General features: G+C 35.2%; 6 protein-coding genes, 1 non-coding gene and 2 pseudogenes across 8 annotated transcripts; 5 read left to right on the forward strand and 4 right to left on the reverse strand.

Annotated features, from left to right (window-relative positions):
- Positions 1 to 895: 895 nt before the first annotated feature.
- LOC120148248 (neutral ceramidase 1-like) lies at positions 896 to 5,411 on the forward strand. The gene is made up of 10 exons (XM_039161414.1): positions 896 to 1,051; positions 1,564 to 1,950; positions 2,230 to 2,438; positions 2,566 to 2,910; positions 3,080 to 3,344; positions 3,424 to 3,694; positions 3,788 to 3,913; positions 4,166 to 4,229; positions 4,378 to 4,547; positions 4,743 to 5,411. Exons 2-10 carry the CDS (start codon positions 1,604 to 1,606, stop codon positions 5,289 to 5,291), a joined length of 2,346 nt encoding a protein of 781 aa, XP_039017345.1. The 5' UTR covers positions 896 to 1,051; positions 1,564 to 1,603; the 3' UTR covers positions 5,292 to 5,411.
- Positions 5,412 to 6,193: 782 nt separating this feature from the next.
- LOC120148249 (protein GRAVITROPIC IN THE LIGHT 1-like) lies at positions 6,194 to 9,082 on the reverse strand. Its single transcript, XM_039161415.1, has 4 exons — positions 8,910 to 9,082; positions 8,501 to 8,644; positions 7,644 to 8,329; positions 6,194 to 7,207 (listed from the first exon to the last, which is right to left on the reverse strand). Exons 1-4 carry the CDS (start codon positions 8,954 to 8,956, stop codon positions 6,426 to 6,428), a joined length of 1,659 nt encoding a protein of 552 aa, XP_039017346.1. The 5' UTR covers positions 8,957 to 9,082; the 3' UTR covers positions 6,194 to 6,425.
- A 2,031-nt stretch (positions 9,083 to 11,113) lies between these two features.
- Positions 11,114 to 11,185, forward strand: TRNAM-CAU. Its single transcript has one exon. It is a non-coding gene; the product is annotated as a tRNA-Met (tRNA).
- A 3,291-nt stretch (positions 11,186 to 14,476) lies between these two features.
- Positions 14,477 to 33,857, reverse strand: LOC120148250 (sugar transport protein 8-like). 2 transcript variants are annotated; one of them, XM_039161417.1, is made up of 6 exons: positions 33,707 to 33,857; positions 33,195 to 33,514; positions 32,480 to 33,106; positions 31,920 to 32,400; positions 23,752 to 23,753; positions 14,477 to 14,490 (listed from the first exon to the last, which is right to left on the reverse strand). In XM_039161417.1, the coding sequence occupies exons 1-4, from the start codon at positions 33,840 to 33,842 to the stop codon at positions 31,927 to 31,929; spliced, it is 1,557 nt and encodes a 518-aa protein (XP_039017348.1). In that variant the 5' UTR covers positions 33,843 to 33,857; the 3' UTR covers positions 14,477 to 14,490; positions 23,752 to 23,753; positions 31,920 to 31,926. The 2 variants fall into 2 exon arrangements, with proteins under 2 accessions (XP_039017348.1, XP_039017347.1); XM_039161416.1 differs by lacking the exons at positions 14,477 to 14,490; positions 23,752 to 23,753 and having other exon boundaries at positions 31,894 to 32,400.
- On the forward strand, positions 17,681 to 18,817 carry LOC120148253 (acyl-coenzyme A thioesterase 13-like). Its single transcript, XM_039161420.1, has 3 exons — positions 17,681 to 18,025; positions 18,120 to 18,266; positions 18,469 to 18,817. The coding sequence occupies exons 1-3, from the start codon at positions 17,834 to 17,836 to the stop codon at positions 18,610 to 18,612; spliced, it is 483 nt and encodes a 160-aa protein (XP_039017351.1). The 5' UTR covers positions 17,681 to 17,833; the 3' UTR covers positions 18,613 to 18,817.
- On the reverse strand, positions 18,885 to 22,907 carry LOC120148358 (annotated as a pseudogene).
- LOC120148252 (transcription factor DIVARICATA-like) lies at positions 26,166 to 28,150 on the forward strand. The gene is made up of 2 exons (XM_039161419.1): positions 26,166 to 26,858; positions 27,054 to 28,150. Exons 1-2 carry the CDS (start codon positions 26,446 to 26,448, stop codon positions 27,538 to 27,540), a joined length of 900 nt encoding a protein of 299 aa, XP_039017350.1. The 5' UTR covers positions 26,166 to 26,445; the 3' UTR covers positions 27,541 to 28,150.
- Positions 33,858 to 35,419: 1,562 nt separating the features above from the next.
- LOC120148359 lies at positions 35,420 to 38,669 on the reverse strand. Its single transcript, XM_039161510.1, has 5 exons — positions 38,019 to 38,669; positions 37,035 to 37,494; positions 36,412 to 36,486; positions 35,780 to 35,917; positions 35,420 to 35,719 (listed from the first exon to the last, which is right to left on the reverse strand). The coding sequence occupies exons 1-5, from the start codon at positions 38,667 to 38,669 to the stop codon at positions 35,583 to 35,585; spliced, it is 1,461 nt and encodes a 486-aa protein (XP_039017441.1). The 3' UTR covers positions 35,420 to 35,582.
- A 12,839-nt stretch (positions 38,670 to 51,508) lies between these two features.
- Positions 51,509 to 56,615, forward strand: LOC120148360 (annotated as a pseudogene).
- Positions 56,616 to 58,606: the final 1,991 nt, after the last annotated feature.

A 58,606-nucleotide genomic window follows, 5' to 3' on the forward strand; every position in this document is an offset into this window, starting at 1 on the left:
TAACAGTAATTTGAAAGTTGAATAGTTAAATTTAATTTTTTTAAACTTTAGTACCAAAATAAGAGTAAAAAGATAATTGAGTGATGAATAATGTAACTTACTCATAAAAATATAATGTGGTGAAATTTTTAAAAGTAATTTATTGAAATAAAATAAAAACTAAATGATATGTATGATTTTAAAAAAATTAAATGTTTAAGTATTAAAACTTACTAAAATTAATAATTTAAATACTAAAAAAATCATAATATATCCATTAAATAATACAAATTGATCGGCTATATCACGAAGAACGGCGTAGAATGACTAAAAAAATCCAGATCATATCCAACTTTTTTCCTTATGTTATTAACAAGAAGTCAATGCTAATAATTGGCAGAAAATGGGATTGATAAGCACAAATGGGAACATTTGAATTGTATTTTTAAACAACGTTTTCGGTTTTCCCATTGCTTTATGATGTCTGGAGTGTGAAATCGCATCATCCGCCATTGTCGGTTCGTGTTTTGTTTCGACATGAAAAAAAATTGAAGTTAAGGAATTAATTTACTGCATAATAAAAAAGGCTTAAGGAATCAATGATTCATCAAAGGTTTATTCTGTATAATGTTCATTTTCAATTGGAAAATGAGCATTCTTTTGACTATGTTCCTAAATCTAGCCTAAAATGTCAAATTTCTAGTCTTGAAAAAATGCATTAAACCAAAAAGAGAATTGTTAATCTGATCATCACAAAAAACAACAAAAAGGAATAGACTTTGTTAACTAAATAGATTTTGATCCCCTCAAGCTGTGGAAACGAACAGAAATACATGTAAAATGTCTATAAAATTTTTGCATTTAACCATTTTCACATCCGGAAGCACAGCATCATGTGCAGTAACACCAGCATCATCAATGTATTTATTTCAAAGCAACCATATTAAGTTTCCTTACTCCGTCTCTATTTAAGGATCGTAGCCTTCCCATCACCTCTCCAGATCTTTCTCTCTATACAAAGTTTCAGAATTCAGAATAAGCTGAGAAACATCTTTACTTTCAATCAATAAAGGTACAACTTTTTCCTCCATTTTAACATTGTGGGTATTGTTTGGTCATTTTGAATTTCTCAATTCTTCTGCTGAAAAGTGTTTATCAGTTGCAGTTTTTCAATGGGTGTTCTTCAAAAGTGGGTTTGGGAAGGTTTTAATAGGCAATTGCTTTTAAGATGACTTGGGTAGTTTAGTTGTTTGTGGTTTTGTTTATTGGTTGAGGTAATGATATCATTGTTCAGCAAGTTTTCATCTTTTTTTACGTTGATTTTTGTTATAATAATAAAATGACAACTTTTTGTATTCAATGGAATTGGAAAAGGGGGGGGGGACAAAATCATGGATTTAAGTTGTTTTTCGGATCATGAAAACAATTGGTATTTAGTTTATTCATTTCTGGCGTTTTCAATATAATTAATGAATCTTTTCAATGATTCTTTGAAGCTAAAATGTGTGAGAATTTTTAACTATCTATAACCAGTGCTTGTTTCTCCATGAGGAATGCTTTGACATGCTATTGCCTTTGATGTAGGGGACTGAACTAATTTGCTGCTCGGTATACTCATCAGTTCATGATGGAGTTGCTTACTTCGATTGGCTGTTATTTTTGGAGTCCTTCGAGAATTTTTCGGTTATGGATATTTCTGGTACTTGTGTTCCAATATAGTAAAGCAGTGCTCTCGGATTTTGACTATTTGATTGGACTCGGAAGCTATGACATTACTGGACCAGCAGCCGATGTTAACATGATGGGATACGCTAATGCAGAACAAATTGCCTCAGGGATTCACTTCAGGCTGCGAGCTCGCTCGTTTATTGTGGCAGAGCCACAGGGGAAGAGAGTTGTATTTGTTAATCTCGATGCTTGCATGGCTTCACAATTAGTGACAATTAAAGTGCTCGAGAGATTGAAAGCAAGGTAGTTATTATCACAAATATCTTAAGCGTTAAGATCCTCCTTTTGTTTTAACGTATAAAAGGTTTAATCATCTTTGCATCACGTCACTTGTCATCAAAGAAGCCGAACATAGGCGTAAACCCGCATCTTTCGAAACTTGGATATGGTATTCTTATCTGACATTTTTCTTGTTGCTGTTTCAACTTAGGTAAAGACAGAACCGAAGATACCAAAGCCTTTGAAATAGATTATTGCATACCTGTTAACGGGTTTGTGTTCAACTGTTGTCTATACATGCAGATATGGGGACATATATACTGAACAGAATGTAGCTATCAGTGGTATTCATACGCATGCCGGTCCGGGAGGATATCTCCAATATGTGACATATCTTGTGACATCCTTGGGATTCGTTCGTCAGTCATTCGATGCCCTGGTAGATGGTATCGAAAAGAGTATTATACAAGCTCATGAAAATCTTCGACCCGGATCTATTTTTGTGAACAAGGGTAGGGAACTGGAAATCATTCACTTGCTACATTCTATCCTTATTTTTAGGTGTTATCAAAATAAAATGAAGGGAAAATATTCCTTGATTCATGTTATTTGTTCTCAATGATTCCGGGTTTTGAACAGGAGAACTACTAGATGCTGGTGTAAACCGTAGCCCCAGTGCCTATCTCAATAACCCTGCATCTGAACGAAGCAAATATAACTATGATGTTGATAAAGAAATGACCCTTCTGAAGTTTGTCGACGACCAGTGGGGTCCAGTGGGTAGTTTCAACTGGTTTGCAACTCACGGAACGTCAATGAGTCGTACAAACTCACTGATCAGTGGGGATAACAAAGGTGCCGCAGCAAGATTTATGGAAGACTGGTTTGAGCAAAATGCTACTAAAAGTTTAGACACTAATGAAGTGGGCTCTGATGGATTACCTAGAAGAGTCTCAAACATTATCCCTAACACTCATGATAATCGTAAGTTTTTAGCTTTTATTTCATGCACTATGCAGTGATGTTAAAAATAAATAGAAAGAGCAAATGGAAATCTAGTAGCTGTAGTTGATAGATCCATAATATGCAGTTCGAACTCCTTGATGTGTTGTTTCTATATGCAATATTTCTTTATAATATCATGTTTATGCAGACCAAGAGTTGCTGGAGATTGCTGCGTCATTCCGCTCTTCTCCTGGTAGGCCTGCAACCCGGAATCTGAGTGTTGCTAAACGTGTCAGAGGCACTCTTAGACAGGCTGATAAGCCCAGATTTGTATCTGCATTTTGCCAAACAAATTGCGGTGATGTTAGCCCCAATGTACTCGGAGCATTTTGCACCGACACTGGTCTTCCTTGTGATTTCAATCACAGCACATGTGGTGGAAAGAATGAACTGTGCTACGGACAAGGACCTGGGTACTTCCTCTTCCTGATATGCACTTTTTCTCACATGTACTAGTTTTGTCAGAAGACTAATGTGTGCTTCACTTGGCAGATATCCAGACGAGTTTGAAAGTACCCGTGTTATTGGAGAGAGGCAATTCAGAAAAGCTGTGGATCTGTTTGAGAGAGCATCTGAACAGTTAAAAGGAAAGGTTGACTATCGCCACACTTACCTAGACTTTTCCCAGCTGGAGGTAATGCTTGCGAAAGAGGGAGGAGGTTCCGAGGTGGTTAAAACTTGTCCCGCCGCTATGGGATTCGGCTTTGCTGCAGGAACAACTGATGGACCTGGGGCATTTGATTTTAAGCAAGGAGATGATCAGGTGATTTAAGACTCTGCACTCGCTATATGTGTAGTTTTCCTATACCACGCTTGCCTGCTTTGTGTGCTTAATTTTGTCGATATGCTATATCAGGGAAACCCTTTTTGGAGGCTTGTTCGCAACTTACTTAAAACTCCGGATAAGAAACAAGTTGATTGTCAGCATCCAAAGCCCATTTTGCTAGATACTGGTGAAATGAAGCTACCCTATGATTGGGCGGTAAGTTGCAACTGTATCATAGGAGATGCACTAGTCCGATCGAGTTTTCATAAAGTTGGATTCATTCCAGAATATTAGCTTTAGATGTCCGATTAATCATTTCAATCATTTGAATCTATGGATTCCTTTGATGGCATATGCTTTTCTGTTACCCTAATCGGTCTTATTAATCAGACAGAACTATACTCATGACTCCTTTTCCATTGCTCTTATGTTCACTGATGAAATGTTTGTTTATTCTTCATCTTGCAGCCCTCAATACTTCCAATCCAGATCCTTCGGATAGGGCAGTTAGTAATTCTCAGTGTACCAGGAGGTAGTAGCTTCTATCATTTTTTATCTTCTGTTTTCACTTTGAATCGGATAGCACACTAGCATTTCTAGAGGTCACCTTCTAGCACTAGATTTCTTTGATCACTCGATGCAATAATCGGACCGGTTCTCACCATCTTTGTCTCAATCAGAATTTACGACAATGTCTGGGAGGCGCCTGCGGGATGCCGTGAAGACAGTGCTTACAAGCAGTGGTAATGGACAATTAGGTAGTAACATTCATGTTGTTATAGCAGGCTTGACTAATACATATTCTCAGTATGTTGCTACCTTGGAGGAGTACCAAGTGCAGAGATACGAGGTCAGTGTCTAATAGACGATACTCGAATATAATTACCCGGATGTTGCCGTTTATTGACTGTAAAAGGCATCCAAGTGATAAAAATTGGTTTCACTAGATTTTTATTTGCAGCTTTCCGAATAGTGTTCCATTTTGTTTGGAACTTGTAGTCTACTATTTTTGTCTACTTTATTATCAAGTGTTTTTGTTTCTTAGGGTGCATCTACACTGTATGGTCCGCACACACTCAGTGCATACATTCAGGAGTTCCAGAAGCTTGCAAGCGCTCTCATCAAAGGTCAACCAGTTGAAGTCGGTCCGCAACCTCCGGATCTTCTAAAGAAGCAAATAAGCTTACTTACTCCTGTTGTAATGGACTCAACTCCTGCTGGTATAAATTTTGGGGATGTCATCTCTGATGTTCCGGCTAACTCAACCTTCAAGACAGGCAGCAACGTGACTGTTGTCTTCTGGTCGGCTTGCCCCAGGAATGATCTCTTGACAGAAGGTACATTTACCCTAGTTGAGATGCTCCAAGCAAAGGATACATGGATTCCGTTGTACGATGACGATGACTGGTGCCTTCGCTTTAAGTGGTCGAGACCTTCACAGCTAAGTCCTCAGAGTAGGGCAACAATCGAATGGACAATCCCGTCATCTGCCTCCCCGGGAGTATACAGAATAAGACATTTTGGTGCTTCGAAAGGGCTTTCGGGATCAGTTGGGCATTTCACTGGTTCATCAAGTGCTTTCGTAGTGGCATGAGAAAATAGAAGCAAAAAAGCTATTTATACAATTATGGTATTGCAACATGGAGGCATCTTCAAAGACTAGTTATTTCTATGCTATGTGTAATGAATTGCTTTTAGGTTATAACTTCAAAGTTCAAACATGGTTGATTCTAAAAATGTTACTGTAATGCTCTGCCTCGTAGCTCATTTGATTTCCAGTGCATAAAGAACACAAGAAAATTCCTTCAAATCACATGAAAGAAAATCATAAATCGAATGAATTCTGTATGGGGCAAGCCGAAGTCAAGTAAGACAAAAGGCGCAGTCTCATTCGTTTCATCTTCAACCTTGGTTTGCAGTATATACGAGTAATTAGATTAAATATCCGTTTGATGAAGGGGGTTGGATTTTGGATTACAAATTTAGTTTGTCATAAGATTGAGTCGGGCAAGGAAGAGATAATATAGAAAAGTTCAAATTGCAAACAGACAGTGGAGATGTCTATTTAAGAATGAACAAGTTAAATCGACAAGGCCATGAATTTCCTTGTTTGTTAGTATAACGAAACTTGGTCGAGGGTGGAAGCAATACTTTTGGCCTTCTTCAATCAATGTGCCTGCCTTTGGCACGTTGCTTATGCCATTATTCTTCCATTTTGCTACATCATGATTTCCATTTTTCAAGTTTTTTTTCTTTTAATAAATGCTTTGGGGGAAAATCAGATTATAATTTTGGTCAATCTTCTTGTATAAAGAAGAGAATACCTGCAGTTGCAGAGTAACAAATGGTTTTTATTGACCCTGTCATTCCTTTCCCACGAAACAAAACTGAGGTGATCATCCAGAGTTATAATCATCATCACTTGCAGCTAAATCTCGTGTCCGCTTGGCTTAATAATCTTCTTGAAAGGCAAGAATCCGAAACCGAACAAGCAACTGAGGATATAAACATCCATGGATTAAACCATATTCATAAAGAGCAAAATGTTCAGGTTACATACAGCAGAAAAGCAAGGGACCAAGAATAAATAATCCAAACATCAGCTCAGTCAAATAACTATCCCCAGAAGTTCCTCCCAGTGATGTCAGGGAACAGCAACATCAAGCTTAACTAAATTCCCCTACTGTAAATCCTAAAACCTGATCAAAAGCAGATACAACAAGTTTATTTATGTCCTACCCACCAGGTAAACCCTAGCCTTCACAACAGAACCATTTCCTAGCTTGAACCCGGGGCTAACAGGGAATCCCACGATCTGACCTGCAGGCACTCGCCCACCTGAAATCTTGCACGCGCTTTCCATATAATGTGGATGAAACTCTGCTCCCCGACTAGCTTCAAATTGGCTGGGTGCCGGGTCGAGTGAGAATGCAAGCAAATGAAGCAACCAAATTGCCTTGGCAAGCCCCAGGAACTCCCTGTAAAACTGATTCCTGGGATGATTTCCAGTCATTACTTGGTTGCGCTGCTCCAAGTCTCCGAACAAGGATTCCTCCATCTTGGGATGAACGATGGCAAGGTACTTCTTGGAGCAGAACTTGCCGAAATTGCACGTAGGCAAGATCCCAAGAAGTTCGACCGGGTCCATTGCCTTCATGTCACGGTATTGAGTGAAACACTCCCGATGGTACTGATCGGGATTAAGCAAGGAAGAGAGGCTGCCATCCATGTAGAAAGTCTCGTGGTCGAACCCTTGGAAAATTTTGCGTGAGGCATACGACTCTAGCGCGTACTTGGCATGGTGATTTGCAATGACAGACGGAGTTATCATCGTGGTGGTATAACTGCCGGGAGTGGCGGTTGCAGCTTCAATGGATCGGACAGCTGCTGCAATATCCCAGCGAGCCTCGTGCATGAGGGAAAGGAGGAGAGACGTGAAGGACATTGATGCCTCCTTCACCTGACTCATTGTAGCCTCAAACAGCCCTGCTGTAGGTGCAGCTGCAAGTACTGCCACCAGGGACAAGCAAAAATTTCAAAACCATGGTATTCCAACCCGATTGCGAATCTCAAATATAGTATATGTTCAAGTTCAACGCTAATATAATTAATTTTTCTCAATAATTTCATGAATTTAAAATACGAATGTGAATGTTTACTTAAAAAAAAAAGGAATTTTTAATCATTGATTCAAACCTTCAAAATCCCATAATAACTTTCCAAGAAACCAACGATTTCCGGCTGAACATTAAGAAAGAATACTTTGGTTTGATTATATTTTTCTGATGACGTGGCATAATATCAGTGGTTAGCAACAATATTTCCAACTTTGTTTGAATGTTGTTGTCAAAACCACTTAATTACCAATATAACTCTATAATTCAAGGGAATATAGAAGGAAAAACAGCTTATCAGTGGTCTAAAAATGTAATTTGAAGGGAAGTACCTTGACTGCAGCTGACTTTCCTCTTGGAAAGATTCCGTCCTTTCTTACCGCCACTGGAAAGGCAAGTAACAGTGTTGAGCTTCTCTTTCAGGTTCTCGATCTCCACCTTCTTAACCTTCACTTCTTTCTTCAACTCCTCAACCGCCGCTTCGTACGGCGCCACCACCTCCCTCAGCATAATCATGTGTTCTTTCCCGCCACCACGGGTCCGCCGCCTAAACCTTTCCCTCAACACCCCAAGCTTCCTCAGCTCACCCACCACCACAACATCAGTCGCCCTCATCCTCTCTGGGTCCCACGGAGAATGCGCCTCTTGTAACCTTACGTAAGCCTTCTTCATTTCTACCACCGCCTCGAAAACCTCATCCATTAATATCACCATTTCCTTCGTTTTCTCTCCGTTATCGTAGCAAACCCTCCTTAATCTCCTCGACTTCTCCACGTTCGTCACTCCACTTTCTTTCTCTTCAACCTCGCTCGAATTATTATACTCGTAGTATTCTTCTTCATCGGGGTCCTCCTCAATAACAGCGTGAGCCGTGGCGTCAACACCGCCGGATTCTTGCCTACCGGCGGCTAGCGTGTGCAACAAACAAGAAGATGCAACTCGATGTATCAGATCGGAAAAGTTGGATACCTTGGTCGCCATTTCTCCTTTCTTCTTCGCCTTCACTGCTGACCCCTTTCTGAAACAACCAAAAATCAGATGATTCGAGTCCTTTCAAGCACATCGCAGTTGGAAACTTTCATATAAAATGAGGATGGGCAGGATAAAACGTAACGCCACCTTAGTTGTAGATAACAAAAAACAAACACCAGTAAAAGAGTTCTTTTTAGTGATATAAAAGGAGGCAGACCTGGAAAGGTGAGAATGATCAGATCTTAAAGACAATCTTGACGATGGCTGGTTCTGAAACGGATATCTGTTAAACGTGGCGGAGTACCAAAAGTCAAGGTCTTTGGCTTCAGTTTCCAGGCTATCCCGGTTGCCTTTCTTCTTCCTGCTCCCACAGCGCAAAAATTGAAGCCATTGTTAAGGCTCTTTCACTGTGTACTTGATTCACACGTGCTATTGGTCTAGATTTTATTTACCAAACATGGGGCCAGGCGAGGGAGTGCAGTCGTAGCGAGCAGGGGGAGTAGTGATGAGCAGTTGCAACTACCTTTTTTTTTTAATATAATTGCATGCAGCATGCATGTGAAGTTTGGAAGAAAAATGCATGACAACTAAGTTAAATTAAGGAGAATTTTTTTTTAAAGAATCACCTTGTGAAGTTTGGACGCATGGAACAAAGTAAGCTGCTTGGAAGCATTGTTTCCCTCGAATGCACACACTAAAACTGGAAAATCTATAGGCAAATGCAAAGGTTAAGTAATAGAAAACAAGATATCATGAAAAACAAAGGAGGCTACTGAGGCGAAAGAGAGAGATTCGAATTCGATCGATACATGGGGATATTTTATTTCTTGTAGAAGCTTTGGGTATTTAAAGACTTTGAAAAAGGTTATAGCCTATGGTACTTGAAAAAGGTTAATATAATACATTCGATAATTTATCACAATTAACACAACATAATTTAATTATGAGTTATATCGTTTCAATTTATGAAATATAAAAGTTCGTCGCTTGTTTTAATTTTTCATTATTTAATTATTAAATAAAAATGATAAATTATTCTAATTAAACAATATTATTAAATTTTTAAAAAAATACCAATTCAATAATTTATATTAATAAATTAACAACAATAGCATTTTAAGTTGATGTACGTTTACCGATAATTCGAAAAATGTCTCAGTCTTCGTAAAATAGATAGATAGAATTCATGATTATATTAAATATTATACTTAAAGAATTAACAAAGAAAAGACAGACAGAAAATTGTTGGATTTCATATGAAGCCATTCATGTAACATTTCCTGACAACATACTGTATCGTATTTTGAAATTTTTTGTGGTGTTGTCTCAATCATCGCCTACCTAATTTGGAACATTTCCTGATTGGTGTAAATTCATGCATCAATTACCAATAATAAGTGTGATTTAGTAGATGAGACACTAGATATCTTAAATAAAATCAGTGATTTTAGTTATGACGATTACAAACGATGTAAATTAGATTGAGAGGGTTATCTTTACTTTTGTAGTATTTGATCTAAATTAGTCGATTTATATATTAGATGTCAATTAATATAAAAAAAAGTTCATGCATCAATTATTATACATGTGAAACGAAAAGCTTTCCTTTATCATTGTGTATATACGCACATGAAAAATTATGTTATTGCCTTGCTCTTGTTGGTTTCTTTTATTCCTGCGTTGTGTATGAAACAGTTTATCATTTATTTTATTATTTATTTTAATGAGACATCATTTACTTTAATGCATACGGATATATTTATTCTGTTCCGTTTAATGATTTTATTTTGGAATTTGAACTAATGATGGAAGCATACATTATTATTTTCTTCAAGAAATCAACATCGATTGAGGGAATCCCTGTCAGAAAGAAACAGGACAAAGGGAAAGCAAAAAAACCATTGCTAGCTTTCGTCAAGTTGGTTTGCCTATATATTCTGATCCACGTACCGGCAACTAAAGATATTTATGCATGGTCGGGGCAGATGAGGAGCCAGGTACGTGGCTATATATATATAGCACAAAATTATGATGCTTTTCTAGTTGTCGTCACCATCCGTATATGCACGAAAACCTAGTTTACCTACATGATACCAAGGATGCTTGCTGTGCTGGTTAAAATAATCGATGTGAATTATGGGAGGAAAGCTAGAATGTATATGATTGGACGGAGCGGAAAATGATGCGCATGTACTGACAACATACCCCATTTTGAAAGAAGAAAGGCTGTGTGAATGAATTATTGAAACTTCTCATCAACTTGTCAAATCCCGGGAACTCCATGGATGGGTTGATATTTTTCTCTGGATTATTTGGAGGACTATACTCGGATCAAATATTTGAGGGAGAAACGAAACACAAATAAGAGATGAGATATTAGTGAAAACGAGGATCGTGATAATTGAAGGTAAATCATTATAGTTGTATGATACTAAAGGTGGTGTAATTTGAGAAGATAAGGGCTTTAAGATCATCAAAATCTTACTTGCACAGCCTCATCTGTTCTTGCTTTGAACTATTCCATAGGTTATATATATATATCAGATCACAAGGTTAAAACAATGCCATTCTGAGTGCAACTTAGGGACTTCCGCCAGAACTTGGTCAATATATAAGATGCAATTTTCGAACAATATATTAAAAGAGATGCAATATTCGAACAATATATATATAAAAGATGCAGTATATGTTTGGGAAAGCAGTTAATCAAAGCATAAAGGGAGAGGGAATATGGTCCAAACTCGTAACCTATCATTCCAGAATATTTCAACTTGGACTGAAGACCAAAATATAATTTAACAAAATATTGTTTAGAGTGCACAAATAATTAATCAGAGTGGCGCAGCGGAAGCGTGGTGGGCCCATAACCCACAGGTCCCAGGATCGAAACCTGGCTCTGATATCTTTTTTGCTCAACTTTTTTTTTGAATTTAACGTAGTTCACCTAATTTGGGCTCAGAGTTATTTTATTGTGAGAATAATGGGCCTCTGGTTAATTTTATATTTTATCTATTTCATACTGCCTGTAAACCCTGTTGCGATTATAGCGCTGTCACACGAGTCCGAAATGGGCCAAGTCCTTTGATCCGATAAAATTAGTGCTGACAAAAAATAAAGGATTAGAATTAAATTTTTAATTTTTTTAGATTATTTTTAAAAATTTTAAATCAAAATTTATTTTTTTAATTATATACTTATTTTATTAATGAGTTTTCAAGGTAGTTTTAAACTATTATATTTTAATATTTTAGATATATATTTTCATGAAATTAATTGTATAATTTTCTTTTTGTATCATTGAATCTAAATTCAGCTTCATAAATTCACAAAATCATTTCATTATATCATATTGATTTTCAAAATAAAAAAAAATATTATTTTAATGTAATTTTACGAGAATTGTTTCTAAATAATATGAGGGATTACATGATAATATATATTCAAAAATTTTTAATCAATTCACAACATCCATACACTCTACGGCCACACTGCAAAGATGGGAACTAATTTCATCAGGCATGAAAACTTATAGTTTGGGGAAAACACATTGAAAGAATGTTTCAAACAAACACACATTTCATTAATTAAGAAGAAATTAAAACCTAACAACACACATACGTAAATGGAACATCTTAATTAGTGATTGTTAATACGATGCTATCCCATTATTCTTTTGTTGGGAAACCACGTCAACAAAGGTTACATTTGAACATTAGTGAATTTGTTTCTCTGCTTCTTTTAAGTGATTGAACAAGCTTTTCGAGTTGCTAAATTTATATCCATAAATGTGACAAAAATCATCATAATCTTTTTTTTTTTTTTGTAGTAAAAGAACTAGAAGCTAATAAGCAATCGCTACTGCTTCTATTCGCAGTGTCCCCAATGATATTGCTAACATCCTGTTGTAGTAAGGATTGCATTTTCCTTGGCGATTGTTGTATTATCCGTAGCCCTAGGGGTTGGTGGTTTCCAAATTTAGCAATGAAATCTATAACTTTGTTCGCTTCTCTTGACGTGTGTATAACTTGTATATTCCACTCCTGGTCCAGGAGGATCATAATCCTTTTTCAAACTGATCTCATTCGTGTCGGATGCCATCACAATGAATTTGGAATAGTTTTTCATTAATTAGAAGAAGATTGATAAATGGTGTGAGTCAATGGCACATCCAGAAATATTTTTTAGTGTGGCCACATACATATTAATTATTGAAAATTTTCGTATAGGCGGACATAAATAAAATTTCAGAATGAGTACCAAAAGTAAAATGAATAACTAATATAAAGAAATTCATATTTTAGGGTGGGCACGTACCCACCCGGGCATGCATCCACCAATAGTATGAGTTGTATGTAGTGTTGAGGGTATATATAAGGAAAATTTGAGTCGTACATGCAAAATCAACATGAGTATTATGCAAAATTAGTATGAGCAAGTATCATGCATAATTAATATGAGTAAATATTTGATGCACATGCATCTGAGAAAGTGTCAGTTATCTTGTTGGCCCCTGGTTCCTATCATTTTTGAGGTATTTGGTTTTTTACTGGATTCATTTTCATTCTAAAGACCAAATAAGAAGATTGACAACTTCATAATTGATTTTGCAGGTGTTTGAAGCGAGGTTGTGCAACTGTTTGATCTATTTTACCCTTCTATCATAGTTCAATAAAGAAGCAACCATTTTTCATGGCTACTTAACTATATATTAGTATGCACATCTGAATTATATTAAATTTGAAGATAATTCATAAACAAAACTACAAACCTGCAGAAATGAATTTAGAAGTGAGGGTAAAACCAAATGATTTCATGGTTTTCTTCTCTTTTTTATTTTATAGATTTGCAAAGAGAACTACAAATTTTCTAGCATCACTCGGTTCTATAATATGCATATTTGGACTTATAATTCGATGGGATAAATGAATCTTACACGCAATGAATGACGCTGTAATATAATTACAAGTGCTATTGTAGTAGACAATGACAAAATCAAGCGCCTGATACGCATTGGCACGAAAATAATCATCAGTAAAATATATTTAACTAGGTTGACCTTCAGGAAAATCCAGAGCTGATATTGCTAAAGTTTCATTATCACCCACAAATACAGTATCACCATCGATATGATCAACCCCGTTCCTTTTTAGCAATGCTCCATTTCCATCATCCAAGATCAACTTGAAAACTTCGAATGTGATCGTAGAATGAGTATAATCATATTCTTCTGTCTCTTCAAAAGACAAATACTTATGAATAGAGTACATATTTCCCATAGATGACTTAACCAGATAAACTCGCTTTGAAAAATCATCCTATGTATAAACATTTGGTAGGAGTATCAATTTTGATGATTTTGAAGTTTCATCGTATCCAATGTCTTTAATATGGAAAGACGATAGATGGTTCCAATGTCCAATTGCATATACCAAACTTTTATGAAAAATAATATCAGCGAAACTGTATTCACTAAGTCCATCCCTATCGATGTACATCCAATCTTTATCGTCAGATTTATAAACAACTAATCACCTATAGGTGGTATAGATTACGATAACAACATAATTGTTCGGATACAACAAAGGGTCATCTGATAACACTATTTTAGGGACCGTAAACGGGTACATAACGCCATCAAAATCGTCTATAGTTTCAAGTCGAGGAAGACGGATGGTACTTAACTTTCTAAAAGGGTTTGAAAGTGTAACACTCTTAATCCGCATTCATTTCTGAATACAAGTTAAAGATGTCACGTGTTTTTGTTTAATAGTTACTGTTTAAAAGAGGGGAAAATTTTAGTTCTTTTAAAATCTCTTAATTTAACATTAATTATCAGACTATTTAACCGCATAAAATCATGATATAATATTTTAATTTCCAATTTATATCCGATTTCGCTCAATATCTAGGCAGTTTAATATTATTTCATATCATAATTTAAATTTGTCCAATTTAAAATTTAACAGATTTTTCTTTATAACATAAAATTTACTACACTCATACATAAACACTTAGTATCTTACCATATTTTCACATTGGAGCACGGTTTATGTATTTTCCTTTTTATAACACTATATATAAAATATCTATAACATATATAATCATATTTAATTAAAAAATATTTCTTTGGTTGTTGTTTACCACCACAGGACAACCCGCTGACAACAACTTTTATTATATTATCATCATTTATAGATATACATATCACTCATATGTCAATTCAAACCAATATAATTTCTTGTCTGTAAATCATTCAATGTAATTTACACAATATTTATAAAATTTTACTGTAAAATATAATAATTAGACTTGTATCGTTTCTTTTCCTATATTTATCTTTTTTCTGTACTAATCCTTTCAAAGCACTATTCTTTTTTTGTATCGTTTCTTTAACCACACTGTTCCTTTTTCTATGATTATTCCTTTAATGTATGATTTCTTTTATTATAGTATGTTTCTTATTGTATTGTATTTTTTACTGTTCTATATTTTTTACTTTTTTATGGCCCAATGTATAATCATGAGAATACATGGCACGTGAGTCTATGCTTGAGTGTTCTATGCTATGTGCAGTATAAACTGCCTGTAACTGTGTGTCACATTTCTGTCCTGTGTGCAACAGAGCTTCCTGTAATATGTGATTGTATGGTATATTTAGTGCCCTATGATTGCACCGCAGGTGCACTGTATGTACTATATGCAGCATAGTCACATGTGGTCTGTAACTGTATAACAGTGCCTTGTGATTGCATCGTAGGTGCAATGTGAATGTACAGGTACTATAGAATACAAACAACATTGTACCTATGATCCCGAATACATAAATGCATCTGGTAACTATGTTGTGCACGAATGTACCTCTGTATGTTCAATCAATAACACTCCACCTCACATACTACTGTCTCTCAAGTCTTATACATTGGACTTTTATTTGAAATCTTATATCCTTCTTCCTATAAAAATATTTATAAAAAAAATTATCAAATTCGTTTACTGTTTTAATCATGTATTCATACTTTAATTAATATATAAATTCATAATCGTATAAATATTCTGAAAATACCATTAATGTATATTCAATACTAATTGATTTTACCATAATTCAATTTGACTTTCAAATCCCTCTAAGAAACATTTATTATTACTATTCACTCAAACATCTCATATCATCTTACACTAAATTTCTATTTTAATCCCATAATTTCTCCATCTTTTCAATTTGATCATTTGTCTTGTACATATTTCTAAATTAGTCTCAAATAATACTTTAATATCATAGTCATCATTATATTTACTGCTCAAGTACTTTCATTATTCATATTTATTATGTAACCTTTAAGCTTACCATTTAAGCATTTTATATTTTGGTTCCAAACTTTAAAAAACTTACAAACTAGTCCAAAATCAATATTTTAATATTAAATCAATATTTTAATATTCGATTACAATATATTATTTAAAATATTTTGTTAATAATTATACAATTGCATTTAAGTCTTCAGTCTCTTTCCATTTTGTAATTTAAAAAGAATTTATCCTATGATTAAAAATATGATATAATAGATTTAGAATTGAATTTGGAAAGTCATTTTTGCTATCTAATCCTAAATTTAAGCATCATAAAAAAAATTCGAATATTCCAATAACATGTTTAATTTCTACCAATTAGCTTATACCAATTTCCATTTCATACCCATAACTTATACAAATTTGTAATTTAGTATTAGATCTTAACAATTTTACCTATTTAATTTCAATTCAAGCTTTAATTAACATAACCAAAATTTGCAGCATTTAATTAGAACATATTACTTCAAAGATTACTTAAGTCCTTATCTTTTTCGTGTTTATGATTTAATCCCCAAACTTTACTAATTTTCCAAATTAATCCAATGTCATATTTTTAACATTAATTCAACATTCTAACATCTAATTTCCAATATAATACTTTAACTATTAAATAATTATACTTTAATCCTCATATTTTACAAATTATGCGAATTAGTCCTATTATTTTCATAATTTTAATATTTAATCCCAATAAACATCCTAATGTCAAATTCATCATTCCAACATTCAATTTCAACATAACACATAAACTATTAAAAAATTTCACATGAATCCCCATTTTTTAAATTTATGAAATTAAGTCCCTATACTTTCAAAATTTTCCAAATTGGTCCTAATCATATTTAAGCATGTAGAATCATTCATACATCATTTCTAGACCTTGCATAATTTTTCCAAAAATTTTCTTTGTCTTCTTCCCTTAGGCCTAATTGATTAAAGTGTATTAAGCTTGATTTTCAACTTGATTCAAGCATGATTTCATCTTCCTAACAACATTTCCATGTAATTTCAATCATCTCCATAACCAAAACTAATAAAAATTTTCATTTCTTCATGAATATTAACCATGACGGAATATATATAAACATATCTAAGTTATTTTGATCATTATTTAAACTTGAAAACAACTTTATAACATTAATAACACAAACATATATCCATAATAATCAAAATACAACTTATTCATCATCCACTGTAGCAAACAAATAATATTCATATCAAATGGTAGGGAATTTGATATTGATCACTTTTCTAGTTCACAATTTATTTCAAAAATCAAAGTAAAAATGACTAAAATGAAAAAAAAACATACCTTACTCACTTTTATTTATGGTGCACGAAATTTATAGGGAGAAGGAATTTTCTTTACTTTTTTACAAAAATATCTATGTACACTTGTTAAATTCTAATTAAAATAAATTTAAATTTATTTAAGTCCAAAGTCATTTCTACTCTTAATTAATCTTGATATTTACTATTTTTCCATGATTACATCATCATATAATTATCAATATTTATTTGATTAATTTTTATCTTGGTCCTTACACTTCTAAAATTTTAATTTAGTCAATTAATTTCCACTATTCAACTTTAACAAGAAAAATCCACTTAATCCCACTATTTCATGTTAAATTCTACTGATTAAAATAATAAATATAATATTTCAACCCCTTACTATCATTCTTTAAATTTTTTGTAAATTTTCAATTCGATCTGATTATCCAAATATTTTATCGAACTTTATTGCTTACTAACTCTTTACACAAATTATATTTTAATATCGAACGGTTGAGAATTATCTATTTACCCATTAATAAAAAAGAGTTCACGTGCTTGTGCAAAGCAAGACTCATGTTGTGAGCTTGCGGCCTCAATTATACGGCGTGCCAATTTATGAATAGTAAGAATTTAATGATGTAATTTAATAAATTTAAAAGTTTTTAACATAGCTTAAATTGATGTTACGTTTAGGGACTTAAAATAAAAGTATCCAATTTGATTACAGGTTAACAAATTTAATATCAGCTATTCATTTATTTTAATAATGCCAATTTTCTTGGTCTGCGCCTGCAAAACCCAATCTCTTACCTGATTGAATTGCCGGTTTCTGGGGGGGGGACTTTGGGGACTGAACCTTCTGAGCTCTCATGGTGTTTACTTCTCACCATCTAATCTAATCCAGAGAGTTAAGAAATCGGACATGGAAAAGGCCAAGGGATGCCTGGAGCTAAACAAAGAAGAAGCAGAGAGCGTTTCACGGCTCACTATTCAACCTCACAGAGTCGACTTCGAGGGCAGCTTCTACGAAGACTTCGCCGTACGTGGCATCCGTGTAGATAGGGTGGAGCCTGGCTTCGTTTCCTGCACCTTCAAGGTCCCTCCTCGCCTCACCGTAAGCTATCCAAAATCTTCATCTCAAATTCCGTGAAATCTGGATCATATGAAATCTGGATTCATTTTGTTTGTCAATAACTTAAATCTGGCAGGATAAAACTGGAAATTTAGCTACAGGTGCTGTTGTAAATCTTGTCGATGAAGTTGGAGCGACTATTTTTCAGGTCGAAGGTCGTAGTCTTACGATGAATGTTTCAGTCGACATGTCCATCTCGTTTCTCGGAACTGCTAAGCTCAATGTAAGAGTATGTGTCTTTTAATGTTATGAGTTGCTTTCAATAATCCCACTGTATACAGATATTTGATAACCAGTTCAGTTCGTCCAAGATTATGACATGGCTATTGTTTCTTCTTCCATACATGGTTATTGGCTGTTAGAGAATTTAATTATATGTTCCTTTTTAATTCGATTCTAAATCTGATCTCGAAGGCGATTTGTAGGATGAGTTAGAGATTATCTCAAAGGTATTAGGACGAAGAGGAGGTTATGCAGGAGCAGTTGTTCTGGTTAGAAACAAAGAGACAGGGGAGTTGATCGCCGAAGGTCGCCATTCAATGTTTGCTAAACAAGGTAGCAAACTCTAGTTCCATTCCTTGTTTGTGCAAGAAAGGCCCCCATTCCACTGGTGCTTTACCGCTGCTATGTATTAAACTGCTTTCTTTCAAGTATATTAGGTGAGAAATGAGAATACTTGAACCAAACACCTCCTAAGAACTAGTTATGATTTATATGGATTTATGTTTGACGTTGTATAAATTCTATGTGACATCAATGAATAAGACTTAATCATCTATAAGCCTACTTTTAGAGACAATTCGAGACTTTCAATCTAAACCAGACAATAACTTGTGTTACAACATATGCTTTCCATTTTCTCCATGTTTCTTTGTATCTTACATTACTATGAAACATTGCCTTGAAGAGACCGTATTTCTTACATGCTAAGGGGGATATTCACTCAACGAAGAGTCCCCACTGCCCTTTTATATGTGTACCATTTTGCAATCCAGACATAAACGCCTAAATTCAACACGCTGAAAGCTGCTAAGAGCCAGAAGAAGTAATCAATGTGACCATAATTTAGGTTGTCCGGTATCCACCCTGGTTTCCTATTCTTAGCAGTCACATTACTAACAATTGTTACAAGCAAAGAGCTCAAGTAGCTGCCGAGTGCGACGGTGGTGAGTGATAAAGCAGAGCAGAAACTCCTCATCGCATCGGGTGCTTGTTCGTAGAAAAATTCCAACTGTCCGATGAATGTGAAGACCTCTGTACACCCTATGAGGAAATACTGTGGAACTTGCCAAAAGATTGTCATTGGCATTTCCTTTAGTTCATTGTAGTTATGCCTTTTGATCATTTGGAGTCTTTCTTGCACCAAAATCGCTGCTACTAACATGGAAAATATTGATATGAAGAGGCCAATTCCCATCCGCTGAAGTTGAGTAAGGCCATTCTTGTGACCAGTGAATTTTCTCGTCACCGGGACAGTGATTCTGTCATAGATTGGCACCCAAAAAATCACACTGGAGTGTCGAAGATGGAAAGTGATGCCGGTGGGATGTGGAAGTTTGGGTGACCAACACGAGTATCCATTCTTTCTCCTTGCAACACAAATAAGTTGCCCATCTGTCTGTAAACAGTAGAAAAAATGATCCCAGAGGCCCATATGGGGAGCACAGCTCCTCAACCTGTGTAACCGTGCAAAGTCTCCACAGATTTACAGAGCCCTTTAATTGGTCTGTCTCGATTTCCACTGTCGCTTTGTCGAAGAAACTGGAAGTTACAGCCAGAGAGTAAGGAACTAAAGCAACAGTCTCAATATGAAATGTAGACAATTATGATTAAAGTACAGGCACTGACCTGAGATCATTTGTATGGTCAATCTTGCGGCTTCCTTTGATATTGGATTCTTTATGTCTCATGTAAAAGAGACTTATCTGCAGGTGCTGCAACTTTAAATTTCCTGATGGATGCCACCAATACCTGAAGCAGACGTGTGAGAGGGCTGCCTCCTGGCTTTTGGTTTCGATACAATCGAGTACCTGAAAAGAAAAAGCATACTGCTATGGCCATGGCTATAGCAGGGATGCCGAAACCCCATCCCCAGCTCACATTATCTTGTACCCAAACCAGCACAGAAGCTGCAATAAGAGCACAGATGTTTATGGAAAGATAGAACCAGTTGAAGAATGAACTCTTGTGTTTCTTCTCCTTTTCGTCTGTGTCATCAAACTGATCGGCTCCATATGATGAAACACAAGGCTTGAGTCCACCTGTTCCTAAAGCTATCAGGTAAAGCGCCAAAAAGGCCATTGCGCTTTGCGTCTCTGTTGGATTGCAGTAATCTTCTGCAGAGCATCTCGGCCTCATGCCACGGACTGATGCAGACAAAGCTAAAAGCGTCATTCCCTGTGCAAAAGGTAAACTTTTCTTGTCTCACATACCTAGATATAGATTTTTTTAAGAACTTGGTAATAGCGGACTAAATACCAGGTACCAGGTGATTAAAACTTACAATGATATAGATGATTGAAAAACAGGCAATTGTCCAATATCTTCCTAGATAAGAATCAGCCAGAAATGCTCCAATCAATGGTGTAATGTAGCACGTTCCACCCCAATTCTGGTTATTAGTAGCTGCAACCGAACTATGCTGGTTTAGCCGATGCTTGAAGTAGAGCACCAGATTGGTGCTCATCCCATAGTATGCCAGTCTTTCACAGCCTTCATTTCCTGATGATAAAATAATAAAGTAAGCATCAAACGTAGATTTCCAATCACAAAATTTCAACTACCAGGTTTGGTGATTACCTATGATAAATGGGCAGGCTCTCCAGGTTCCAGTTTTCCTCTTATCAGCAGGATTTCCCTTGTAATCCACCGTCCCATCTTTTGTATAAATATCATCTTCTTCCGATTTTTCCAGAAATTTTCTAAGCCTTCTTCTTACAGGAAAACAAAGAAGTTGAGATTGAATTCTATATTATGAAGAAATCATAGTTGTAAATAGCTAACAAACTCCAGTGGATGACTTGATATATAGTCTTGTTTAGAATGTGAAAACTGTGTAAAGATCCAATTGAATCTTTGAATTTTCTTGCCCATGATGATATGAGGTGTGAAAGGCTCTAAATTTGAAGAACTCCACCAATTCGGTTTCACTAGACAACATGGTCCATATGATGGGGACATATTTGAATAATTAATAGTCTAGTGGATCTGTTCTTGGTTCAAACAAATTAATAATAATTTTCCAGCTGGAACTTAGGTTAGATAGGGGTGAACATTTGATTGAGTTGAGTCGAGTCAAAAAAATTTGGGTTATTCGAGTTGACGAGTCATATTTTACAACTTGAATTTGATTTGAAATTTTTTTGAGTCGAGTTGAGTCATTTGAGTTTCTATACTAATTTTATTATAATTGTTTATAGTATTATAGATTGCATTTGATTTATTAAATAACATTATATATATATATATATATATAAACACTTCACATTATAATGTTATTTAATATATAAATGCAATCTAAAATTATGAAATGTATTCATAATATTATATTTTTAATAAAGTATTTTAAGGTAAAATATTGATGAGAGTATAAAGAAGTCAAGGAATTGATGGGGAGAAAGAATTTTCAAACAATTGTAGTCAAAAGATTAAATTGAGTAAAATGCAAAGTTAAGGGACTAAATAAAAAGAGAGTACATTTTAATAAAAAAAAAAGTAAGAATTGAAGTTCCATAGGTATTCTATTGTGTTCTATGAGCATGTGATTCAAATTTGGTAAAAATAAACTTAAAATAAAATATTAATTGAAGAAATAAGGAAATTACAAAAAATTGAGAGATTAAATTGAAAAATAAAAAAATTGTTATGAAAAAGAGGAATTGAAATTGCATATTCATTCTACGATGGTTAGGAGCATATGATTCAAATTTGGTAAAAATAATGGACTTAAAATGAATAAGAAATTGAAGAAAAAATAATTAGGGACTAAATTGTAAAATAATTAAAATATTTAGTCAAGTATTCAATTTTTTTGAGTAACTCGAAATTTCAAAATTTCAACCCGACTTGAACTCGAAAACCGAATTGATAATTCAAGTTGACTTAAATAATTCAAAATTTAAAAAATCGATTTTTCGAATCGAGTGGAATTTTGCTCACCTTCCATCAAGATACTAAAGTTTGTAGCTTTGAGGAAAATGCTTCATCAACGAATTGTCTTCGCTCTTTTATCTTCCCTGTATGAGTTTAGAAATCCGATTCTAAAATTTTATATTAAAATACAAACTTTAAATATTATGTTTACGAAACAATTAAATTATTAAAATATAATGAGGCAACTAAATTATTAAATTCTAAATTACAGAATAATCTTCTGACCAATAATTAATCATGTCACGCATTGGATCCATTATCCATAGTTGGTTAGTTATACAAGGGTGGTTCTGTTGTAGAACTTCCCAAGCCAATTTTATTTTACTTTCTTCTGCCTGCTGCTTTCCACCCTACATTTTAATGTGTTATGTAATTCTACATTCCATCTCCCTGAACGTTTTGTTCTTCCGTCGTCAGTTTTCTTTATCGCCTTTAACTGCTAATTTCAAAATTTCCAAGCATGGGGTTTACAAAAAGAAGAAATATTATTTATGTAAAAATGTGCAGGTGGGTGTAGAGAAACACAACAAGATTGTGCTCAAACAAGCCGATTGTCACCGTCAATGGACGCTAGTTGCTAGAGAGGATGATACCATTCTCGTCAAATACAATGTCTCCATCCACTGGCAATATTCTGCTTCCCCATCATTCATCACTTTCTTAGGATGACCGGGAAGTACTCGGTCATCGCCTCGCCTTTGGTCGCACCCATTGCCGTCGGCAACGTAACCGCCACTGCTACATTACATTACTCCGAAGTAGTGAATGGTAATTTATCTATGTGCAAAAAATATAGTGTACACATAGTTGCAGGCATAAATGGTAAATTCAGCTTCGTAAGTTGAAACAAAAAGGTATTTACCTTTGTAATTGCCTACAGATGTGGCAGTATGAATTAATGAATGGGTTTGATGTAATGAAATTATAGCAAGTTGAAACCTGACAGTGGCACTTGTCCGGGTTTTTGACTTTTAGGAAAGGAGAATCTTTCCTTTAATGGAAAACAAAAAACTGTTGATGCCTTCAATTATTATTATTTTTGGATTCCATGTATTTGTTGTCGCTTTCTCCTCCCCCTGCCCATTATTATTGCTCCACTCCCATCCCTCCCCAAGGGTCAACGATTTCCAATTTATTAGAATCTATTTTTCTTTGTACTTTTTAATTAAGTATTTTGTTTATTAATTGGCTCAACTCGTTTAAAAAACCAGCCACTACTTGTATTTTATTTTTCGGTAAAAACAAAATAAGTTGACCCTATTCTCATATGTAATGGGGTGAGGGGATGTAAGATAATAGGTTGTCCCAACTCCAGGTTGAGAGCAGCTTCCGTGAAAGACCACAAGGTCAAATTGATTTTTAATACATAATTTTTTTTATTAAAAATATGTGCATAATACTTTATGCGTTATATTTTTATGTGCTTATTGTTAAAAAAATTATTAAGTAAGACGTGTTATATTCAGATTTTAAAAAAAATTAAATATTTTTTTTTAAAAATAAAATAAAAACGATAGATACTTAAAAGTAAACGGATAAAACATTAAGCATTAAACATCTATTTTTAACGTTTTTAAATATAAAAGTTCAATTTAATGTATAATTTAGATACATGAAAGTATATTAAGTTTTTTTTCCAAGTAGAACTTGATCTCATGACTCAAGGGTTGGGAGCCAATGATGTGGCCACTATAAGCCACACCAGATTTGAGCTTCAATGCAATTACTTACAGTTCGATAACGACGTTTGATAGAAGAAAAAAAGGAATTGTAAGAAGGATGTAGTAGTAAATTTGATGGCATTTGGACTTTAATTAAGGATAGGGACAGATCGATGAGACATGCATGTGGGTGTCACTTCAATATTTATTCAACCATATTGGAGTTCCTTGACTTGTTGGAATTCCATTGCTATAGAAAAATAGAAAAATAGAAAGAAATCTATATTTAATAAATTATCTCGAAATAACCATATATTTCAGAAGATTTAATGAGTTTCTTTAACATTTTATGAGAGTTTAATTAAATATTATATATATATATATATATATATATATATATATATATATATATATCAAAATTAAAATAAATTACCAGACATTTAAATACCACACCTAAAGGTCTATATGCCCTTACCCTCTCCATCTTGTTTACTATTGATTTTTTAAAAATTAAAATTTTAAACTTTGATTATAATTATTTTAAATAATTAAATTTTATAAAATATATATTTAAAAATTAAGATTTTTAATATATATATATATATGTATTTTATATTTTTTTTATCAATAATAGACTTTAAACAATAACAAATTAAATTAAAAATAACTAAAAAATCAACCATAGATATATTTAATAGAATATAAATAATATTATTTAATTAAATTCAAGGACAGTGATCTTTCGACTAAACCAAAATTGTCGTTACACACAACAGGAATATTTTATCACTGTATTCAAAAGTTTGGGAATAGTTTTGCCGGTAAATAACCAATGACCGACGGTGAAGTTCGACAAAAGATAGTAGCGATGGAGCGGGTTGTCACATCCGAAGGTCACCGCTTTGCATTGACCGAGGCTAATAGGAGAGGGAAAATAAAACAAAAGAACAAAAAAATAATTAATAAAACATCAAATTCAATAAAACAATTAATGGGATTTTTAATTTCCAAATTCAATAAATAAAAAGTAGCACTTTTTATAACGATTGAAACAAAAACAGAAAATGAACAATGAATGTTGGATTATATTGATTCAAAGAATCCAAGAGAATAGCTTATATAAGCCTGCTATTCTAATTACCATAGTTACAAGAACGTTAAATAAATAACTGACTAACATAATTATTATGTTAACACTTTTCATTGTGCAGTACACGCACCGAGAACGAGCGTGGGGGAAGGTGTTCATTCTTCGTACTAATTCCAATAGCAACGTTGTTAAAAAGCGATCGGAGGCGGTGGTTGGTTGGGTTGGCCGAAGGGCGAGCAGAGGAAAATACTCAACACAAGTTGCTACTAATCTCATGCGCTTGCTCCTATCGGTTACGCTTTTTTAACCTCCTACGTGGGTACAGCTCATTGGTCCTGTCGTGACCTAGGCTACTTACCACCTGGTCTACCATTATGTTCTGGTTAAACAATCATTGAGTTCCACGTGTCGTGATCGTACCAGAGGATCCAGTTCCTCCCCCTCCTTGAGATCGTAACCTGTACAATTCTGTAACCGTCCGTGGGCCCCGCTAAATCAAGTTCCCATCATGTAATTTTTACTGTCGATCTGGACCGTTCTTTTGGCGGCTACCCCATTTCAAGCTAACCGTGGGCCCCCACCATCCTCTTTTCCCTCCAATAAGTTCTTTTTTTTTTACTTCTCCATCTTCCCAAAGATTTTAACAGATATTCAAGCTTGAAAGCTCGGTGGTTGCTTTGCTCTTTTCTTTTTCAGCTTAGAACTCTTTTCACTATATCTATTTCTTCTCTTTTCATTGTTGTTAATTTCTCAAGGAAAAAGAAGAAAATAACAGATCTTTTTCTCAGCTTTTCATCATTCCTCTATTGAAATCATTGTTTTTTTTAAATATTTTTTGAAGTTTCCAAATTGGGTTTTCATTTCCAGCCTTTTTTTTATTATTGGGTTCAGCTCAGTTTCTTGGATTCTGGTGTCAACTTCTCTTTTTTCACCTAGTTGGGTTATCGAGGAAGTTGAAGCTCAGTGTTGGTTGTTTCAGTTATTACTACTCTACAAAAGAGAGAAAAAGAGAAAATTTCTTCAAAAATATATAGAGTTCTTACCCAAGTTTTCTTCAAAAAGTTTTTCTGGGTATTTGCTCTTTTATAGTTTGTTGTGTTGTTAGTATTGAAAAGTTCAATGTTTCGGATCTTAATCGTGGATTTGTGGTGTTAGGGTTTTCATTAGTGTTTTTACTACATAATTTGACATTTTTATTTTTTTCTGAAAGTGGGGTATTTTCTAGATTCAAGGATTGCCTACAACTTGATAAAAAGTATTCTGATTCCTTGCAAATGCTCCCGGATTTAACGCTAATATTTTCCCTTTGATACCCTATCAACTCTGTATTTCCTCAGTTGTTTCTCGCTCTGTTTTTAACTCTTGGCCAGTGCTATAGCCGAAATTCCATTCTTCAAGTGATCAATCCTATGAAACGATCAGTGAATTAGCAACTCTTTGGGATAAGAATTTCCAGTTTGGTAGTTTTATTGTTTGAATTTGATGTTACGAAGTGGGAAATGGAAATTCTGTCGCCAGCATCTTATATCTCCAGCACAAATTGGCTTGATGAAGAGAGTAAGAGCACCAAATGGACATCAGCAGAGAACAAGATGTTCGAGAATGCCTTGGCAGTCTACGATAAAGATTCGCCCGACCGATGGCAGAAAGTGGCTGCGATGATCCCGGGGAAGACGGTGGGAGATGTAATCAAGCAATATAGAGAATTAGAAGCTGATGTTAGCAGTATAGAAGCAGGGCTGGTCCCGATTCCTGGATATAGCACCTCTCCATTCACATTGGATTGGATGAATAGCCATGGCTTTGATGGATTGAAGCATTCATATGGACTCGGAGAAAAGAGATCTTCATCGGGCAGGCCTGGAGATCATGAGAGGAAAAAAGGGGTTCCTTGGACAGAAGAGGAGCATAAGTAAGTTTAAATGGTGTCCATTGGACAGATATTAATTTTTTTTAATTCTTCTATGATCTATATTATCTGTTTGTATCGGCAGTACTTTCAGGTTAAGAAATTAATTGTGAAGGTTCTAATTGTTTGAGTAATAATTTGCACTTGGTTTCTTTATATTTATCTTCCTTTTCATTGACAAGATGGAATTTTTCACAGATTGTTTCTAATGGGGCTTAAAAAGTATGGCAAAGGGGATTGGAGAAACATATCTCGCAATTTCGTTGTCACTCGAACACCGACTCAGGTGGCTAGTCATGCGCAGAAGTATTTCATCAGGCAGCTTTCAGGAGGGAAGGATAAGAGAAGAGCTAGCATTCATGACATAACAACGGTCAATCTCAATGACATGAGAACTCCTTCCCCGGATAATAAGGGAACTCCCTCACCCGAGCAGTCTTCAGTGCAACCTCAGCAGCCAAATTCTGGTGCCATGCCCAGAACAAACTTTCAATGGAATCCACCTTTCAATTCAACACAAGGAAGTATGCTAATGTCTTCTCCTTATGGGGTTCCTTCGTATGGATTGAAAATGCAGGGGCAGAGTCTGCTTAGAACTGCTGCACATGAATCCTATTTTGGACCTCAAAATTTGTTTTTTCAGATGCCACCGGCCGAACAATACCCTCAAGACCTCCTATTCTGAGTTTTCCTGGATAGATAAGCCATGCCATCTTCCAGTTGATTGTCATAGCTGTCTTTGTGCTTTTATGGTCTTACTATCTGTATATTATCAAGAGCTTTAGTTTATTCCATAGCTTTCAACCAAGAGGTGATAGGATTGAGTTTTGCTACGAATTTCAAGACTATGAAATGTGAAACTCTGAGGGAAGCTTCTTAAACATAGATTTCCCTTGTTTTTAGGATTCTGTAGTTGAATCTGATTGTCCCTTGATCAAATTGCCATGCTATTTGGTAATAGTGGCAAGCTTATCTGGAGTTCACCGACAGATCAACATGTGGGATATGTGCTACAGATAAAGTTGTCTTAGAGTCTAGGAATATGATTTGAAACATAAGATAAGAATACACTACTTTTGCACTATTATTTGGCACCTTAAGAAGGTTCAAAGATAAGATTGGAGCGGGTACCATACATGAATCGGAGAGTAGGGTTCGAATTGCAGGCTCACATGAAGAATGAAGCAGTAGAATAAGCATCTACAACCAGAAGTTTCGAAGCTTAGACAGCTCTAGGCATGACCGAGTGGCTGTAATTTTCAGAAGTTCATCAATATGGTTTTATACTTTTGGCAGTTCCATGCTGTAAATCTTAGTAATTTGATTCAACAGAAAAAAAAAAATCAATTTTCTGCTGCTATTACAAGAGTTATAAGTCTATAGGTTAAAAGGTTTTGAAGCATCCCCATGTAGGGTGTAGATTACTACGTAAAGCTTCAACCTTTATAAATGGTTGCACCAGCACACTTTTTAGCCGGTTTGGTTGGATATCGGTTCATATGGGCCGACTCACAGGGCATTTGAGACTATTGTAGTAAACCCATTTTCCAAATACCCCAAAAATGGCCTACTTGACTGTGGTTGACCTTCAAAAATCCACTAGCACGAGCATCATATTCTTCAATTCTCCCCCTTTTCTTCCTCGTGAGATCTTTGTTAAGAGATCCTCTTGTGAAAAAGAAGATTCCTCCATGTAAGTATGGCATTCAAAAGCAAGATTCAGGTCAGATTGCCCTGTTGGTTTCCCTGATTATTTATATAATTTTTTTCAGTAAAACCCTTCTTAAAGTGTGTTTAAGATATCTCTCTCCTTCAATCTTCTTAACAAATGGCGGCAAGTTCATGATTTTGTGATACTAAGTGCACGTCTGCAATCAACTTGATGAATATAATAAAGTGTCTTTAATGGAGACACTTTGTTAAAGTGTGTTTTTTCATTGGATATAAAAAAGAGATGATTCTTCTCACTAATGATATGTATCATTTAATAAAACAAATCAGCAATGATTAATAACTAATAAGACCCCATAAAGTTAATTGGAGTAACACATTTCTTATTTTGAATTAATTATGGCGTTGAATGATTGTCTTGAAATCAATCTTCGACGCTTCGTCACAAAAGTAATTGATGTAATTATGATTTCCTCCATGATCATATCATTATTTAACCTCTCTCTCTCTATCTCTGTGCACATTGATGCACCGCACTGACATGCAGGGACTGACTTGGCCATATTTGTTGATTGCAGGTTTAATCATGTGGCTATTAATATGTAGGCCATTGCACCAAGTTCTTGTATATCTTTACTTCCATTATCTGCTTGTATTCCCAAACCACGGCTGGTTTATTTTATTTATTTTTCTACTTTGCAGAGGCAACCACACAAAGTTGGTGGCATATTGTATATTCAGTCCTATATGTGAAGAAAAGAATACAGGGACAAAATGACCAATATGGTCATATCAAGTAGCTAGCTTTTTGAAGGTAGCTTGACAATACTAGCCAGAATAATCTTAAAAAACAAAAGAAAGGGCATCTAGGCAACTTTATTCTTATTTGTTTTTATCAGCAACTTAACAAGTTACGACCACATATTGTGTCATAATTTGACCCTTTCGGTTATCTAACATTATTCTGATTCTTCTCTTACTATGCTTCTGGTTGGGAAAGAAAACTGGGAAAAAAAACTGATGCTTGTAACTGAAGCTCTTATCTACAACTACATTGGGGAAGAGGTTGTTTTCTAATTTCAATGCTGTTCTTCAATGGCTTAAAAAATATTTCAATTTGATCTGATTTTGGGGTCTTTCTGCACATTTCAAAGAAAAAAAAGCGTGCAATAATTCATGAAACCAAAAGGTTACAAGACTGCATATCTGGTTCCAGTGAAACAAATTAGACTACAACAATGTGTTTTAAGGGTATCTCTAGGACAATAGAAAATTATAAAGCAGAAAGGACATATATATGCCATTCAGAAACATTAGTCATTAGTATTATTTGCTATAGTCTGGATTTTAGTTGAGAATCTGAGGGGAAAGGGGCATCAAATCTTGCCCTGAGATTTCTTAGATAAGACTCAAAATACCCATTTTTTTCTCATGGATCAATTTCATCCTCAGAAATGCATGCATCCATGCATGTTAAAGATATCAAGCTTGAATTATGCTAGTGAAAACACCATAAATAACTATCCAGAAAAAGGAGAGACAGTCCCCTCTAGACATGATGACTGCCATTTTTGTGACTTGGAAACTGTGAGAGATTGAAGTGGTTGAATTCATTCATGGGGCAGGCATTTCAAAGACAGTCCGAAAAAGGACCAGCTGTCTGTGCCTTGATTATTAAAAAAAGAAAAGAGCATTGGCACTGCTGACCTGGGCCATGAAAATCATTTACTCTGTAGGTTTCTCCTTGCTGCATGTCAAGCCAAAGCCAAGGGGAAACAAAGAATCACATGAATTGTCTCCATTGTTGATTGGTTGTCCTAAACCATGTCATTGGCAATTGTCCCTCAAATTTGTAGTCTCCGAAAACTACATCGGTGATTCTTCTTTCAGTTCCCCGTAACCAGACAGCAATCAGAGCATCCATCTTTTTTTATCCAAAAATTCTTCCAGAAATCAGGATCACCATTCACCAATGTGGGGATTATGTCAGCCATAGTGCTTATAATTCACTTCCGTTTAACGGGATTCTAGCTCCGAATTGTCTGCGGTAGACTCTGTGTATGGTCCTTCACCAACAGCTACAATGTCAAGAGAGAAGTTTGACTCAGCCAAGGTATTTGGTGAAGGACACTTTTCATAAACCATCTCTGTTTTTTTTTCTACCATCACTTCTCTCAATGCATCCAAGATTGTTGCGCCTATAACGAAATAAATCCAACATTCAGATTATTTGTAGCCTAAATAATAAATATATGTATATTTTAAACAATTTTTTATTCAATAATGTGGCTTTAAAACATAAGCTAGATAACCTGCATACATGTTTTAGTCAGTTGAGAGTAAATAAAGATATGAATCCAGAAAAGAAGCCTTTATGCCTCGAACCAAATTATACCATGTCAATTCCGGCATTAATGGCAGTATCAACACAATGACTATAGTTTGAGCCTCTCCGTTCGCAAGTCTGTCGAGCGCTTTCCAATCTGAAATCAGAAACCCCCTGCCAAAGAGATTTCCCATAAGCTTGACTAGCTACAAATCAAGTTTCCCTAGGAGTGCAAATTCAACATTTCAATAAGAAACAACAGTTACTGCAGAGTGGATAACAGCAATCGAAATGCAAAATTCTCACCAATTTAAGCACACTTTCACTTGACAAGTGAAACTGTAAATGGTAGATGCCTTTTAGGATATATTGCAAATAAGATGTACCTCGAAACCTAGTTTGTCTTTCAAAATTTCTGTCAAGAGGACATGGTGAGGATGAAGTTTTCATCAATTCCAACTAGAATAAGATGCCATAAATGTTGAAACTCCTTGACTAAGACAACCAAGGCAAATAGGTAAATCATTAAGTTCTAACCATTTCCTATGTGTTAGACTATTGCTAAACAGGAATTTTATCAGAAATATATAACAAGTGATAGGTAGAAAAACCGAATACAACCTACACAGCATATCACAAAATGATGTGAAAAAGGAACAAAATTAAGTTAAAGTGCTTTATTTATAATATTTTAATGGCTTTTGTTGACTGGATATTTTTAGATTATATCTTTTCTAAACAACCCTTAGACATAATGGAAACCTTATATTTCTGAACTAATCAATTGAAATGAGTAGGCAAAACCTGCCAACTACAAAAGGATAGCCTTTCAGATGTTTTGTCATTATGCATAAAAATGGAAAGCAAAAGTATGAATTGGAAACCTTGGAACAACTTCTAAAATGGAAAAGATAATTTCTAATATATAAATTAAAAACCAAAAGCATCTCTCAAATGTTCTTCATCTGACCTTACTACATAGAGTTAATACACTGAACTTGCTACATAGCAGCTACACTGAACTATCTTATTACTAGAAACAATAAAAATCAATAGATAGTACAAACTAAGGTTTTATTGGCTTGGTCTGTCCTGGTTCTCGAGCTGGATCGAAGCTTTCGGTCTTTCAATATCGCTAGATTTATAAAATCTTTTCCAGAACCAGTGTTTCTTCCACACCCTTTCAACCATTTCATCAATGGGGATCCCCTTGGTTTCCGGGAGCATCGCCACCACGAAAACTATCATGGTCACCAGCCAGGCGGCGAAGAAGAAGTAAATGTAGGCTTGCATGGTACAAAGCATGGAAAGGAATGCTTGTGCGATTAAGAATGTGCAGAACATATTGGTGGCGACGGCAAGGAAAAAGCCTCCACTTCGAGTCTCCAACGGGTAGACTTCGCTTGATATTAGCCACCCTAAAGGACCCCATGACCATGCAAATCCATTCACATATAAGCAGATTAGTCCCACCACTAGTTTGGCCGTCCCATTAGGTACTTTGCTTGTCTCCGTCAAATACTTTTTCAAAAGACCGCCGATCACACACTGCAAAGAAACAATTCAAGGGTTGTTCTTCTTTTTGTTCATAATATTGTATAGCTCGAATGGTTTAAGAGATTTTTACCTGAGCAATCAAACAAATCGAAGCTCCCAGAATGAGTAGTTTCCTCCTTCCAGCTTTATCCACACTGAAGACGGCGATGAGTGTCGACAATACGTTGACCGTGCCGGTTATAACAGCCGATAGAAGTGATGCGTTGGAACCAAACCCCATGGTTTGGAACAACACCGGTGCGTAAAACATGACCACGTTGATCCCTGTAAACTGCTGGAACACATGAATGATTGTGCCACAGATCAGTGGTGGAACGCTGCGACTTTTCATTAGTTCCCTGAAAGGGTGTTTGATTTTATTGGAAATTTCTGTGGCACGAACGATCTCCTCGAACTCTTGCTCCACATTGTTTACGCCTCTGATTCTCTTTAGAGTTTTCAAACCTCTCTCTTTCTTTCCTCTTTCGATTAGACTCGCCGGAGTCTCCACAATAATGAAAGATCCGATAAGCAGGATTATGGCTGGCACGGCTGCGCCGCCCAATGATATCCGCCAACCATACGGTTTTATATTCGAGGTGAAGTAGTTAACCAAGTTTGCAATCAAGATGCCGATAGTGATGAGCAACTGAAAGCAAACATTGAGTCCTCCTCTATATTTCGGCGGTGCAATTTCAGTAATAAACAGTGGGACTGCCTGTTTCAAAACATGATAATTTATGGTGAAAAGTGAAAACTTTGCTTTCTTTGTATGAGATTAATGGGAAGAAGATTAGTTGAATTACCTGGTTACCACATCCTACACCGGCACCAAGGAAAAGCCTTCCAAGGATTAACATACCGAGTTTCTTGGCCGTCAGGTTGAGAATAGCTCCGATGAAGAAGAAGACAGAAGCAGCTTGCATGGTCGGTTTTCGACCAAATTTCTTGCACATAAAGGAGGCTGCACAGCTGGCAACGATGGCGGCTAAGTAGAGGGACGATGTGAAGAGCTGAAGATATTCGTCAGCAAATTTGCAGTAGTTGTTTTCATGGGCGTGGTGCTTTTTAATGTATACATTGGGGAAGAACTTCATCAGGAATTCGTCCATTCCTGTCACTCCTCCTGTACACATATAGCAAAATAGTTAGCGATTCTGTGACGTTTAATGAAGAGTTAAATTGCGTCTTTAACGACGTTTTAATTCCATAACATTGCTATATCTTCCACAGCTAGTGACGTTTTGAAGTATAATCGTCGCTAAAATTAGAAAACACTGATACATAAAATCTGCAGTAATTTTAATAGTTAAGACACCTGAAATTCCAATATCGTAGCCAAACATTAAACCGCCAAATGCAGCTATGACGGTGCAAATAAGGACTTGGCCGGTGAGCTTCGCCGGAAAGTCTTGGTTACTTCCGGAATCAGTTGCTATTACACCTCCCGCCATGACTAAGAATGAAGAAAAACCAAGTACTGAAAATGAAGAACATGGTGTGGTTATTTATAGTTAGCTGTTAATTATAAACAAGAATTATAAAATTAAGATATTAAATCTTTAGTTTTCCCAAAGATTTTGGATTTGATTCATTTATCCAAATCTTAACAAACTGTGCAAATCATTTATTATTAGAATCTGTTTACTTTACAGCTTGAACCCTAATTTTAAGCAGCCGATTAGTAAGACTCCTCTGAATTTAATTCACTTCTTAATTTTAATCTTTCAACATTTAATTAGTAATAAATTATATTACTTATTTCACGACGTAAAATTTTAAATTTTCATACGATAAATTTTATATATTGAACAACTGGATTATATGAAAATATATACATATATATAACATAGCTAAAAGCCTAAATATATATATATATATATATTGATTTCAACTCCTCCAACTATCTTTGTTGGTCAATCATCGCCTGTCATCGATCATCCACAACAATATTAATATCAAAACGTTCACATTTCACTCATTTTTCTACTCCTTAGATTAGTTTTCTACGAAACTCACTCAAAATTGACGAAAAATTATATAAATGTTCGATGTTCTAATGCTCTAGTCTCCTTTGACGATTGTTTGATGAGACTAGTTTCGAGATACGTTGTTATTCTCAAAAGAATGTTTGTCATCGTTTGGATTTTCTAGCAAACACCCCAATCCCCTTGCATTCGAGAAAGCCCAAAACCCCAAAAATAGTAAAAAAATATATATATATTTTAACTTGTAAGTTTAGAAGATGTTTTGAGAAAATCTAAACCGTTAAAATGATAAAGGATGATGAGATACATTCATCAATGTCAAGGATGACGGTAAAAGTCATCATAGATTGTTAGATTCTGACACATAGAAAGAGTGAAAAAACTTGATGAAAGTTGGAATAAAAAAATATTTTTAACTGTCATGTCAACACCAAAACTACCATGTCATTTGATTGTTGATGGTTTAATGATCTAGAATTTTAATCGAATCCGAAACTAACTACCAGTACTAGAATTGAACTAATTTAAAGTTTAATGGTAAAACCAATACAAACAATATATATAAGATAGTTTCTCTCTCTCTATACATATAAAGTATGAGTATATATTTCATGTAGAGATCTCAAAATTTTAAGCTTCGTTGTATATATAGTTACAGCATTGTTAAACAATTGTCCATGTATGTGTTGAAAACATGAGTAAACACGGATATTTCAATGAGAACAGCGAAGTGTAGGTTTAAAGCAAAACTGAAGGGGAAAAAAAACTAAAAGCGTGGGTCCTAATTAACATTTCAAGCTTTCCAGTCCTCGAGCATTGTCACAGTGGAGAAATCTCCTAGGTGTTTCTTAGGTAAAAATGATGAAGAAATTTATTTCTTCTCAACTGTAACATTCAGTTCATGATGCAACGAAAATAGAACACCCACTTCTCTTCAAGATAAATGGAATCATTGCTTTTTTTTTAATAATTGACTATATATTTGCAGTTCTAGTTTATACCTATATTCTACTTTTGTCCATATGTTTAACAGTATCCGACTGCTTACATTGATTCATAGAAGAGTTTCAACCTTTTTCTACTGTGAAAGTTACCGTAATTGTTTGCTGTCCGAATGATGGTTTCTAGATGTGTCAAAATTTGTGCATATTGCCTCATTTTTCCACTTCATAGCTGTTATTTTCCTTGGTGTTGACAGTCTTGACTTCAGCTTCTTCCAGTTTTGATGCTTCCATGGCAGTCGTATGGTCTACAGACACCCGTTGCAGTATTATCTACACCTGGGATGCTTTCACCAATGGCCTTGGGATTGTCCTCCTTTGATTGCAATGCACCTGAGAGACTTTCTTGACTACTCAAATTTTGTACATCTCCACTATTTTTAATGTCCTTCAAGCTGTTACTTTCTCTTATTGAAGTTGATAGCCCAGCATTGGCATCGGCTTTTGCTAATGTTGTGGATTCATATTCGGTATCTTTAACAGATTCTGCACTAGTTACCCCACTGGTCTTTGATGATTCCATGACAGCCTTTTGACTGCCTGATATTTGGAGCTGGCTCAAACTCTTATCGGTTAAGGACTCATTCACAATGCAACTGCAGTCAACTTCTGCTGCAGACTTTAGAGAAAGTTCCAACCCAATGTCAGTAAAGGATGAACAACTAATATAATTTTCTGATCATTAAGTAGAGCTAAGTGGCCGGGAACAGAAGAAAATTTTGGATTTCCATCTATTACGAAAAAAGGGGACATTTCGTGAGACATAAATGAGAAAAAATGACGTAATGTAGAAGTTACTAAAACAAAAAATGAAGATACTGTATTGTTGTTGCAATTGAGTGGATCAAGAATTGGGATTACCTTTTCTGTCACCATAGTTTTAGGATCATCTGATTTAGCATTTCCTTCTTTTGATTCTGATGGATCAGTTCCAGAGTTCTGTTCAATCAACTTTTTTGATCCTCCAAGACGCTCATTAGAATTAGGATTACTTTCACCAAATGATTTTGATAGTTCTTTCACATCCTTTGGACTCGTCGAAGTTTGTGATTCATCTTTGCTGGATTTTATAGAAGAATCTTCCTTCCCATGTGTGCCTTCTAGTACAAGTTTATCCATATCATGGACAGCGCTACCATTAGAACTCTTCGTTGTTGTATCAGACAATTCCTGTTCAAGTTTAGGTAAATATGTTAGTAAACACATGCTGAAAGTGTACTTTTAAGATTACTATATACACATGCATGAGAGTGATAGGCACAGAGAATAGGGTGTAGGAACAAAAGAAAATGGAAAAAAGTACTTATTTCCGGATGTGAATTCATAAACTTCAAACGTTATATGTGATTTCATGATCAGTTAAATGCATTAAAATATGAAAAATAAGTTACTGATACTGTCGTACAGACTTCTGATGTTCGAGGGTTGCAATTACTGGACGAGAGATCTATTGAATTCTCAACCAACTGCTGTGAAATTTGGGACATGTTAGAAGCTGAGTTCTCATGTGGTTGGTTGCTTGCAGAGTTGTGCCTCTCTATGTCTTCTATAACAGATTGTGGCAGGTCGGTTTGTCTTTGTTGCTCAACAATTGATGCAGGTATTTGATTTACTTTATCCACGACAATATTTTGATTAACTGAACTATCTGGAACAGTTTTCAAGTCATGTATGATTTGAACAGCAATAGGCGCACCCTCATTATGATACTCGGGTAAGTTTCGAGTACCTTCTCCAATATTCTTTGAAGGTTGGCCTCTGCTTTGAATTGCATCTGGAGCATCTACAGTGTTATGCTTAGTTAAGTCATGGGTATCTTCTTCAATATATTTCAAAGGTTGGCTTTCCTCCATCTTCTTTTCAGAGTCCATAGTTCTTTTAGATTCGTAAGATGTTTCTATATTGCCATGATTGTACTTGAAGGAATCTAAATTGATTGCGTCATCTGGTTTACTCATCTCTCCTAAAGCTGCAGGTTCAATGAATCCTTGGGCTCCATCGTCTCTGGTTTCAGATGATTTTGACTCTGAAGTGATAGCATCTCCTTGAGTCATCACCTTCGCATTACAAATGATGTTCAACTTTTCCTTAGGCTTCTGTTGAGGACTAATTATTTGCTGTGGAATAGTAAAAAAATTACACGTTTAACACCATTTTCCTGATATTCAGAAATCAGCGGCAAATAAAGGTAAAACAAAAGTCATGACGCCCACAAAGGAGACAATAAAGTTGCAAGCATAGAGTAAGCCTAAATAATAGTAATTCATGTGAGAAAAAACTTGATATCATTTCATTTGCACTGCTAAAAGTTCGGAGTGCTATGTTTGCTTTTATTTCTCCAAAATGAACCGAGTAACAGACCACAGGCTAAATTGTTAACTAATCCTAAAGTTTTATGTTTGCTTTATTTTACTACTTATATTACTTCGATTAGACTCGAGACGAGTGTCTGATGCTTGTATATATTCTACAATAGTTTACTCCATTTTGTTGCATTCATTCATATATTGGAAGGATCATATCCCAATATCAATGTGTCACAAACACGTTTCGAAGAACACAGGTACTATAAGAAAAATAAAATGTTCGGGCAATATAGTTTATATTTGCAGCGCCTCTGAACAGTAGCGAAATAACTGACCTCTGGCTTCTGGAAACAAGGCTCAGGAGGTGAATGAACCATTGACTTCTCTGTTAACTGCATGGTTTTCCCCAGATCTTCAGATGGTAATTTGTCTGAAACACTGGAAATCTTGAATTCACTATCTTCTTCACCTCTTCTTATGACATCTTCATGAGTTTCACGGTTAATATTTCCTGGATAGAAGGCACTGTCTAAAGTTGTATCTAACCTTGAAGATAGTGAACTTGCGTTATGCAAAATTTGCACGGCTTCCTGTTCAGATGGAGAGATTGATACAATTGGCTCCTCCGGTTTCATGTTTGAACCAGAAATCTTTACTTCAACAGAATCCTCTTCAATAATATCATCTAGTTCTCTCAGTTTTTCTCGAGTTGCCTCTCTTGTTAAGTTAAAGGAATCTCCCCACAATTCTTCACTGTCAGAATTGATATCCCTTTCAGCATCCCCATCATATGTAACGTCACCTTCAACAGGTGAAACCGTTCCATCGGTTGATAATGTAGGTGAACCAACTTCTGAGACCTCAACTTGCAAGTCAGAAGCTATGGAGCAGTCTCGAGCATGACACTGTCGCCTATATGGATTGTAAAACAAATTAAACTCATTCCTACGTGGAGATGGGGTGGAATCATATGAATGTTTGCTCATAGTTCTCCCTTGGGAGGAATAAGATTAAGAGCCTTTTGGACTTGATTAGCACATAAACTCTGTTTAGTTGTTTGATCTAAGCCTGATTCAGAGCCATCAGATGAAGATGGTGAGCAGCAGGAATCATTGTTTTTTGTTGAATCTATATCCATTCTTGCTTCACTTCCACTCAGATCATGAGGGTTTTCATTATTTTCTTCTATTTCAGTGTTATCATTAGCAGTTTCTGCAATCTTTTCAGTTTTCTCTTCTGGAGAGTTCATTGCCTCATTGTGATTGAACTCTTCTACCTCAATAACATCGATTTCACTTCCAAAACCAATAGAATTATACCGGTGGGGACCTCCATCATCTGAGAAAAGGGCGAGTGTTAAATAATTCCGCTAGATAATAACACATTTCAAATGAACGAAAACAGAAATTTTCTTCCATACATAATTTGCAGTAGACTGCACTGCGCAATCAAACTGTTGTCCTAAAATGTTCAGTTCCTTTAGCCAGTTCAAAATATTTAAGTTCTTGTTTTTAACACAGATTTAGGCGGGGCCTTCAGGAAATTCTTTCTTTTCATTGATATCCCCAAAATTTCATATAAGCTTTCAACATGGATAAGTGAAGCAAGAAACTATGAATATCAAGAATCTTTTAACTAATAAAAAATGGATATGGACAACTGAAAAAAATGCTGAAATTGTTATCTTTTGCTTACCTGGTGACCTTCTGAATCCATCGGCTGCAGGACCTCCAACAAGCCGTTTCTCAGCACTATAGTGGGGATTAAAATGATCTTTAGGATCTGGAGAGGTATCAAATGTAAACAAAGGTCCATGACAGAAGCTCTCGTGCCTGCAGAAAAGCATTTCCTTTTGATTGGCTGGGATGAATTCTTTTAGAACACTATCAGCCGTGAGATTCGGTTTTTCTTCAAATGGATCATAAGACAGATCAAATACATTCTGTGTGGACAACAAGATGGAAGGGGCAGAACCAGGCATTTGTAACTCTTCGTTATTGGCATTATTTGAAGCACCAAGAATGTTGTTTTTAACAATTAGAATGGGAGCAATTTGACTATGGGGAACGATACCCTTGGCCATCAGGCTTTTCTCAATTGCCATTTTGAACATCTTTCTTGCTCTACGTTTTACGATTAAACTTTCCAGCCTTTTGTTTCTTTCCGTCTCGGTTAACTCAAGATCCATTTTATTCTTCTCATCTTCCTTTGTCAATTTGACAGCCTTATTCCTATCTTCCTTGAACTCTTCGTCCTCCTTATTTTTCCTTTGTTCCAATCTTTCTACACCAACTACACTCCCACCCCCACCGCCATCATCATCGGGGCATTTTCCTGACTGCAATCCAAAGCTATTTCCGGACAAGCTACTAGGTTTCGATGTCTCATTATCAAAGAGCAAACTTGTGTCATTAGGTACTTGATCATTTCGAGTCTCGTCCAGGTAAGAACTCTCTCCAAGTTCCATATTAGAACTTCCGTTGACATCAAAGGCCAATTTCGAATTTTCTTCCAACAAACTGGATTTACAGGGCAAAATATCATACACACTTGTCGAAAAAAGCAAGTTCGTATGTGGAAAATCGTCTCTATCCCATTCTAGGACCTCCATTCGAGCATTTCTTCGAACACTTTTCTGGTGTCGTAACGAAGGGACTTTTGATCTATTTACAACGGGTGATGGTTTCTCCTCGTTTGATCTATTTACATCGGCGGATAATCCCTCCTCACTGTCCTTTTTCTTAACCGCTTGGACATCAGGATGTTTGGTTTTCCAATAAAATCTGATGGAAACCGCAGTGCATATAAGAATCGGGGAAACGTACATCAAAATGAAGAAAAGAGAAGGAAAACATATGTACACCAAGAAAACAAAGATAACAAGACCTGACACAACTGGATATTTTCTTACAAATTTATAACTACAACTTCCCGAAAATCTAATGATTTTCCAGACAAAATGTCGAATACCCTTTGCATCAAGACCCATTTCTTTTCTATTTTCCTATCTAAATTTTCAGGAATCAAACCAATAAAATTGTCGACAAAACTGCACATAAACAATCAACTATAAGTGTCCATAACCCCACTTAAGAATTTCCAACATTATGAGAAAAAGAAACGATATTTTTCTTGATTTCTGTGTTCAGAAAAAAGAAATAAAATTGTAAAAGAGAAGCGAGGAGTGATTTTGGATTTCTAATCCTCAATTTTAGAACTCCCATTGCCGTTGCCGATTTCATTTTTCCCTTTATTTATGGGAAACAGGCTATGCACAGAGTTGCATGCAAGGGTATATGGTAGTTAAAATTGTTGTCTAATTTAGTCATAGGACCTTGAATTTATCTTAAAATTACATCACTTCATGAATATTTATTCATTATGACTCACTTTGATGATGTTTTTGGGCGTCAAAATGATAATTTCCTATAAGAGCCTTGCTTCTATTTAATAAATAAAATAAAATTAAACTTAGACTATTCGAATCTTTCATGATAACCTTTATTAATTATTAAAACTATATTTTAAAAAGAGAAAATAACTTCAGTGACTGAAAATGTCTTATAATACACGATTTTAACCAACTTTTTTTGGATTTGCGAAAATGACCAACAAATTCGCAACGCGAACTCCAATTTCGCAACTCAATTTCCAAATTCGCAACTCGATTTCTGAATTCGCAACACGAATTTTAATTTCGCAACAGGTTTTAGTTTCGCAACACATGTTTTGGGTATATAACTACGCAACAGCAGCAACTCATAACCTAAATCCCTAAATCGCAAGTCATTACATCTCCATCTATCACTCTTTCCGGCGACATCCGTTCCTATATCAAACGACATCCTTCTCCATCTCTAATTTTTTTTACATAATTTTATTTCTATATAATTTTTCAATGATTTCTCTCCCAAATTATCAACTATCAACTTAATAAAGATATGTTTTTCTCTAAGTTAGTGATGATATGTAGTTTATAACTCGTTTGTTTAGTAAATTAATTTACAATTTGTAGAATGAAATCATCTAATGTTGATCATGTTTGGATAGATTTGTGTTTTGGAGGGTCATAAGAGAATGTTCATGGTGTTTTACAATATATGTCTTTACCCATGAATCTTCAACTAAAACTGTCATTAAAAAAATTAACTTATAAAACTATAATGTTACGTGTTGCAAAGAAATTGAATTTAGAGCCTCCAAGTAGATTTAGGCTATCTTATCAGAGAAAATGTAAAGTTTATTTGTTAACCGACAATGAAGATGTTGAACGATTCATTGCTTACATTAGTGTTTCGCAAGAAGATGATGTTACATTGTATGTTGTTGAACCTAGAAGTAGTGAAGTTGGGTCAGTAGCGGGTAGTAATCAACTAAGTTCTTCAACTCCAGTTTGTGGTGCTCACAATGTACAACGTTGTTATCAACCTCAAAATTTAATGGTTCCACCACAATTTCATCACCAAGAAAAATTTTTTTACCACATTTCCAATACCAAACACAATATCAAACACAATCTCAAAACCCACAACCTTTTCCTAATCCAAATCTCAATCAACTTTCAGCACCAAATTCCGGTTTTCGTATTGACCAGTTAGACGATTATGAGCCAACAGAAAAAATTATGAGTACTAGCCAGTATTCGAAATTTGATCTTGGTCAATACCCAGACTTTGATCTTGGTCAATACTCGGATTTTGATGATGTTTCAGAAAAAGAAACAGACACTGCGTGTAATGATTTTGATATTGGTCAATACCTGAATTTTGATGATGAAACAGTTGCCGAGGAAGATGTTGTTGATAATAATGAGGAGGAAGTTACGACTGGGAATGAACATGTTGAACATCCATTCTGTAATTCATATAACCCTGAAGAAGAAGAAGAAGTCCCCGAAGAAAAGAAAAAGAAGAAAATACCACGGGAGTATAACTGGAATATGCCAGAATTACTTCAGATACCGGAAGAAGAGTTGGTAACGATAGCAGTTGATTGTTACACAAACGTTATTTGTATCAAGAAAGATGATTGTTTTGATACAAAGGAAGACTTGAAGATAGCTTTGTATACGAAATGTGTGGAAGATGGCTATCAACTAAAAGTTAACAAATCAAGCAAAAATCGTTTCGAAACAAAGTGTATGATTGACAAAAACTGTATGTGGCGTATGATTGCAAAGAGGATAAAAGATTGTGAAATGTTTCAAGTTAGGACTTTTATTGATAAACATACATGTTCAAGAACCCAAGTTTTTCCTCACCATAGACAGGTAAATGTGTTGGGTGGTTTTCTAGCTGAGTTAATGTTTTTGAATGGCAGGGTATATCGGGGACATGAAATTATGACTGACATGAATGCTCGGTTCAAGATTAGTATCTCATATTCTTAAGCTTGGAGAGCCAAATGTTATGCCTTGGAATTGTTGAGGGGTCTCCAGAAGCATCGTTTGCCTAACTGTCGGCTTATTGTCACAATTTAAAGCTGAAAAATCCTGGGTCGGTAACTCATATCAAAACATATAGAGATGAACGCTTTGAGTTGTTGTTTATCGCCATTGGTGCTGCGGTTAGTAAATCAATATAATTTTGTTGACTCATTTTTGTTAGTTACATGCATTTCACATTTAAATGATCATGTCTTGTGTATATTATTTTGTAGATTAGTTCGTTTATTACTTGCATGCGCCCAGTTATTATAGTTGACGGAGCACATTTGAAAGTTTGATACCTTGGAGTAAACTTATTAGCAGTAGCCATGGATGCTAACAATGGGATACTGCCAATAGCTTACGGGTTTGGCAAATCTGAAACCTCTGATTCATGGACATGGTTTATGGGGTATCTTAGGGATTGCATATGTTCTATTAACAATCTGACAATCATATCCGATAGGGCAAACTCAATTGACAACGCTGTTAGAAGGTGTTTCCCAGATGCTTTTCATGGACTTTCTGGTGTTCATTTGTACATAAATTTAAAATCAAGGCCTACTGGTATAAAAAATCAGAAATAGACATACTGGAAGGCTGTAAAAGTTTATCGGGAAGTGGATTTTAATAAGCATATAAATTGTTTAAGACGTGTTTTGCCTCAATGTGCTCAAACACTAGAAGATGTCGGGTTTGAAAGATGATCAAGAGTACATCAACTTGGAGTAAAATATGGTTTCATGACGTCTATTAGTGCAGAATCAATCAACGCTCTAAGTCGTCATTCCCGGAAATTACCCATTACTGTGTTAATGGAGTTTTTTCGAGCTTCTATTCAACACTGGTACTACAAGAAAAGAAATCATGCAGGTATTATTTTTTAAATGCGTAACTTATAATAGATTTTACTAAGTATTATTTATTTAAATTTACAGGAACATTGGAACGTTGTGTTACACCATGGATTGAAAAAAAGATAATGAAACGTGTTGTGAAATCAACGTCATGGAGAGTTGAACCATGTTCAAACACTTTGTTTGAAGTATTGAATAATAACTTAAATGGGCTTGTCGAGCTAAATGCAAATACGTGTAGTTGTATGAAATGAAAAACATATGGTTATCCGTGTGGCCATGTTATAAAAGTTCTTCCTCTTCTAAACCAAGATGATTCAAGCGCATACGTTATGGATTGCTACACTATATAAGTATACCGACATACTTATGCCGAGATTGTCTACCCTATTTCACATCCTTCTGAGTGGGACATACCAAATTACTTACAAACAGTTTTACCACCAGTCATGGACAGCAGGCTACCTGGCCGACCAAAAAATCGCGATTGTATACCGTCTAAGGGTGAAGAAAAGAGGATATCGAGATGTAGTCGGTGCAAGGAAAGTGGTTATACAAGGTTGATCTGTGGATCACCAGTGCCATCACAATCATCTTTTCATCTACCAAAATATGGATCCTTATCAAAATCCAAAGATCATATGGTGCCAAGCAAAAGGAAATCAAAATCGCAATCAAAATCTCAATCACAACCGGCTTCACCTTTTGGGACTTATTAACTTAGGTGATTTTTAAATGCAAACGTTGTGTTATGTGTATTTTATGTGTGAATGTATACATTTCAATTAGACATTCATTAGTAACTTGAGTTTGAACATTGTTATGATCTGTTCAGTTGTTATCACTTATCAGATTGTTGTCTGTTATCTTTTTGAAGGTATTTTCCTTGAATTCGCAACGCGAAAGTCTAATTCACGTTGCGATTGTTGCGAAAGTCAAATTCGAAACGCGAAATCGCAACGCGAATTTGACTATCGTAACGCGAATTTGACTTTCGCGTTGCGAAAGTGTACCTTCAACAGGTCTTTTTTACCTTCAACATAATGCAGATTGAAATTTAAAACAACAAATCAACTTTTACAGATCAATTAAACAAACAAAAAATAAGAATTATTTACACATCAATTAAACAAATCAACTTTTACAAATCAATTAAACAAGAAAAAAATAATTCTTATTTCCTCTTCAATTAAACAAATCAACTTTTACAAATCAATTAAACAAGAAAAAAAAGTGTACCCCAGACATTTGTTTATGCATAAATACATCAATTTCACGCAGCTCACTTCAGGATTAACCTGCAGAAACCAAACATTTGCTCAAACAACACTTTCTACACATCTAAAACCAACAAACAACAATTTATTGAATTCTAGGTACTTAACCAAACATTTTCAAACCAACAAAGAGTATATATGTTAACAACACTTGCTCAAACTTACCAATTGTTTATGCACACTTTCAGCACGCGGATGCATGTAGGCAACGTCTCGCATATATCGCTCTAGCCATACAATGCCGAAACCACAAGCCTACTACACCTCTATCTATATCTGTGGGAGGTAGAAACTGTTTACTTCCTGTCGTCAAACGTTCCAAGCACATGCATACGAGAGGACCACAATTCCCTCTGGCTCCCTTCGTTTATTGTGGCGCGGTCTCGTCTCTGATCATTGTAACTTTGAACTTTTTTGGCTTCTTGTTTCCAGAATTAGTCCAATAATCAATCACATCCAAGTATTTAGCCAAATGAGCGCTTCATCCCTTACAAATAATATCTCTTAAAACAGACAATGGTATGTAATTCAACATGTTGTCATATACCATTGTCTTCAGGGATGGGAGCTGAAGCTCGACGAGAAGCCAATTACGACGTTCCAAAACAGGGATAAACACCTGCAATCATAAATAATAATTCAATTGCGCACATCAAATTTTTATTTATGAACACCTTTAAAATATTCAAAAATAAATACTAACCTTATCGACCTCCCACCACGCAGGATAAAGTTTAGCTTTTCCATTACCAATACATATGAAGTGTTTCTCTGATCCTTCAAGTGAGCTACGTAAAAAGACGTTGGCATAATAGTCCATCGCGTATTTTTTATTTTCTTCAATTTCCTTATTATCAGAAGACGTGACACCCATGCATCAATATGTTGTTTTATAAAAAAATACATATATTAGTGAATTTCATAAATTTAAAAAAAATAATCAAAATGCAATATAAGAAGAATATAAGACTTACCCCCCATTCGAAAAAGCCATTGTCTTCAACCCCTAATAATATACCCCACCAAGACCGTTCAAGAAACAAATGCATATCATCGTCGAGTTTGCATATGTCAGCGTAACACCCCTGGCTCTGCTCATGTAGATAAAAATCAACTGCGGTCTTAGCCCAAAGGGCATTATCCAGAATTGTGTCCGGTAGTGTTCTCCTCTCCACTTCAGATACCGGAATGGTACTGACCGGTAACTCATACGAAAGTCAACTCTCATCTATCATGTCGGACACGTAAGGGGGTTTATCAATATGTTGACATATTATGCCATGTGAATCGGGCTCTTGAATGATGAGAGGGACCTCTTGAACAATGACAAGGGCCTCTTGAACGGTTGGAGGGGCCTCTTGAATGATAGGAGAGGCCTTTTGAATGATGACATGTGAATCATGCTTCTTCTTACGGAGTCTTGGAACTATTGGGGTGAACGGAGACGTAATGGCACGTGTACGACGTCTGATGCGTGAACCCCGTCGTGCAAGAAAAACCCGACTTAAAGTATCTACCTTATCGGGCCGCTAAAAATAAATTAATACATAAATCAGTAAATAAACAAATAAATAATGTCAAAAAAAGGTTATTTGCATTTTTAGTATAGTATTAAACAAACTTAACTCATTGCGTAGAGTATGAACCTCATTCTGCAACGATACAACAATCTCACGTAGAGCGGCTATCTCATCACGTAAAGTAGATACCTCACCACGTAAAGCACCATTGTCATCGCGTAAAACCTCTACCTCACCACGTAAAGACCGTACCTCATCACGCCATGCACCATTGTCGTCACGTAAAGTACTGACCTCCTCACGCAAAGTATTGACCTCATCACGTAACTCCCCTAACACATCCCGTGGAGGTGGAGAACAGGGAGATAAATGTCGTGGCATCTTTGTCGGTCGCCTATTATGAGGTGATGGTGGAGAAGAGGCTTGATAATGTGATGGAATAGGTGATGGCTCTCGTTGTGGAGGTGATGGCTCTGAGTGTCGAGCTGTAGAATCGGCTCGATCAGGTGATTGCTCTCGAAGTGGGGGGTGCTCATCATCCGTGCCATCAAAAAATGCTTACTAGATTGCCACCAATCAGTGGCAAGCTCAGCCTCTGTGGGTGTCAGCCTTTGTAATGGATAGTTGGCCTTCTAACAATATAAAAGCTCAAACAAATTTAAACGTCTACTAGTAATAACTTGTTTATATATGGTAGTATTTGTGTTAACTTACATCATTCATCGTCATATATGGTAGTAACTCTGCCCAATCCAACAGCCGGATCCTCCTCCAGGAAATAGCCCTAGGAATATCATTTGAATTTTTGATTGCATATATCCGCATGCTGGGAAAAGCTTCAAATATCCAAATCTACAAACAATATAATACACAAATATTAGTAATTGTTAAATAATTAATTATAATTTTGGAAACATTATATAGAAATTCTTACCTTAAAAGCCCAAATAAAGTCTGCCAAAGTGTATTTGGAACCATGGCCACGCAAACTTTTTCGATCCTCAAAGGCAGACGACAACTTTTTCCAAGTAGCTTTCCATATATATGAACCCCACGGAAACAGGTTCCATGCATTTAGGTCCTCTACCAATAACATTAGGTCCTCAAAAATAGGTTGTCTGACCTCTTTGCCTAAAAACCCGACATGCAAAAGTAATAAAAGGCATACTCGGACAACATCGAGGTCATCCATCCGAGTAAAACCATCTTTAAAAAATAATCTTTTCAAGTCGTCGACGTGTAAACTCGGCTTCGCCTTTTCCAGCTCAGGAAAAACCCGAGATAACCATGATGGGCGGGCGATATGACTAGTGTACCGACCTACATCATTGTGTCCGAAGCGTAGACCAGTGATTAAGCAAAACTCCTCCCGCCCAAAACAAGTATACGCCAGAGGAAAATGAAACCATATCTCTTCATCACCACGTTGTATCCTCTCGGGTAGATCATTAGTCATAGTATGAAGAAACAAATGGGTCAACATAGTATCTCCACCTGGATGTTGTACTTTCAGCCATGGCCCGAAGAAAGTATCCTCAAACAATTTTCTTTGTACAGGTGTAAGCGTCGACGCAATTGTAGTGGCTAGGTTTAATTTATTCCTTAAGGTCAATGAAGCCGAAAAAATTTCTACAAAAACAATAAACATACCAAGTTAAATACACCAAAAACTACAAATTATACACTATAAACAGACATGATATTAAACAGTGAAAACAAAGCCAAATATGTTTCAAACTTGCACGGTATTCACCCAAATCATTATTCTATCATAGTTCACAAAATGCATTAGATAACATTCCAGAAATAAGCACTTATATAAACATTTAAAAGGACAACATATAGGTTTAGTGCAGGTTCAAGGACAACATAAAGAGTAGTAGTTTATTCTTAAAACTTAAATTCGCAAAATGTGAAGTTAGTATTTTTCTTTGTTTTTTGGTTGAAGTAATGCAATTCATTCAAGTTTCAATTTGCAGAAGACTATTTGAAACTTAAATTCGCAACACGAAAATGAAAATCGCAACGCGAAAATGAAAATCGCAACGCGATTGTAGTTTCGCGTTGTGATTTTCATTTCGCGTTGCGATTTTCCTTTTCGCGTTGTGATTTTCATTTTCGCATTGCGATTTTAAGTTTTAGAAACTATTCTTCTTCTGCAAATTGAAACTTGAATGAATTGCATTACTTCAACCAAAAGACAAAACAAAGACAAATACTAACATCACATGGTTAAAGACTAAACAGTTTAGCAGTATTGGCAGCAACCTAATGAATTTACTAAGCAATCTATGTGAAATGGTTAATCTATTATTGAAATTACCAGTAAATTTATCATCAATTTAAATATAAAAAATCTAATAATAATACAAAAATTTCAAAATAAAAATAATTAAAAAAACTAACCCTCGGTGGTTGATTTTCCATTTCTGGCCGTGAATGGTTGTGAGGGTGGCTCTGAGAGATGGAGATAGACGGATTTCGTCGGAGATGGGGATGGATTTTTTCGGAGATGGGGACGGATGTCGTCGTAAAGAGTGAGAGATGGAGATGAGACTGAGTTGTGATTTAGAGTTTTAGGTTATGATTTGCGATTATACTGTTTATATTTGTGTTGCGAAATTAATATTGTGCTTCGAATTCGAAAATAAAATTCGCGTTAAGAAAATAAACGCACTTTGCGAATTTGACTTCTGTGTTGCCAATTACAAATTCGCGTTGCGAATTTAGAAAATCGCAATGAGATTTACATATTCACGTTGCGAATTTGGAAATTGAGTTGCGAAATTGGAGTTTGCGTTACGAATTTATTGGTCATTTTCGTAAATCCAAAAAAAATTGGTTAAAATCGTATATTATAAGGCATTTTCGGTCACTGAAGTTATTTTCTCTTTTAAAAATTATTCTTTTTCGGGTCTTGATTGACAATTAATGTGTTTTTATATTATATTTGGATAAAAGACTAACATGACATAAAACCACGGATAAATCGTGGGGAGTGGATGGAGGTAGTCGTCTCTTGAATTTTTTAAATTATTATATATTTTAGATTATTTTATGTATTTTCTATTGAAAATCTGTTTTAACTCCCCTGAAATTCAAGTTCGCCCCTGAAATTTTAAAAATTTAAATTCGCCCCTAAAAATTTAAAAATTCAAATTCACCCCCAAACATAGAATCATGTATACATCTCTTCATGAGACTAGTATACACTCTAACTATGAGAGAAATTTAAAAGTAAAATAATAAAATAAAAGACGCATTAGAGTTACTTTTATTTTTGAAAAGAAAAAATGAATGTGATTCTTGTATTATTATTTTTAATTTGGTATTCCAATTTAAAAAATTAATTTAATGTGGACCTTTAACCGAAGTTTTTCATCGTTTGATCGTTACGGTGCTAATATAACCGTTCACGATGCTAACACGATACTGACATGACAGTCCATGATACCGAAAGAATATCAATAATCCATGATCTGTAAATCGCAATGCGAATTTGTAATTCGCAACACATAAGTCAAATTCGCAAAGCGCATTTATTTTCAAATTCGAAACACAATATTAATTTCGCAACATAAATGTAAACAATATAATCGCAAATCATAACCTAAAACCCTAAATCACAACTCAATCTCATCTCCATCTCTCACTCTCTACGGCGACATCCGTCCTATCTTCGACGAAATCCGTCCTCATCTCCGGCGAAATCCGTCTATCTCCATCTCTCAGAGCCACCCTCACAATCATTCACGGTCAGAAATGAAAAATCAACCATCGAGGATTAATTTTTTAATTATTTTTATTTTGAAATTTTTGTATTATTATTAGGTTTTTTATATTTAAATTGATGATAAAACATAAAATTTAATAATAAGCTCATTTTAATTGGACTACAACCCATTATCCTAAATTAAAGCCCAAAATAGGAAAACATAAAATAAATTTCCAAAGCTGCGGCCCTAATGAAAGCAAGCGTGTGGTTACCAATCAGCGCCAAATATATGGTCACCGGCACCGCACTATCGTCGTAATCCTCGAAACGCCCAATCTTTTTACCCCTTTTGCTCCTGTCCTGATATCCCCACAACGGTTAAATCCCACCGCTTCCTCTAATCCAACTGCTCAAATTACCCCGTTATTATCTATTTCTCTCCCGCAAAGTCTCTCATTAGTCATGTCTCTCTCTAATGCCAAATCCTGCACGTAAAAACGTGTCTTTTATATAAAGAAAGAATCAGAATCTCTCCTCTCGTATAATAATTCCTATTTTCAATTTAGATTTTGAAACATATTCTTCCACCTGATTTTCTGCGGTTTCCAGATGTCATTGATTGAATTTCTACGACCGACGACTATAACAATCCAAAGTAAGTGTAGCGGAAATTCGTATTGTAATCTTCTTTATGTACGTGGCTTAAGCTTCTGCTCCAATCGGTTTAAGGTTTTGTTTCAAAATACGAATCGTTTCATCCTCGATTCAACCACTTTTCCTCTACGTAACGTTTTCGTTCCGAGGAACCACTTGAGATTCAATCTTTACGGAGGAGGTGGGTTAAGGTTCAAGGAAAGCAAAATTTTGGCTAATTATACAGACAACGGCGATTCGAACGGTTGTTCCAGTGAGAAAATTGAGAGCGTAGGTGGGCAAGGAGATAAGCAGAATAAGACAAATTCTTTCGGTTCGACCAATCAGAGACGAGAAAAGAGCGGGAAAAGCGGGCTTTGGTGGTCCAAAGGAAAGAAATGGCAGGGCAACCGATAATTCAAGCTCAAGAAATTAGTGTTTTGCTTTTACAGTTAGGTATTGTTATGTTCGCTATGCGGTTGTTCCGATCTGGGATTCCATTACCTGGGTCCGAGCCCAGAACTTCAACGACTTTCATCAGCGTTCCTTACAGTGATATTTTGAATAAGATTAATAGTAATCAGATTCAAAAGGTAATCAGATTCAAAAGGTGGAGGTTGATGGGGTTCATGTAACGTTTATGTTGAAGAATGAAGGAAATATTCAAGGGAGTGATATTGGTGGTGTTATGAAGTTGGCCATGCAGTGGTAGATACGGCTGTAGCAAACCTTCTTCCTGGATAACCACGTGTTGAGGTAAATTATCATATATTTACCAAATGTTCTCAGTTTATTTCTTTATTTCTTGTCCTTGTTTGCTCAGTATGAAACGTTAAAATGATAGAAGAAAATTTTGAAATTTTAATGGAATCTGAATCTGCAGCTGTGTAGGATTTTACTCGGAAGACTACATGCACTGTAATGTGGCGTACCATAGAAGATGACAGTGCAATCTTTTTTATCTGGTTGTTATCTAGGAGGTGATTGGTGTATTTATCTATAACCTTCCTAATTGCTAGTTACTGTTTTTTATGCTTGGGATGTTTAGGCAATACCTTGAAACAGTAAAATGCTGACCAATTGATTCTCCAGAATGGATCAACTTTGATCTCCATCTATTGATGTCAAAACTGGAGTATCTAGCATGAGGTGTCTGAGTTGAATTGCAGTTGAGATACTTATTTAATGTTTGTATATAATACCAACATCACCAACAGTAGCACCTCTAGAAAATTTCATCAGTGATCCTAAACATTAAAAATGAACCTTGAATTGTAGGTTATTTTACATTTTATTACACTTTTTTCTTTCTTTTGGTATGTGTGGAGGTTCACTTGAAATGAAACTTGAGTAGTAGGTTTCTTTACATGTTATGACAATTTTTTTTTTCTTTTGGTATGTTTGGAGGTTCACTTGGTCAGGGGAAAACAGGGAATTTTGATTTATAAGGTTCAACTGGTTATTTTTGGGTTGTTCCATGGATACGACTTACATTATCCTAGTTGCTCTTGTTCACATAGAATTGGTAATCAGTTGTCTTCCTTTTGTGCTTGCAGAAACTGAGCATATTGCCAAGATCTGGAGGAGCACTGGGCTATACTTATATTCCTCCCACCAATGAGGATAGATATTTACTCTTCATTGACGAATTACGTGGCCATTTGGTTACTCTTCTTGGTGGGCGTGCTGCAGAGGAAGTTGTATACTCTGGTCGTGTTTCTACTGGTGCACTTGACGATATTAGGCGGACAACAGACATGGCATACAAGGCAGTAGCTGAATATGGTCTTAACCAAACAATAGGTCCTCTGTCTTTAGCGACAGTGTCTGGTGGAGGCATTGATGAATCTGGGGGTGTAATTCCTTGGGGGAGAGATCAGGTCCATTTTTACCCTCTAATAAACTTAGTTTATTGATTTTATTACATTTTCCTTTATTGTTTACAATCCATATCGAAGACTGATCCAGAGTGAAACATACAGGGACATCTAGTTGATCTTGTTCAAAGAGAGGTGAAAGCATTATTACAGTCTGCGCAAAAAGTAGCCCTTTCTGTTTTACGTGCTAATCCAACTGTTTTAGAAGTGCTTGGTGCTCTCCTGGAAGGTAATGTACTGTTTTTTTTTTACCTCTTCCATGTATCAGAAATGGGAAAGAAATCCTGTTCATTTTTCATTTCTATGTTGTATATGATCTTGTTTTCTTATGGGAACTACACTAGTGTACAATAACATCCACAACCCTAAGCAGTTTGAATCTAGTTGTGAAGTAGATGTTCTGTATCTTTGAAAAGGGGGGAAGGGAATAAAATATTTCCTTTACTTCATACGCTTGCTTTTTATTCAGAAAATGAGAAAGTTGAAGGTGAAGAGCTTCAAAAATGGTTGAAATTGGTTGTTGCACCAGAGGAATTAACAGTCTTCATCGGAGGCAAGCACGATTCTATTCTGCCACTGCAAGCGTGCTCTGGATAAGCTGTTCTGCTATTTTCGTGCCAGCATATCGACTATAATATGGTGTCAACTGCAGCAGCTTTATTCAGGCCTTGAACCATGTCAATGAGCACTATCATCATCAACCCCCAGCAAATTTTTGGCAAGGTGTGAATTTTGGCTTTTATTTTTAACACTACCATGTTTATATACATTGTTTTTATTCTCACAACAGTTACCAGAAAAGGCGTAGAGTTGAAGATTTATTTCCTTGAGATTGCTTTCAAGCTCGTCTCCACCGTCCAAGACATTGTGTAGATATCCAGGTTGGTCTCCAATGTTTGTTGTGTTGTACATGGTGCATTTTTTATTACTTCAATGGAAAAAAGGGTATAGGCTGTGGCAAGTGTAACAGCATTGAGTTGTACAAATTTAATTTTTCTGTGAAATATGAGATTATTGTGCATAAAACATGCTACGTTCATGTTGTCTTTAGGAGAATAGTGAACATATTTCGCTATAGTTTTCCCACCTTGAAATGTATATATGAGGTAAGATCCAATTACATGGTAAATATATATATATATATGAAGTAAGATCCAATTACACGGTGTAAAACTCTTTTGGTTTTATATTTTTTAGGACCATTAGATGAGGAAAATTAAATGTTGAGATCAACAGTAGAAAATGAGAAAATATTTACTAGAAAAAACCAAAGAATTAATCTCATATTTACTGGAAAAAATCAAAGAATTAATCTCAACTTTTGATATTTCACAATCTAATGATCTTAAAAATGTGTAAAACTAAAAGAATTATACATGCGATTTTGAATGGCTTATACATAATGTGACACATCAAGACACTAATACATAATGTGACACATCAAGACACTAATGTGACTCTATGTTTGGCTTAACTTTTTATTTTCGTTTAAGTTTTAACGTTGACACATGTTGTATGTATTTTTTAACCTAATTTTTATATCTTATTTTATTTATTAGTTTAGGGTGATTATAAAGTAATATATGTTCGAAAGATTTTTAATCATTTATTAATGATATCTTTAGAGATAATAAATATTTCTTTAACCATTGAGATCGTTTGATTTGTGTTGATGTTATAATTTACTCTAATATTTATGTTTGAATCCGAGATCTCTAGAGATAACAATCATCCCTTTAACTATTGAAGTCGCTTGGTTTTTTCTGATTTATAATTTCCTATAATATCTAGGGTCTATTAAAGGAAAATTTTAATGAAAAAAAATATAATTTTTGAAAAATAACTCTCAAAAAATATTTTTGATATTTGGATGATATTTTGTAAAATAATTTTTATTGTTGGTAAATTACACTCATGATCATTCAACTATAGGAGAATTTTTATTTTAATTATAAATATTTTAATTTTGTCAATCAAATTATTTAATTATTTAAATGGTGTCAATCAAATTATATACCATTAATATTTACGCTAAAATTGATATAACTATTTTAAAACATTATATATTTTTATATTCAATCTTAATTTTAATTTAACGTGACTTATATTTTATTGTTTGGTTCTAAGCTAGTTGTCACATAGTGCATTAAATCTGACACTTGTTTTTGCCAATTGTTTGGTGACAATCCATGTCACCGAATGTAATAGAAAAGATTACCCTATTTATGGTCAGCAAAGCAGAAAAGGAAAAGAAAAAGGATGTGCCAAGATAATATGTTAGTATATGTTTTAAACTCTAGTTGGTGTCTTGCATTGTGCATTCATATGCCCTCCCTATTTTGGTTATCCTATGATCCCCTTCACATGGACTTTCAGCCATTTCCTCTATCACATCATGAGATCTGGGTTTCAAGATACTTATGCTGAATAAAAAAACTTTAATGCAAAAGAAATCACAAAAATATAAGAATAACCCACCTCTTTATCCCTTCGATGAACACCCCTTTTAGAGATTCCACTGGGAGGAGAGCAATGGATAATCAAAGAAAAAGGAAAAGAGGCTACCCTAACTTGTGCTTTGTTCTTAGTTTTATTTTATATGTCCTTTTTCCTTTTATTTAAAGCTTCTTGCCAAGTGCCAACTTCTTTGAACATGCATTCCATGATTTGATGTTGGTTCTGGTTCTAGTTTACAGGCCCACGTGTGAGTAAAAGAATTCTAGGTCCCCATCAAATACAGAACACAATGATGGCAATTCGTCTTTCATTTCTAGCCTTGTCATAGAGGGGCTTGTTTTCAACTTGTGTCATCATGATGCAAGTGTTTTGAACACCAAAAAGAATGATTCACTGGTTTTTAAATACATAGATACATTTCTGATGCGAAATGCTGGTGTATTTTCAAGTTGCCATACAGAAATGGATACGAAAGTAAGTAGGTTCATTAGCTTAATGTTTTGGAGAACCTGACATTCATTTGCAACCAGCTGCTGGTTGCAAACTCTAGTTCAGATGCTATTGCTGGAGGCAATGTGTCTTACTCTCAAACTTTGATGTTAGTTTCAGATACGTTTCAGATACGAATATATATCCAACACAACACAAGTATGTTCAAATATTATTCTATGATTTTGCCTGTTTTTTACTAGTACTTGAAGTGTTATGTTCCTCTACCCCGTATACTTGAAAAATGAAGAATCAAATCAACATGTCCCTTAATCATGCTTTTTAAGGCATATAAAAGAGAAAAAGATAAGAAAACCGCGCTTCAGATAGTATCCCATGATTTGGGTTTTGATTACAAAAACCACTTCACAGTATTAATTTATCTTTATTATTAATTGGGTTTTGATTACAAAAACCACTTCACAGTATTAATTTATCTTTATTATTAATTGCTTTTCCCTCCTTGACTTGACCTTTAGCTAACTGTTTCAGCTTTATTTCCTTTTCTATATTTGCCAAGCTCTCCCATCCATCCACACCCCATTTTCCATCCGAGTTTATCTGCAGCTTCATAACTATTACCCTTTTTTCTCTCAAAGTTCAGCTAATTGCAGAACATGGCAAGTCAAGGAACCAAAAAAGTCAGTCAGAAAAGGGGAACCAACAAGCCAAATGGCTCGGTTATGCAAAAGTCAAATACTATCATGGGTGCAGGGAAAGTAACGGTTACCAGGAGTTGTGGTGGCTACATGCGATTTCGAACATCAGAGTTTTTGCCGGTAAGGTTTCTCAAGCATCTTGGTGGAAAAGCAGCAAAAGGTTTACATGTGTTGTCCATGAGAATTAGGCCTTCCCCTAAGATCTCTTCTTCCTATTCTTCACGAGGAAGATCGAAACCGACTGTAACCCCGGCTGATTCTCATAGAAATGCTGCTATCGAAGACTGCATCGATTTCATCAACTCTTCTGCTTCTTTGCATAGATCAAACTCTGTTTCTGCTGCATAATTCTCATTGAACTTAATGGTCATATTTGGCCATAAAACATGGTTTAATGAAAATATTAAGCATCCTATTCCTAGCAGCCTATATGTACATTATCGTTTTCATTTTACATAATGAAAGTAATTACATAATGAAAGTAAAGGCTTGTCTAGTTTACCTGTGAAAGATAATGGAGTATCTTATATTATCCTTTTGGTCTGGTTTCTCCTACTGTGTAAATTCTGTTGGTGGTGCATATATTATCCTTTCGGTTTAGTTTACCAATATGATAGAAATGAGTTAGGAACCAGATGCAATTGAATGTAACAAGAACCTAACAAATCATTGTTTGTAGTTCCCTATATATACGCATCAATAATCAAATCTTAATGGCAAAATAACTATACAGAGAGAGCGAAAAATTATTTATTCTTTACCTAAACTTGTCTATCTGCTTGGATTCTGATCTACTTCCCATTGGCCGCAATCAATCTACTTAATTTCTATAACCAGTACCAGCTCTTGCTGTTTCATTTTTCTTTTCTCTAACCTATTCTAACGTCATCTGTACAATGTTAAATTTGTTACCAGGCATGAGTTTATTGTCTTCAGGTTTTGTTGTCAGCTTCATGTAACCATATAGCAAACAGTAAATCAAACATTCCAGTAAAATGGTCAAATTCAGTAACCACAAACAACTAACTCATAAATGAATTAGTAATTTATAAAGACTTGTGCAGTGTGCATAGAAAGGAAATTATTAATAACAGCTTAGTGTTCAAGAATGAATAAAGGGTTTGATGATATGGAAGATACAAAACATGAATTGATTCCAAACCAAGATTGAAACTTCCCCCAAGAGGATGCATGATTGAGATATATTATTTATAATTTCATTTCTTAGAAAGACCTCCAAGTCCAAAGCCACCACCATTGCCATTGCCCTTCTTCTTCTGAGAGATTGAAACAGAGTTCTTGCGACCACTGGTGGTGCCACCGCCTATGCCATTCTTGTCTTCAACTTTCTTGAGGAGAGGGTCAGTTTCGTAAAACTGGTCTTCCTTGGTCAAGTTCCCAAGAATCCAATCCAGAAGCCCTTTCTCTTCTTTGCTTCCACCCGCACCTTTTGCATAAACCCTTGTCGTTGAAGGAACAAATGAAAATATTAGGAGAGAAGCCATTCTTTGTTGCCTAGCTTAGAAACTGGTGCTCTTCCTTCCTTGTAGTGAAACGATTGATGATGCACAATTTAGAGTAAATTATGATATTTTGTTATTTTTGGTAAAATTCTGATAAATACGAATTTTGTCTATAACAGTCCGGTTTGTGGACTGATTTTTACATTGGTTTAATTCTATAATATTCTGTTAAATCTTAGAGACTTTTTTTTCTTGTGAATCATCTGTTGAAACTAACCTGCAGGATAATCATTATCCTGGCGTCAATTTCATTTTTATTTTTTCATTTAAATCTTAAACTTTTGTCTAACAAACCTGGATATGCTTGAGATAGAGGCATTACTATCCATCTTGATCCAGCATCCCCCATTTGGTATCCTAGACATGTAAAATCTATCAAAATATCTGCTGATAAGCCCACAGTCACCAAAAACTAAACCCTAAGATACAAAAAACCTCCATTTGAAAATAGCGTCAAACATCAAAAAAATTCAGTAATTTTTATAAAATTT

The sequence above is a fragment of the Hibiscus syriacus genome, unplaced genomic scaffold (assembly GCF_006381635.1).
Source record: "Hibiscus syriacus cultivar Baekdansim isolate YM2019G1 unplaced genomic scaffold, ASM638163v2 tig00110956_pilon, whole genome shotgun sequence".
In the NCBI taxonomy this organism is placed as follows: Eukaryota; Viridiplantae; Streptophyta; class Magnoliopsida; order Malvales; family Malvaceae; genus Hibiscus; species Hibiscus syriacus.

Excerpts from the sequence above, each read along its gene's own strand:
- LOC120148248 (XM_039161414.1), top strand. The coding sequence starts at position 1,604 with ATGATGGAGTTGCTTACTTCGATTGGCTGTTATTTTTGGAGTCCTTCG. Across the intron at positions 3,914-4,165 it reads AGCTACCCTATGATTGGGCG|CCCTCAATACTTCCAATCCA; the intron begins GTAAGTTGCAAC and ends TTCATCTTGCAG. Across the intron at positions 4,230-4,377 it reads AATTCTCAGTGTACCAGGAG|AATTTACGACAATGTCTGGG; the intron begins GTAGTAGCTTCT and ends TGTCTCAATCAG.
- LOC120148249 (XM_039161415.1), bottom strand. The coding sequence starts at position 8,956 with ATGCTTCCAAGCAGCTTACTTTGTTCCATGCGTCCAAACTTCACAAG. Across the intron at positions 8,330-8,500 it reads GATCATTCTCACCTTTCCAG|AAAGGGGTCAGCAGTGAAGG; the intron begins GTCTGCCTCCTT and ends TGGTTGTTTCAG. Across the intron at positions 7,208-7,643 it reads GAAAGTCAGCTGCAGTCAAG|TACTTGCAGCTGCACCTACA; the intron begins GTACTTCCCTTC and ends CCCTGGTGGCAG.
- LOC120148253 (XM_039161420.1), top strand. The coding sequence starts at position 17,834 with ATGGAAAAGGCCAAGGGATGCCTGGAGCTAAACAAAGAAGAAGCAGAG. Across the intron at positions 18,026-18,119 it reads AGGTCCCTCCTCGCCTCACC|GATAAAACTGGAAATTTAGC; the intron begins GTAAGCTATCCA and ends TAAATCTGGCAG. Across the intron at positions 18,267-18,468 it reads TCGGAACTGCTAAGCTCAAT|GATGAGTTAGAGATTATCTC; the intron begins GTAAGAGTATGT and ends GGCGATTTGTAG.
- LOC120148252 (XM_039161419.1), top strand. The coding sequence starts at position 26,446 with ATGGAAATTCTGTCGCCAGCATCTTATATCTCCAGCACAAATTGGCTT. Across the intron at positions 26,859-27,053 it reads TGGACAGAAGAGGAGCATAA|ATTGTTTCTAATGGGGCTTA; the intron begins GTAAGTTTAAAT and ends AATTTTTCACAG.
- LOC120148250 (XM_039161417.1), bottom strand. The coding sequence starts at position 33,842 with ATGGCGGGAGGTGTAATAGCAACTGATTCCGGAAGTAACCAAGACTTT. Across the intron at positions 33,107-33,194 it reads GTGTAGGATGTGGTAACCAG|GCAGTCCCACTGTTTATTAC; the intron begins GTAATTCAACTA and ends GTTTTGAAACAG. Across the intron at positions 32,401-32,479 it reads CGATTTGTTTGATTGCTCAG|TGTGTGATCGGCGGTCTTTT; the intron begins GTAAAAATCTCT and ends GTTTCTTTGCAG.
- LOC120148359 (XM_039161510.1), bottom strand. The coding sequence starts at position 38,669 with ATGAGCAAACATTCATATGATTCCACCCCATCTCCACGTAGGAATGAG. Across the intron at positions 35,918-36,411 it reads TGAATCACAAACTTCGACGA|GCAGTCAAAAGGCTGTCATG; the intron begins GTCCAAAGGATG and ends TCCAAATATCAG. Across the intron at positions 35,720-35,779 it reads ATCAACTTCAATAAGAGAAA|GTCTCTCAGGTGCATTGCAA; the intron begins GTAACAGCTTGA and ends GTAGTCAAGAAA.